Consider the following 72089-nt stretch of genomic DNA (forward strand, 5'->3'; position numbering starts at 1 on the left):
AAAAAAGACCCCTCAGTAACAAGAGTCCTGTTTCTTGTTCCCTGACGCCTCACATGTGTGACATTTCTGTGGTCTAGGCTGACGGTGGGGGGACAGATCTGCTGCCAGGCTGGAGGCTGGAAGGTCTCCCTCTCGGCTGTTATAAAATGTCAGAATTGACACGTCTCCAGAGGAAAATCTGAAGCAAATGCAAAAAAGCTGTTTTTCAGCAGGGCTTAAAAAGTGTGTGGACTCTTGCATTCCTACGGTTTTATAATTTTGAGATCCAAAATGATTCATCATAAAATGTGATTTAGAATATTACTTGTTTGGTCAGAATATTTCCCCTCAGTCTTCAAACTCTTCCACAGGAGGATGAATCCATGCCCTCTGGGGGTATAAGAGAGGTAGCTCAAAGAGACCCTCTGCAAGTCGGAGATCATTTGGCTGTCTCATTTTTCATCTTAAAAATTCAGTTGAATGTAGTATTCTTTTCCCTAAAATACCCCATGTCTGTTTTAGTAGTAATGTTTTAAATTACTTGTCATCAAATAAAATTGGGATCTTAAAAATGTCAGGTTTCCCCTGTGGGACCTTCCGGGAGGATGCTTACCCCAGAGTAATAAGCAGAAAAGAGCATGGAGAGCAGACTAGTGTAAGGACCGAGCTGTTTTGTAAAATCCAGGAGATGACTCTGCGTTTCTACCAAGCTGACCTCTCGACCTGCCCCTGTGTCTGATGGCTTTGCCAAGGGTGCTCAAAAGTGAAGACCTGTCTTCAGAGTGTGCACAGACCCCCTCCATCTCGTCCCTCTGCCTCCCCACACATCCCCAGCCTGCAGACTGTCTGCCGTGTAACCACCTGTCATTCTCTCACGGTGAAGAGGAGAGAGGGTTGGATCTGGAGTCCGCGACACCTCAGACCTTGTTCTGCCACCACCTCACCTCAGAGTAAAGCCTTGAGGGAACCACTTGCCTCCTCAGAGTCTACTTTTCTCTTTAATAAAATTAGAGTATGGGTTGCGATGAACATATAAGAGCCCCTTCCATGCTGAATTGCCTGTGATTTCCTCTCTCTGGCTAATGACCCTGTAGCCTCAGACACTTCTGCAAACAAGCGCAAACAGCTGGGACTCTCACGTGCGCAGAGGGAAAAACTGAGCTTAATAAACATAAGGACAGAGAACTGACTTAGTGAGCATTTACAAACAGAATGGAAACTAACAATCTAGATACGGGAAAGGATACCCTCTCTGGAAGGCAAAGTCTGAAAACATGTTTTCTAGCAACACCATTTTTATTTCCACTTTGGCATATAGAGTAATTTCAGATAGACGGCTTAAAAGGTATCCAGGACAAATTGGAAGGAAAAGGAATTCACCTGATCAGTGAACCGAAGTATTTTTCTGGGGACTATGGAAAATGCTAGTTGGAATATTTGGCAAAAGACGCCAGTGAAGGTGCTTGAAAAATGTGCATGTCACGTTCCTCTAAAGAGATCAGAGGAAGGGAGACGGGGAAAAGGAGGGATAACGTTCCAGTAGCCAATGTCATCATATTCTCTCTCTGGGGCTTGGTGGTGTTTAGCTCGGTGGCATGATGTGATCTCAAATTATATCAAATTACTGTTAATTGTTTATAAGAGAAATGATATAAAAACAAACATGGCATTTCTTAATTTGCCACAGATTTGGGACTGAAGTCAAAAGGTGCTGAATACCCCCCCATCCATCACATCTCCCATGTGTGAGGTCTTGGGAAGGATGAGAAGAAAGGAAATAAATTCTCCCCTGCCTTCTTGTCCTCTGCTCTAGGTCTTAGTGATCCTCACTGAATCTGTTTTCTTTCCAATTCCTATTCATCCTCAAAACCGAGCAGGAACGGGCAGGGTCGTCCCAGATACAAGCCCCTCTGGGTCCCCTGCTTCTTGTTTGTAGAAAAAGCTTCATCTCCTAGACCTTTCCTGAGTTCCAAAGAGCAGATTGAAACAGTGAATAATTAAAGAAGTGAGAAGATGCAGAAACAAAGGAAAAGCAGTCAGGCAAGAAAATTAATAACCGCTTGAACAATAGTCCATTGATAAAACAGTCACAGGACTCCTAGATCCTCTGAAGGGATACAGATAACAATTTGAAGCATACCCTTCGGTTTTATAGAAACCAGGACTCCACTGGATAGAAACTGCTGACCGCAACCATGAAGACCCCCGACTGCTTGGAAGGAGAAGGTTGAGCATTGAGATTCCCAAAATATCTCCCAGTTACGTCACCACCAACCAATCATAAGAATGGTCACGAACTGATCACACACCCTGCGACCCTCATCCCTAAAGTTGCCTTTAAAAATCCTTTGCCTGGGCTCCCCTGGTGGCGCAGTGGTTGAGAGTCCGCCTGCCGATGCAGGGGACACGGGTTCGTGCCCCGGTCTGGGAGGATCCCACATGTCGTGGAGCGGCTGGGCCCGTGAGCCATGGCCGCTGAGCCTGCGCGTCCGGAGCCTGTGCTCCACAATGGGAGAGGCCACAGCAGTGAGAGGCCCGCGTACTGCAAAAAAAAAAAAAAAAAAAAAAAAAAAAAATCCTTTGCCTGATAGCCACTGGGGGTTTGGGTCTTTTGAGCATTAGTTGCCCATTCTCCTTGCTTGGTGCCCTGCAAATAAATGCTGCACTTTGCTCCACCACAACTGGCGTCAGTAGACTGGCTTTGCTGCCTGTTGGGTGAGTGGACCCAAGGTTTGTTCGGTACCAAACTTACCTTGAACTCACTGACCCTATTGTTCTGTAGATGCTTTTGCAGTCGCTCTTCCTTGGAACTCTAATCCATCTTGTCCTTGCTGCTCCCACTTTCCTGCAGATCCATCTCATCTTTCAGGTCTCAGCTCACAGGTCTTTTCCTCAGAGGGACCCTTGGCAACCCAGTGATTGTAGCCCCTGTGTTGCTTTCCATCACACTTCAGAGGGCAGACTTGAACACACCTGGACCCTAATTTAGGGTTAAGAGTCTCTGAAAACTGTATACTAAGACTCTACCGTAAAGGCATCTCTGTCTGGACTGATCCCTGACCTGGCCCTGGTGTTTGCTTGTGGACAGGTCTCTGCTCAGCCAGCCGTCTGCACTGACCCCGTCCGTCTCTGACCTCTCCTAAGCCAGCCTGGCTCCCCTGGGCTCTCCCCACACCTGGCCATGCCTCAGTCTGGCTCCTGGGCCCTGACTACCTGGCATTCCACACACGCCTCCTTCACGTATGCTGAGCTCACCTGCTCAGAGGCCCAGCCACACCCAGGAGGTACATGACTCGGGCTTCATCAGGCAGATTTGTTCTGCTTCCCCAGGCAGTGGGTGTCACGATGACTTCTGAACTTGCAGTGACTAGGGCAACCTACTACTCAGTTTTCTCCTTCTTTAATCATGATCATATTATAAGTGACTTCAGAACAGAACCAGAGCTGAGAAGTTGATGAAAACTCTTCCCCTAGCCCATGAGGATCTGGGTGGGGCAGAGTGGCTCCCTTCCTAGGCAGTGTTCTGTTTTAGCCAGAAAGTATTGCAGAATTATAAAACTTCCCGATGGTTAATTAATCACTGTTTCATCCACAGCTCTCAAAACAGTGGAGCTCATAGAATGCCCTGGCTTCCTCTCAGTGAAAACCAGCCCGTGACATTTATTACCTGCATTAACAGTAATTTATCCTTGATTAATCAGAGCAGTCAGCTACAGTACTTTTCAATCATGCATAATACTTACTTTACTAGTTGGCTGGAATATTTTATTCATCCATTAGTCTCAGAGGCTCTGCAAACAGCTTGTAAATTTAGACAGGGCCCCAGATCCTGAAAGTGTAGCGCCCTTTTTATGGCTAATTTATGGCCCATGTTTATATTTGTGGCAAGACTCAGGATTTCTCACTGATCAAGGTTTGAAATATGCCGTCGTAAACTCTACTTTTGTATTGGTCCATCAGATGGAAGGTATGTGTCCTGTTGTCCCCAGCTCTCCTCTTTATGGAGTTCTTATTCACAGCTGACTGCTGGTGATCACATCTAAAAAGTATCAACTCTAACCTTCCTGGAATCAGTCATTCAATTTAATATACTACAAGGAGTCATCGTCTCTGTTTAGCTTATTTGTTCATTGAATTCCTATTGAAAAAATAAAAGGGGCATTTGTGAAGAAGCTGAAGACATCTTTAATGCCTTGGCGTCATTTATGCACAGAAATTCATTTTCTTCACAAGTTCATGTCCTCGTGCATATATTTTTATGGGCTTATCTGGTTTAACAACCAAATAACCAACATTTAAAAAATCTATACTGAGAGCAGTATATATACAATTACTGAGAAAATACTGTATACACTTTTGTAGAGATGTTGGCTTTGGAACTTGTGCCTAAAAGAGTTGCATTTCTTGTCACCATTTTATATTCTGAACGTGCATATTTGGTTATTTCGTCTGCTTTAGATTTTCTGTCTTATAGAGTTTGAAACTGGTCTGGGTCCCAGGCAGTCACTCTAATGCATATTAAGTTCGATTTCAGTGCAATCTCATGTCGTAAGACCAAAACGCAAACCAAAATGGTTTCTTTCAGTTTCTTCCAGTTCTTTTGCCTCTCCCCGATTGGTGCATTGGGGTTCTCAACTTTTCCGTGCAGAATTCAAATCAAGGTAGAGCCTTGAATCCAAGAAAATTTCAAGAGCGAGTGAGGATCGTTGATATAACCTGTGCTAACGCAGAAGAATCAAGAAAGTCTTTCTTATTTAAAAATCCTCTGTGATCCCCTAAGTTCATTTGCAACAGCATCACTCATTAGTTTTAGTAAAGTGGCACTGGGCAGGGGAGGACTCTTACCTTGTTTTTGCTCAAGAAACAATGTGAGGCATCTGGAGATTAGCGGCATGCAATGTGCATATCATATGTAGGGGAAATCACACATGCAGGGAAGTTCCTCTAAGAGTGCAAAATTCACATTAATATATGAATCTTAGAGGGTGTTTGCCAACAAGGCTTTGTCTTTCTCTCTCTCTTTCTCCCCTTCTTTCCTTCCATGATGCATACCTCACGAGGGAAGCAATCGCTTCACAGAACTTTCTTTTGGGAAATGCCAACTTGTGTAAAAGTTTAAGGAAATCTTTTGCTCTTTTGGATGAGAATTTGGTCACCGATTAGCTCCCTCTCTTGTTCTCCCAGCAGACAGATGCAATTGGATCATGCATTACAAGCAACATTTCTTGGGGTCCAAATGAGCCCCGACTGGCAAATTGCACTTGGACTATAAATACCTTATGGGAAATCAGTGTTGGGCTTCCCTACTGTACACTCGGAACCGGGCACATTTCTTGCAGAGACCCTGGAGGTTACGCCCATGGAATTGTTACAAGAGTGTTGGCTCCTGTGCATCTTGAGTCTTCTAGGCTGGAAAGCCCTGTGCTCGGTCAGTGTGAGGTGAGTCCTGTTTTCTGACAGGTGAGCCATCACCTGGAGAGCCGGGGAGAGCAGATTCCAGAGGGTTAAGTGGACTGTTGTGACGACTGCCCCACCGAGGAGGGTGCCTGGTGGGCTGGGCTTCCTGTCCTGTATCCCTCCGAATAGACAGGTTCCACGTGTGGTCAGTCAGAGTCTTGGGAGTTAAACTAGGAAGGCACCGAGTGGGGCGTGGCACCAGGTCTAAGAACCCGAAAGTCTTAACCACTGTGAGAAAATGGGTTTCGACCCATATAGCAAAGGAGTTTTCAAAGAAAATATTTTCCAAATCATTTTTGACAATTTTTTTAGACTCTTGGTAGCGATGTGTCTGCGATCAGCACGTCTTTTTACAAAGATGGTAGGCAAGATTGTTCCCAGGTCCTGGAGATATCATTGAACCTCCAGTGACCTTCTTTGCTTTGCTGCACTCTTCTGTTCCTTTGGCTACATCCTGGATTCATAAAAGTGGCCTATGACAGTGAACAGGTTTGTTTATTGTGGTATGAAACGTGCAGAGTCGGTTCTTTGACATATCCTGCAATTTTATGAGTAAATGCAACAGCTAAAGCATGAAAAGTTACTTGGGATTCGTTAGAAAAGAGGCAATTTTAGCTCTTTGTTCATAACTTGGAAAATGGAAACTGTTTCTTAATGAATCCAGATGGTGCATCACAGCACCTTCAGGAGAGATGTCCCCTAGGTCATGGTAGAAGAACCAGGAATTTTGAGGCCTGACCTTGAATGGCTACTATCTTATCTCTTCAGAAAATACAGTCTTAAACCCTCACCAACCTTTGATATTGCTTTTTGACAAAGTAGAGATGTAATTTTAAGTGGTTTAAGACAAAAAGCTATAAACAGGGATTTGGAAGAGACATAGAGACATGAGGCAAAGAGGATAAATCATGAAACAAGATTCAAAATGTTTCATAAAAGAACAGTCTGGTTCACTGAGATTGTTTCCATTCCCCTAGATGCCTCACAGTCTTTTTGATGGGTTTATTTAAGAAAGAGTTGAGAAAATCATAATTCAAAAAGACATGCACCACAGTGTTCATTGCAGCATTATTTACAATAGACAGGACATGGAACCAACCTAAATGTCCATCGACAGATGAATGGAGAAAGGAGATGTGGCACATGCATACAATGGAATGTTGCTCAGCCATAAAAAGAAACGAAATTGAGTTATTTGCAGTCAGGTGGATGAAACTAGAGTCTGTCATACAGAGCGAAGTAAGTCAGAAAGAGAAAAACAAATACCGTTTGCTAATGCATATATATGGAATCTAAAAAAAAAGGTACTGATGAACCTAGTTGCAGGGCAGGAATAAAGAGGTAGACATAGAGAATGGACTTGAGGACACGGGGTGGAGGAAGGGTAAGCTGGGGTGAAGTGAGAGTAGCATCGACATATATACGCTACCAAATGTAAGGTAGATAGCTAGTGGGAAGCAGCCGCATAGCACAGGGAGGTCAGCTCGGTGCTTTGTGACCACCTAGAGGGGTGGGATAGGGAGGGTGTGAGGGAGACGCAAGAGGGAGGGGATATGGGGACATGTGTATGCATATGGCTGATTCACTTTGGTGTGCAACAGAAACTAACAGGGTATTATGAAGCAATTATACTCCAATAAAGATCTATTAAAAATAAATAAAGTAAAAAATTTTAAAAAAAGAATGAAATATTGCCATTTGCAGCAACATGGATGGACCTAGAGAATATCATGCTAAGTGAAGTAAGTCAGATGGAGAAAGACGACTATTATGTGATATTACTTATATGTGGACTCTAAAAAAATAATACAAATGAATTTATTTACGAAGCAGAAACAGACTAACAGACATAGAAAACAAACCTATGGTTACCAAAGGGGAAAGAGGAAGGGAGGGATAAATTAGGAGTATGGGATTAAGAGATACACACTATTATATATGAAACAGATAAACAACAAGGATTTACTGTATAGCACAGGGAACTATATTCAATATCTTGTAATAAGCTATAATGGAAAAGAATCTGAAAACAAATACAACTGAATCACTGGGCTGTATACCTGAAACTAGCACGACATTGTAAATCACGTATACTTAAAAAAAAAAGAAAAGAAGAAAGAAAGAGTTGAGTGTGTAAAAGTGGAGTACGGGGCTTCCCTGGTGGCGCAGAGGTTGGGAGTCCGCCTGCCGATGCAGGGGACGCGGGTTCGTGCCCCGGTCCGGGAAGATCCCACATGCCGCGGAGCGGCTGGGCCCGTGAGCCATGGCCGCTGAGCCTGCGCGTCCGGAGCCTGTTGCTCCGCAACGGGAGAGGCCACAACAGTGAGAGGCCCGCGTACCGAAAAAAAAAAAAACAAAAAACAAAAAACAAAACAACAACAAAAAAATGTGGAGTACGGATGAAGAAGTTACCTGTCATAAGGTTCCACGACACCCTCAGTTCTACTCCCAGGCACTTTATTGATACTTACTCTTTGCTTCTCCAAAATAACGTTAACTTAACATCCCCAGTGTTAACATCTCTGTGTCTGAGCGCCACAGAGATGGATTTTGGACTCCTTGGATTTTGCTTCGTTTGTGATTTTCCTGTCTGTCCCCTACATTATTAAAGCACACACACGCAGCAGCCCTAGCGTTTTGGTCTGGTTTACTCAACTGACATCTTCCAGAGCTTGCTGGGTGATGAGACCTTCCACGCAGCTCCGGTGCAAGTAAATTAAGCTCGTTGTTAACCCCAGACCGCAGGTCAGCTCAGGCTTCCTGCAGCTGTAAGTGAAACTGGAGCACTGACTCCTTAACCGATTTTGACAACACAGCTTCCTAAAGAACAAGAACTAAAGCAAAACTATGGTAGTGCCATATTAATAACTGCAGGAGGACTTCGTACTTATATTGATACTTTTTCAAAAATATATATTTTTATAAGAAAGATTATTTTTTGATACAGTTTCAGGACATCCTGATTCTGCTCTGCACCAGGCATGCATCATGTTACAGAAGCATAACGTTATCCCCGAGGGTTTAACATGCTTGCTTTTTGCCGTAAGCAGTAATACTTCTTAAACAAAGAACCCAAACTCTGCAAAAAAAAAAAAAAAAAGGAAGAAATAGGAATCCTTAGAATTCCAATATTAATCTGTCTTCTACATTCTTTAGAAAAGGCTCTAATTGAATATTTTTGTTACTGCTATTAATTATGCTGATACATTTTGTATTTTCTCCCAATTCATTATAATCTATATTCAGCAGTGTTTCTGAATCTGTGGAAGGAAAGATTGTTATTGCAAAGATGAATTAGTTATTATTTTAAAAGCTGAAAAATAAGCCTATTTTCTCTCAATCTGCTTATTCTCTTTTTAGAATATTAACTCATATGTTTCAAAGTCTTCAGAAATAAAGCAGGATGTCCGATAACATCCTTTGCCATAGTCCATCAGCCTCCTTCCTAAACTTCCTGAAGTGTAGTTCACTGGCAATTATGCTTACATGTGTTATAATTGTGACTATGTTTCGTTGTTTCAACAACACTGGCCTTAACTTTATTCAGTGTTTTTCCTTGGACAGAATCATCAAGTTCTCGCCTCCTTCTCCAGGATGCTAACACAGCCCCTGTCCCATCCCGGGACTCCCAGGGTGGCTTTCTGTCCTCTTCCTTCCCCTCCACAATTTTCCTTTCTCAATTTCCACACGGTGTATTATTGCCCCAGTGACAGCATAAGTCATCGTTTCTCCCCAAGAGCTTTTACTTGTCCTTTCCTTGGGCCCTGAATAAATGTCTTCATCACCTTTTCAGGATTCATGAACTGAAATGTCAATCAATCATCAAATATTTATTGAATTTTATTATGAGCTCGGCACCTTGCTGGAATTGTATAAGGATATAATAGTATCTCATCTAACCCCTGCTATTCACTTTATATCTCTGGGTGCTATTGTTATTTTTGTCTGATATTACAAGTGACTGCATTTCACAGGTCGAGTACTAAATACAGTGGAATAGACTTTCCCCTCAACCCTCAGTGTCATAGCTTCTAAAGCTTCCTGGTTTTCCTTTCCAAGTTTGTAGTCACTGCTCTTACACCGTTCCCATTTTCTCTTGTGTTTTCTGGCCACAAGTGAGGTTTCAGGTGCTCTCATCTCCACCGTAATATGACTTTTGGTCTTTGGACATTAATCATCTTCTGTCTTGAGCTTCTAAAATGCTCCTTTTTTGACAAGGCTGCTCTTTCAGAATTTTATTCCATGTCCAACTATGCTTTTCTAATTTTTCCTATGATCCTACCATTGTCGTACTTGGAATGGAATTGGAAGAATTAGGCAAGGAATAAAATGTGTGTGTGTGTGTGTGTGTGTGTGTGTGTGTGTGAGAGAGAGAGAGAGAGAGAGAGAGAGATACAGACAGACAGAGAGACAGAGAGAGAGACAGAGAGAGACAGAGATGGAAACAGAGAGACAGAGAGTCAGAGAGAGACAGAGACAAAGAGAGAGAGTGGAGAGTGATACAGAGAGAGGAAAGGGAGGGAAGGAGGAGGGAGGGAACCAGATGACAGCATGAGCTGATTTGACGTGTATTCGCTGCTCCTTTGAGACTCAGAATGGGTGTATCTGTAGTTTAGTCAATATTTTCGCATTTATGTGTTATTTAATCCAACAGTTACTTATAAGAACATTTTGTAGGCTAGGAGTTGTATTGGGCACCTCCCCCCAGGATGCACATGTAAATCCTCGCACTGTGTAGTAATAGGGACACACTGTAAGGAGGGGGAAAGGTAGGTGAAAATGCCACTAGGCTCTCCTACCATTTTCGTATTCCTCTTGGTTGCTGCAAATGGTGCTGTTTCCTGGAGCTCTGAAAAGTCGTTTCTGACCATTTCTTTCTGTCTTTTGATGCTTCGTGGGGATAAGAGCTTGGAGCTGCCCCTCTGCTACTTTGCTGAGTCACTGCTCTCACATACATTGAAGAAAGCCATTGATGTTTGCGGGGCAAGTTTGCCATAAAAAGAGGATTTATTAAAATTGCATTCTGTGGTTATAAAAACTTCAAAGGAGTTTTTATGCGTGAGGAAATGTCAGGTAAATCAAAATCAACTGCAGCGTGACTCAGCCTCAGAGAGGGGGCTCTGCTGACACTGGTGGGAATAACAGAGGAGGATGCAGAGGAAACTGAACTCCGGCACTGCAGTGTCTCCTGGAGAGATGCAGTAGCCCTATGACACAGACAGGTAAGCCCTGCGTTACTCGCGGTAACTACCATCATTATCACACCGTAAATAGGCACCGCCTCTCCTGTAGAGCCCCGTGTTAGGTGCTGGTGATAAAAAGCAGGAAAAGATAAAGAATACATCTGCAGTGCTCCATCTTAACTGTACGTTAGCTTCATCCTGCTTGTATTTTTTTGATGTTGAAATATAGACATTGTCCCTAGAAAATGAGCTTATACAGGTTTAAACATGAAGGTGGGCAAAAGTGCTATAACCAATAGGCCCCCGATTTTGTGGCTTAATAAAGTTTATTTCATTCATACGGCAGCTCAAAGGTCTAGATCGGCCTGGGCGGGGGGTCGGTCCACGTGGAGATCCATGGATCCAGGCTCTTTATCACGTGGCTAATCCACCTCCTAGAGCAGCGGTACTCAGAGAACTTTCTGCCGTGGTGGAAAGGTTCTGTATTCGTGTTCTCCAGTGATGGTGGCCACTCACCTTAGTGCTTGAACTATGGCGAGTGTGACAGAAGAGCCAAGCTGTTAGCTTGATTTAATCCCTAATTTTAATTTAGTTCATTTACATCTAGATAGCCGCGTGTGGCTAGTAGTTACGGTCGGATGAAGCCTCTTTAATCACCTGCATGATCAAGGGTAGACGTCTATGTCCAGGTACTGGTCAGCCAAAGAAAAGGTTGCCTAGATGAGGCACAGTGCGTGAAGGGACCGAGGTGACACGTGTCACTTCTGTCCACATTCCACTAGCTGGCTGCACTCACCTGGTTGCCAAAGAAGTCAGGGAAGTATATTCCCAGTTGTGCAGCATATCCTGACTGTAACTTCTGTGCAAGAAAAAGAGGACAGAGCCTGGGGAGTAACTAGCACAGATGCTCTGGGGTAGGGCTCAACGATCGTTTATTTCTTCAAAAACTTCCAACATGATTCTAATGTTCAGTCATAGTTGGAAACTCATAGTCTACATGGAAGTAGCTAAAGATATCTTTTATTTAGCAGACCTGTTTCCATTAGACACACCCACACGTCAATGTTAACAGCATGCCCAATGCTGCATAGCGCGTGAGTGCTTTGTAAATGCTGTGTAACTTAGATGACAGGAAGCTCACGGCTCATGTCAATCAGACGCGCACGAATCAGAGCTCTTACCCAGTGTCAAGCCGCACTAATAATATCAAGAACTCAAGTAAATGCAAAACACAGATGAAGAATGGAGTCTGGGACCTTCAGAGCACCTTCTATTACTGTTTTGTTTTTGCAGAGTTATATCCTGCTCTGACTCAGACTGACATCTGAGGGATGTGTGAATTCACGTCACTCACACGTAATACATGTTTATGTTATGCTGAAGTCTTTTCAGACAGCTGCATAGCTACTTATATTCAGGGATATTCAGAGAGTTACATTTTGAAGGGAGCTATGTTTCCTAAACTCATAGTTGCTTACCATGCGTGATCCTACACAGCCAGGTACCTCCTGATGAAAGCACCCCACAGACAAGGACTCTCCGGCTAGCAAACACAGTTAATTCATTTGTTGGAAGATCCGTCAGTAGCCTTGTCCCAGGAAATGTGATGAGGTCACCTTCTTTCCTTCCTGCTGGTGTGTTGCTCCCACGTCAAAAGGAGAGAATGAATCACAAACATTTAGTTCCCCACGCAGCTCAAGGTTTCCCATGCTCTCATTCTGCAATTCATCCAAAACGCGGATTGAGCCTTTCCCACATGTGGGGCTTAAGCCACGTGGTGGCTTGTATTCAAAGCCCAGTGACTCCACACTTGCCATGAGAGTTTTGAGCCTTTGCTTATTATCTGTTAAATGGGGATAATTACACCTGCTTCATAAGGTGGTTACAAGGGATTGCCCTAAAATAAGCCACATTGTAAACTTGTAGCAACTATTCTATGTCTTAGCTGTTCATTTATCATTGTTTTGTTAGTGACTGTAATTTCTGAAGGAAGGACAGCACGTTCTCCTATTTCTCTGCTAGACATTAATATTCCTAAAGAAAAGAAATAACATTTTTTTCTAGATGCTATATGATGTGAAAATTTCCTTCACATATTCTGATCTCCCTACCCATTTTTACTTTTTTTAATTCTCCAATTAATAAAAAAAAAAAACCTCACAGAATTCTACTGTATCTAAATATTGAGAAAACCAGAAACTCCAAGATCTGGGAATACCTACATAACTAAGAGAAGACTTTCCCTGTGAGTGATATCATGCTGCAGAATGGCGGTGCTCTGTTTAGGGTATGTGCAAAGGGCTGTGAGTGGAAAAGGCTGGGAAGAAAGCAGTTCTTTTCTGGCACATTTGAGGAGGATCCAGGTTGATGACTGTTTTCCAGGCAGAGAAATGGGAAGGCTTTGAAATCCTACGGCTCTCAGCAGAGTAACCTGCCCTGCTCATAGCAGAGGCTGAAAGTTGCCTCTTGATAATTTGTGAAGAGATCGCAGAGTCTCACATATAACAAGTTATTACAGACACACCTGATCCCTAGTCAGACTTTCAAAAAAAGCCCTGAGACACTAGCACAGCTCTGTTTCGGCACTTCTGAATATCCCCTCTCAGCAGTTTCCAGATACGTCTGCCTCTGTGTCGATGCTGAAAAAATGTCACCTCTGGGCTGAATGAACTCACTGCTGGATGGAGCAGAAGACGCCTAGTTTACGCCTCTAGACTGGCAGCAGTGAATGACAAATGGTAGAACAGAATTCTGGAATCAGAATGACAGTAAAGGCTCTGTCTTAGATGGTTTAACGTATTTGCCACCAGCCAAATAACTCAATCCAGTCGAGTGATAGTTTCTAAAGCCTGTTGGAATAATGACCTGGTTAGGGCTGCAGTAGAGAGCAGCTCATTAAGACTCACAGAAGCCAACTGTCTTAGCTAGAGCTTTCGTCTTTTCACTTTTTACTCTCTAACCACTAAAAGAAAATTTAAGAATCGATATTAGTTTTACTTTCTGAAAGCACCTCTTCTTGTCAAAGAAAAAAATTACACCTCTAGCTTTTGTCGCACTGGAGCTTTTGTTTTGTTTTGCTTTTGTTGTTATTTTTAAAAAACATTTTTTGGTTTTTTTTGGCCGCAGCTTGCGGGGATCTTAGTTCCTGGACCAGGGACTGAACCTGGGCCCATGGCAGTGAAAGTGCTGAGTGCTAACCGCTGGACCGCCAGGGAATTCCCTGTTATCGTTTAAGGTTTTGTCTTTCCACCTCAGAGATTTAATATGTGTATCACCTTAACCATCATCTTAACAGTTTACCATTACATACACACACACTGTATATGTAAATGTGTATGTATGTATATGTGCATATATTCATAATTCAGCGAGACCAAAAATTGTATGTTGGGGATGGTTTAAATGAAGAGCACGTGGTCCAGGCCAGCAGAAACGCACACACACACACACACACATACATATATATGCATTTTGTGAGAAATGCATTCTGTTTGGGGAGCCGCCGCATCCTTCAACACCTCTGTGCTTGCTCTTCTCTGGTCCCATTGGTTCTGTTTTAATGGAGAATCTTGATGAAAACAGCATGTGATGAAATTTTAGTCCCAGTTACAAAGAACTCAGAGACAGAGGTTTGGGTTTGGAGCCCAGCTTTGCCCCGGACGATGTGGCCCTCAGCCAGTCCTCCTTGGTAAGCCTCAGTGATCTCACCTGTGTTTTGGGGTGAGATCACCAGCTCGTGAGTCTGTGAGGGTCAAGTGGGAGGATGTGCTACAGAATCTGGGAAACGTTCAAAAGGATGTAACCAAGCTTGGAGACATGGTCGGTTTTACTTGACTGTAATCTGATTTCCTTTTTAAAAAATTTTATTGAAGTCCAGTAGATTTACATTGTTGTGTTACTTTCTTCTGTACAGCAAAGTGACTCAGTTATACATATATATATATATATATATAATTTTCCAAAATATACAAACAGCTCACGAGTCTGATTCCTATTTCTCATTTCATGACGTTCATTGTTGGCCTTTCCAATGGGTTTTTGAAGCACTTCATGAATTCATAATTCCGTAAGACCAAGAATTGTCTGTTGAGGATAGTTTCAACGAACTATGTGGTCCAGGCCAGCAGAAATATAACATGAACCACATTAAGACAGCAAGAAGAAATAGGTAAAATTAATTTTTAAAATATGTTTTACGTAACCCAATACATCCCAAATATTATAATTTCAAGGGTAATAATACAAAAAAAGAATTAATGAGATATTTTACTTTTTTTTTCATACCATGTCTTCAAAGTCTAGTGTGCATTTTATATTCACAGTAGATCTCCTTTCGGACTGGCCACCTTTCACGTGCTCAGCTGCCACGTGGGGGGAATGACCATCGGACGGAAGAGGTCTGGGCTTCCCCAAAGGCAAATCCCATTGTCCTTGACTTTGCACTAAGCACTACACCGTCTTCATTTGTGTATGATAAGGTGTAAACTTGTTTTAAAGTTCCATGTCAAATGACTAATTGTTTTTCCTACCATGAGAGGCAACCAGGGGGATGGGAGCGTCATACTCAAATATTACTGCTGCTTTGAACACTTCTGAATTAGAAGGAAAGAGAGGCAATTTTTCTTCTTTCCTTTCTTCCCCCATATGCATATTGGATTTATTAATCCTCTCCATCACTCTGTCTAAATAATTGTGTCACTCCTTTTTAAAAATGCTGCAATTACTATGAAATTTTTGATTAAACTGTAATTTGATTTTGGATTTAACATGAAGCCCAGAGTATAATTCCTGTGTAATGGCCCTCTTTCCTGGTCATATGCTTTCATTTACAAAGAACAGCTATTCGACGTCTGTGTCATCACACATAAGTGACTATAATCGCCGCTGAAGTTCAGCAAATGGAAGAGTAATTTTTCACGTTCCATTTTAGCAAAGGCCGTTTCTGGGGAGTCACACACTCTGAGGACAGTGCAGGGACTACCAATAACTGGAAGTTCCCCCCAGACCCGGCAGCTGAAGCAAGGCCTCTGTAAGTGTCCTCACTCTGTTTTCCAGCTAAGCTCAAGGTCATATTCAAAGAAATTCTAAGCACAGCATCTCTTGGCTTTATGGAAACGAGTGACCTGTCACCAAGGTGGCCAGAGCAGTCAACAGGGCTAAGACTTAGAAAGAGCCAAAGGGGAAACCAATCATTTTCTAATTCACTGGTTTACTTAACAAGAGTTTTCGTAAACATTTACTACGTGTAAGCCAGCATTCTACAAAGCGACAGTGGAAGTCTGATATCATATCATCGTCCACAGAACCTGAAACCACCTAAGAGAAAAACGCGACACAAATAACTATAGTGCAGAGCAATATGAGAAATGTGTGAATAAGAACCAGGTTGTTCAGAGGAAGGAGAAAGCGTTGCTTGCTTAGTAATCAGGGGAGGCTTCCAGGAGGAGGGGGCATCAGGAATGGAGGATTTGGATGGACAAAAATTGGAAAATGGCAATTCCAGTTTGGTTTGGCGATAGGATTTAGCTAGAAGGATAGGTTTGTAACAGGTTAAAGGACGGGATGGGATGGTTGGGTACCAGACTCAGAGATTTGAGCCTCGTCTGGCAGAATGGGGACCCTGAGGCTGCAGCAGGTAGGTTGTTTTGTGCAGTGATTGCAATGGTGATCGAGGGATGTTTTTTCCAGCAGTGGCGTCCACTGGGAGGAGGGATGTCCGCAGCAGGGTTGGGGAGAGTTTACTGCAGCGGGCCAAGAATGCAGAAGCAGGGCCTGCGCTAAGTTGGTAGCAGCGGGAGCAGGGGCTGTAGCAGGAAGGTGTGATTGTGGGTCTGGACGTGAGCGTCGCGCAGAAGAAGGGGAGGGGGAGGAGAGGCTGACCCAGGTCTCAAGCCGGGAGGCAGAAAGGCCTCGTAGAAGTACTGTCTTCACAATATGAGATTGTAGTGACATCGGTCACGTGCATTGAACTTGGGATGCTCAAAACTGCCCTCAGGGAAGGCTGGCAACACAGCCCAAAGATGTCCACGTCCTAAGCCCTAGAACCTGTAAACGTTACTTTATATGGTTTAATAAAAAGATTCGCAGACGTCATTAAGTGTGAGATCTGGAGATCCCGGGTTTATCCCCAGTGGTCAGGGTGGGCTGTTACGGGTCCTTGTAAGACAGAGCAAAGGGAAAGGGACACACAGAAGAGAGACGGCAGTGAGGCCAACCCCGCGGAGGGAGACATAAAGATGCTGAGCTGTGGGCAGCTGCGGCAGAGGAGGGGCCCCCAATACGGGGAGTGCAGCTCTGCATCTGGAAAGGCGAGGACACAGGTCCCCCAGGGGGTCTCAGGAGGGACTTTTGACCCAGGGAGACTGACTTCAGATTTCTAGTCCCCAGCACTGTAGGAGAACAAATTGGCATTCTTTTAGACCACCACGTTTGTGGTCGTCTGTTATAGCAGCCCTAGGAAACTATGACAGAAGACATCTCCAGAACGTGGGGAAGATGAGGGTGAAGCAAAAAAGACCAAGGCCAGAGGCCAAGAAGCAGGGAGGGTCTGTGGGCGTGGGGTGGAGGGGTGTGCAGGAGTGAAAGGGGGGAAGGGAGGGGAGAGCTCTGGGTCATCCACATTGGGGTCAGCGTGTGGGGAAAAGGGATCTGGCCATGACACGAGAAGCAGTTGTTGAAGACCTAAGAGGAAAGTAAGGTGGCTGAGATACTCACTCAGGATAAGATGATGTAGGTTTAAAAATAAGACAAAACAAAACAAAGGGGAAGAAGTGTTTAAAGAATTTCAGAGGTGGAGAACGTAGCAGGTGGAAATGCTAATGGATGTTCCTGGTGGGAATTCCCACGAGGCCCTTTCAGACCAGCTAAGGCTGACGAGAGCATCCCTGTGACTGGAGAAGAACAGCCGGTCCAGGGTCGCTACAGCCGTGCTGCTTCAGAAAAAGCTCCGAGAGCTGAAGCACAGAGTTCTTTTTAGCTGTAAAACACTGGATACAGACACAATAAAAGGAGAGACACTTTTAAAATTCAAAGTGAATTTTTAAGTAAAATTCATGCTTTTCAGGAATCAAGTGTTAGTGAATTCGAGCCCACGTTAAGATTTTCAGAGTAGAATTTGGCAAGTAAACGGATTCACTAACCCTAAACATTCTCCCTCGTTTCTTCCCTATTTCAGATTAAAATTTTCACCCTATTTATTTTAGAACATGTGATGGCCAACTTTAAATCTAGTGGGAGGTGATTCCAAAACATCATTTGCTTTGAACCAGAAATTTATTTTTCTCCAGAGAAATATTATTGTGAATAATGCTTGGGGAACCCAGACCAGCTCCCTCATATCTCAGCACACGCAGTAAGATGACAGAGTGTTGATGTGAGTCCCAAGCTAGAGCGCCTGTGCGCTCTGAGCTCCCTTGAGCTGCAGGCCTGCATTCCTCCTCAGCCTGATGGAAATTCCACACTGTCTGAGCTCTAAACTCTGTCCCCCTAAACCCTAGAGGACAAAGGAGTTGATTCAGGGCCTTGCAAACTCGCCTTGCCACAAAGTAGCATGCTGAAAAACAGAATCTTATTAAAAAAAAGCAATACCTGGGGACTCCCCTGGACTCCGGCTGCAGGACCACTGGACAGCTGGTGGGACCAGGAGGTGGTGACCGTCACATACATGGTCCCCAGGCCAGGCTGCACACGCAGTGCCTCCTGCACTTGCCATCAGAGGAATCCTCTCGGTGCTTGACCTCAAGTCCAGACTGAGATCTGGGCCCAGGATCACAGGAAGGGGATGGAGGAGAAGAACAAGGATTCTACTGTACGGGAGAGCATTCGTTGTGACCGAGGTGGGCAGGATTTGTGGCCGAGCAGTAATGGCTGAGAGGGGCGACATCTGGGCAGGTAACTCTGTCTACCTCCACCTCTGTGTGCCCCTCACTCCGCCCTCCCTGCTCTGGGTCCTGGTGGCTGACCCTGCCTGGATTGTCCTGCCAGCTGGCCACCGGGAAGCAAGGGCCCGAGAACGGTGGCAGCTCCCTCCTCTTCACATCTCTTTGCACCGAGCCTGTGTCTCTGCCAGCAGCTCGGTCTTTCCTTGGTTACCTCTCCTGCCGGGCAGCCCTCACTCCCCGCTCCAGCTCCCACTGTGCCCACAGCTCCAGGGAGGGTAACTCCTGGTCCCTGGGTGCCCCAATATCCCTTGTTTTTCCTTGAACCTACTCACGTGTCCCTGTCTAGTATCTGATCGTTTTATTAGCGTCTCTTTGTTTGAACCATTTGGGCTGAATTAAGTTTCCTGCTGGGATACTCAAAACCTAAAGGTCAGAGAATGGTGTTCAGTCTTCCGTCCTCCACTAGCCCACCCACCAAAGGGAACCCTGAAGGGCCACCCCGGCGCCCCTTCTCCCCCCACCTCCTGAATGGGAGATACCCCTTCATGCCTAACAAAAGTTACTCTGAGCCACGTAACTGAGGAATAGAGAGGAAGGGAGTAAGTTGGAAAGAGAGAGAAAAGAAGTGCTCCCGGGAGCTTAATTTGTAAAGCAAAGTAATGTCAGAGTGCGGGAGGAGAGGGTGGGGAAATGACGGACAATCTGGGGCTTCTGTAGACTCTGAAACTGCATACCCTTCATGGATTTTTAGAAAACCATACGTGGATCTCCACTTATTTTGGTTGTTGATCTGTTTCTGTTTTTACTGATATGTAATTGACACGTAATCTTATGTTAGTTTCAGGCGTACGACATGATGATCTGGTACTTGTATATACTGTAAAATGATCACCACGGTAAGTCCAGCTAGCACCCATCACCACACATGGTTACAGCTTTTATTCTTGCAAGGAGAACTTTTAAGATTTACTCTCTCGGCAATTTTCAGATGTAGAGTGTTATTACCTCTAGTCATCGTGCTGTGCACTGCATCCCCAGGACTTATTTCATGACTGGAAGCTTGTGCCTTTTGACCACCTTCGCTCATTTCACCAGTATGGAGATTCCTCAAAAAGAACAGAGTAGAACTACCCTATCCAGCAATGCCACGACTGGTTATTTATTGGAAGGAAACGAAGACACTAATTTGAAAAGATATCTGCACCCCCATGCTCACTGCAGGATTATTTACAAAAGCCAAGACATGGAAATGGCCCAGATGCCCATCAATGGATGAACAGATAAAGAAAATGTAGATATATAGCCATAGCTATAGATATATACAATGGAATGTTATTCCTCCATAAACAGAAGGGAGATCTTGCCATTCGCTACAACATGGATGGACCTTGAAGGCATTATGCTGAGTGAAATAAGTCAAACAGAGAAAGATAAATACTGTAGGATCTGGTTTTTTGTCTAAATTTTTGATCTGTGGTTAAATCATGCAGGTTCTGGATGTGTAAGTGTGTCATTTTCGGATAACGACATTTTTCTCTCTCTAAAGAAGTGGAGCTTTTTTCTGAACAAAATGAGGTGTCTTGAAGCCCCCTCCGCACATCCAGTCCACTATCCCACATCCTTCCCAGCACCTTTCTGAATCGACTGGGTGTGGGTGCAGCAGGTCTGTTTTTTCCAGCCTAGCTCGTGGGCTTAAGTGCCGGGCTTGCACTACCTATTTAGCAAGGATGCCATGGCATTTCCCTGACAAAAACTGGAGACGTTCACATCATTAGTCATCTTTTCCACCAGTACCTTGGGTTTAATTTCAGGCTCACCCATTACCCAATGCTTTGTTCATTGCTTGATTTTTGACATCCATCAGGAAGGATCTTACCCATTCACTCGACAAGGCAGGTATTTCCTGAGCTTTCACCGTTACGGACTCTTCTAGGACTCTGGATGGCATCCTATAATTATCAACATCTGATGACTTAAGTATTTTTTGCTATTTCTTAATGTCTCTTTAAGAAATAGCACGCAATTTGCATGCATTTCTCTTATTGCCATTTAATTTATGTTACAAATACAACTTTGGAGCTGAAAATAGCATTAAAGCTCATCTACTAACCCATCCACCCACTCCCCTCAATTAGCATCAGAAAAACAGACTCCCAGACTAGTTAAGTGATTTTCACAGGGCAAGACGGCTAATTACTGAAAAATCAAAAGCTAGAACCTAGTCTTCCTATGTCTCAGGCCAAGATAGCAGCACTTTACTAACGTTGGATACTTTTTCATTTCTTTCAGAGTCTGATTTATTATACCTGCATTTATTCCTAAACAATACAAACAACAAGACGAAATCTGGATATTAAACCTCTGGGAGTTTGATTTGTATTCAGAGCATGTTCTTGGATGTGTTCATTTCCTACGGACTAGATTTAGAGTAAAGATAAGCAGGTTGATACACTGTCTTGCCCGCGTCAGATAGAAATCAGAGATCACGTAAGTGATGGATTTGGGAACCCAAACTGACAGGATGTCTTAAATGTGTATGGAGAGTTCTGGTAAACAAGTCAGCCTGTAGGTATCTGTCGGCATCTTTGAGAGCTCTGTGTAGTGAGTGCAAAAGTGCTCTGTCGCTGGTGATACAGGTGGGAGAGGTCTGCTACGGTTCCGTCTCCTAGGAGCTTAGAGTCTAAAATAACACCAAACGCTTACTATATCGTTTTGATACCCAAAAGGGAAAAAAGCACACACACACAAACAGCCTCAAAATGTAATAAATGTGAATAAATATATGTGAGGGATGATCATTTATTTCTTCAAGACAGTAAGCTGTTCTATTTCAATGGTATCATAAAGAGAGAGCAAAGGGAAACAAAGATAGAATATTTAATAAATCTAGCTGTAGAAATATCACGGATATGTAGGTAGAGATATAAATGTACACCCACAATAATTGACATCTTCTTTTTGACCTTGCTTTGACCAAGACCTGGGCCCTAATCAGTCTGCAATTCACACTGCCTCATTGGAACGTAATGAGTCAGGTGCACATCCCTAGTTCTGTCCCTGGCTGCAGACAGCACCAACTTAATTTCCAAGTGGCGACCTGAATCTTTTTTTGAGCAGGTCTCAGTAAATCATAGAGAGAGAGATTGAACAGGTTTTTGTTAATACGATTATTTATGATACGCTGTTATCTGAGTGTAATTGCACCCAAAACTCGGGCGGTGGCAGGGACTCCAAAGGACCGAGCCCTGATCTCTGCCACACATCCTGTCACCGCCTGCTCGATCCTTAATGCTGTCCGTTTGCAAGGCTGCCTCTACGCTGTATGTACTTGCAAAGCCCCTTTGTTAGCCTCTGCAGACCCGCCCTCCACCCACTGGCCCTCCCTGTCACTCTGGAAGGCTCACTGGTTGCACCACATCCCTGGGCTCCCTTCCAGGTTCTAGCTGATCCAACCTATGGAGAGTCAGCAGATCAGAGGATAAAGAGAGTCCGGACAGGATGCCTATTTCCCCAGGTCCAGCCCTGCAGGGCTGCCTGGGGCTGATGCGTCCTTCCACAGAGGTCACTGCCTCTCTCAAGATGGGACTCTCTGAAAACTCTCTCCACATATGCTCATCTGATTTCCAGTAACTTCTCCCTCCTCTCAGCCCTTTGAGATGAGGTTGTGGTTACATTTCCATGGTTACTAGTTTCAAGCTACTGCACGTCTCTAGAGCCATACCTGCTTCCCGCTCACACCATTGCAATTAGTTTCTTGCTCAACCTACCTCGGATAACCCTAATTTGAGTATGTTACCTGTTTCCCGCTCTGGCCCTGGCTAATACGCCTCTCTTAAAGTATTGTAGCCCTCTGACAAAAAGTCATTGTTTCCCTCGTTTTGTACTTTTGACAAATCCTTGGAAAGTTTAGAGAAAAATCTTTATGCTGGACGGCATTAGATGAGAAGTAGTGAATGTCTTTTCTGTTCTCCGTTCTCCCATTGGAGAATAACTCGAGGTGACCGCCATGGAGACACCACGAAGTCACTGTCACTCCAGACACCTGAGGGCAGAAAAGTGGTGATCCAGTTTTAGAAAGCACTAAATCTTGTACTAAAAGGGTGAAGTGAGTAGATACAGGGGAACAAACAAACAAACAAAAACCATTAAGAATATGTTCTCATTCTCTTTAAGCCTTTAGCTGGTTCAAGAGTTTAAAGGCAAGTCTTTAGAAATCACTCCGTTAATAAGTCAACAGGACTATATGGTGGACAAACACGGAATGACAAGCTGAGTGATGAGAAACCTATCAAGGTGACCGGTCCCTCTCTTCTGCAGCGTGCTTGCGCGAGTTCTGAGCAGTCTGTGTGGTCCTGTCATCTTGGCTATTTTCTCGAAGGTGAGGGGGCAGGATGGCAGTGGAACCTAACCACTGATTCCCTAAAATGAGCTGCAGTCAATAAGGACCCACTGTGGGGAATGATGAAGTACAGTGAACCTCATTTCAGTGAACTGGTACAAAACCATGATTGTTTCTGCTGAACTTTGAGGTAGTCTTGGTACCACCTTGAAAAGGAGTCTATCAAAGTCGGAGATGTTTATCCCCGGAAAGAATCCTGAAAAACATCAATGTGGCGTCTTGGTTAAGTTTTCCTGATTATTTGTCTCGAAGGAAATGATGACAGATTATGCCAGTTAACTGGGTATATAGTACAGTTTCTGAAATGTTTCCAAACCCAGAATTAATTGTGGTACACCAGAAATGTTGATTATCCATCGAATTCATGGAAGGAATTTGGCCAGGGCTGTATGACAACTATCTTCTGAAATAATAGCACTTTAAAAATAAAATAAGGCATTTTTTGCGGGTAAATACTGCTGACCTTTGAGTGGTTCGAATGTCAGATGCCTCTTCCACAGCAGTATAAAATATGTAAGTGTGAAAATCCATATTTATATGAAAATCCGCACCATTTAATTTGATTATACAAAGAAGCAGATCAAGGAGTTCTTCCAAATCAAAGTTTTCAGTGTGGGATTTGCATAGGCAAACAGTGCCATGTAACAGCATTTCTTGCCTCCCTTCCCTCCTTCCCTCCTTCCCCCCTTCCCTCCTTCCTTCCAACTGCAGTGCCCTTATAGTTGCTATGGTTTCTATCCATCCTCCAGCTCATATGAGATGTCCTTTCAGACTTTGTATCTAACACTTTGATGGTCATAGCATTGGCGACCACGCTCTAAGGCGTGTTTTCTTCCGCTCTGCGCCGTGATACAGAGCTGTGTCCCTGGGCTGTATCTGCTCCTCTGTAACCCACTAGGGCAGAGCCCAGGAGAGCTCAGCGGGGCTGTGTGCAGCTTTGATCTTGGCTCTGAGCCCTCCTCCCTCTGAAGCTGGTTAATTTCTTTCCCACGGGGTTAATGCTACTAGTTAGAGGTGACTATTCCAACGATGGAATAACTCTGGCCTTCAAATGATTCTCAGATTCAATAGGAAGCCCTGAAGACGACTAGCCTTGCTGGTTTTTAATTCCCTGTATCTTTGCTGTTGCACGGAGGAGATTAGAGAGACCTCTGTTTCCCAGGGTTTCACTGATATGTGCCTGTAATCTTACTCACCATTTTAGTCCAGTTCTCCCTGGATTGAGGATTATTAGTGCAATTTCTCCAGATTTTTGTCATATCCGCTTCTCTCCTCATTCTGCTTGTGTCAGGGAGCAGAGGAAAGTGGAGAGCTTCTAGGCTGTCCAGAGACATTGCATGCTGGAATCTTGCTTCTTTCTTTGGATACGATTTTTTTTAAGTGATAGTATGAGGTTATATCTAACTTCCTTGCTTGTTGCTGCTAATGAATTTTTGTTTTTGTTGGATACTTTACCGTTTTACTTTCCTCCTTTTATTCCCCTTTAATTTAATTAATTAATTTTTGGCTGTGCTGGGTCTTCATCGCGGTGCGCGGGCTTCTCATCATGGTGGCTGCTCTCGCTGCGGAGCACGGGCTCTAGGCGCACGGGCTTCCATAGTTGCAGCACGCGGGTTCAGTAGTTGCTGCACGTGGGCCCTAGAGCACGCGGGTTTCAGTAGTTGTGGTGCACGGGCTTAGTTACTACACGGCATGTGGGATCTTCCCGGACCAGAGCTCGAACCCGTGTCCCCTGCATTGGCAGGCGGATTCTTAACCACTGCGCCACCAGGGAAGCCCTGTACCTGGCTCTTGTGTCTCTCACTTTATATGGGAAACACCAGCCTGGACCACGACACTGACATTGAACACGACCACATGTAGAAGTTCTTCCTACAGCCTGCTGCTGTCATGCACCAGACCTCAATCCTCTGTATACAGATGCTGGTTCAGATTGAGAGCCTTGGGTTGCCTTTCCTTCTTTGCACAGAGTGACGTGGGCTTCTGGCTTGAAGTCAAGTTCTATTGTTGAAATCGTATCTCTAGGTAGGATTCTACCTATTCCATACTTCGTATCCTTCTTTGCAAGTTCAGTACGGTTGCACTTCCCTTGAGAAAAAGCCCATTGGCGCATGAGCAGGAGATCTATGTTCCCGACACAGCCGTCAGTGAATTTTTATATAAATAATGTAGCATTTTGACCTATCTTATGCTGGGACTTCTGACTATGGTAACAATTCCTGGGGTTTCCTGCCATGTATAATCAAGAATACCTGATGCAGGATGATAAGAAAAGCTGCGGCATTTCTGAGTCTTACTGTGATCAATTTGAGAGTGACAGAGTTTTCTCAAGTTATTCTTCATCTTATAGAATCTGAAGGGCAGAGAACTGGTGGGACTCTCCAAAACAGCGGGAGCTGACCTGCTCAAATCGATCTGTGAATACGGAGAGGCGCAGTTTTCCAGGCTGGCAAAAACTCTCCACCTACCTACGATAGAAGGTGGCTGCATTAAAATCCGTTTGTTTCACTTCTGTGAGGTGCAGTGATGCAAGGGCAGAGTTTTACGCTACAAATGGTGGTTCCAAGAACAGAGGAGGGGTGTTGAGCGTCTCGGGTAATCAAGCTTTTCAACTCTGTGGCGCGGCATTGGAGAACCAGGGGACGATGTGTCCGTTTTACTTTTAGGAGTAACGCATCCTCTTTGTGCACCATAAGGGGCCATTAAAACGTCCAGAAGCGCCAACACAGCTCGGGGGGGATGCGCAGTCGGGATGCCAGAGCCCCTTCCTTTAGACGGCTCTCTAGACAGGTAAAGGAATTTGGCTTTGCTAATATTCAGGGGTATTTCAGCCATGCAGTGAAAACTGCCTCATGAATCTTTGCCCTCAATTAAAATATACAAACTAAGATACAATTTGAATAATGTCCACCAATAATTTGCCTAATGGCAGCTCTGTTTTCCACTCCTGTAAAGGAGGCTGGCAAAAATCAAATCAGTAGAGAAAGTATAAAAAACAAAAGGCACTCATCCAGAACTAACAGAATAAATCACTCAAGGGAACATTGAGTCCTAATTGGAGAAATAACACACAGTGATCACCCCTGGGGCGCCACCAGGGGACGGGTTTGCTGATAGGCGTCCCGCAGCCTGGCACAAGGGAGAGAAAATACAGATGCAGCCGAAAGATCTAAGTCTCAGTGCAAAGGTGTACATTCAGAAGCCTAGGGGGGCGTGTGGTTACATCATTTTGAACTTTACAATGGAGAGAAAACCCTGGCAACACAGCATTAGTGCTGCGGACGCAGGCGCCCTTAAAGGAGGCCATTCACCTTGGAAGGTCACCGAGCTTTCTTCTGGCTTCAGCTCAAAGGCATTCGACATAAGGCAAAGCTCAACTAGGAGCTTATAAATGTTTCCGTTTACCTTCAGGTTGGGAGGCAAGCAATTTCAAATGATGGCCCTACCACTACCAGCTTCTCAACTGAGCGGAATTGGCCAGTTACGACCACTGGTTCTCACTGTAGAAGCAACTTCAGCTTCTAAACTAAACAGCCTGAGCGATGAGAACCCGTGGCAGGTCTGAGGTCTGGAGTCAGACAGACCCGTGTTTCTGTTCCGCTTCTACGTGCACTGGACGGAAGGGGTCTCGATGCCCTGCCTCTCAAACGGGGACGCTGAGAGCCACAGGCAGGGTCGGTGTACGGATTTCTGGTAACGTACATGGAGATTCTAATATAATACATGGCTTCAGAAGAGAATAAGTGACAGGAATACCGTAGCCTCTGAGGACAATCCGCTGGTGCCTATGGGGGAGGGGAAGCTGGTGACTACAGGGAAAGAGCTCCCAGTCAAGCCTAATTCACTGGCAGTCCCCTAAGCATTTTTGTGTGGCCTATCCATCCCTGGACAATTTTCTTACGTACAAGCTCCCGGAAGCAAGAAGGAGATAAAATGCAAAGTGAAACGTAGAACTCCAAGTGAATTAAAGCGTCCGTCAGCGTGATCAGTTCTAAATCGAAAAGTAAACTTAATTATAAAGAAAAGAAAACCCTTGTTGCTGCCGTAATGAAGTTCAGGGTTGTGAGGCTGACAAAGAGGAAGCTGTGCGGAAAGGTTCATCGTTAAAGGATGGCGTGAAATTATCACAGGATGTTTACTCTGCAATCTACGCTCAAATTTATTTATTTTCTTGCCTTCCAAAAATAAAGGCTAGAAAATTGAGCGCACAATTAAAGTATACCTGTAGCTCCCCCAATCAACCAAATCCTGGAACATTTCAATTCGTGTGATCCAGCTGTGTGCATCAAAAATTGCACCTTAGGGGCTGGGAAATGCCTCCTTTAAGCTTGTTTCCGGGCACAGGATTTAAAAACCTGGCTGGTTAATAGCGCTCTGCACTCCTTCTAGCCCGGTCTTGCTGGCCCTGAAGGTCAAGCCAGAGGCTGCAAGGTCAATTCGCAAATGAAGTGTGAAATACAGACCTTGGACTTTGGTGAGGAGAGAGAAGGCGCTGGGGCTGAGGGGAGCTGCTCTGATGGGATTAGAGGATCCGCTGTGGTTAAAACGGTCAGCGTTCAGATGGCAGCAGAGTTTTCTCATTAGTAAATTGTTTTAAACATGCTTAGTTACCCACCACTGAGATCAAACACATGTCAGCATTCTGGCGTATTTTGTTTAGTTTAGATACATGTATGTGTAGAACTGAATCACTTTGCTGTACACCTGAAACTAACACAACATTGTGGATCCACTATGCTCCAATAGAAAATAAAAATTTAAAAATAAATAAATGAGATATAATTAAAACTTTTTAGTTTAGCCTCCCACTTTACCTCCTTCCTTTACTCCTCCCTTTCTACTCAAAGTGCTGTTCGTATATGAGGTCAGCATGCATTTATAATATTTTAAGTACATATGTATGCATTCGTACCCATTCTGTAGTGCTTTCTTGTGTATAAATTCATTTCAATAAACAAAATGTTCCTGTATGGGCACACAGAGACATACAAAGGATGCTCATTGCAGCCTTGCTAATAACAGCTAAAAAATGGAAAATAACCATATTCTCACCTATAAAGGATTATTTATTCATTAGTTTATTCATACCACGAAATACATTATAACAGCTTAAATGAATGAACCAGATCTCTCTGTGTTAATATAAATATCTCTAAAATAATTTTGAATGAAAAAACTTGCATTTGAGATTTTGAGTGAATAACGTCAGGACGAGAAGTGTGGATGGGAAAACCCCCAGGGTCCCTGTGTGTGAGAGGCAGGACGAAGCTCAGCAAATGGGGCTCTTAGATGATGCTTCCCAGGTGTTCCCACAGCCAGGTGGGCCGAGTGACAGTTCTGGTCAGTGTCACGTTGGAGAGGTCCGGTTCACCTTTCCCGGGCCTGAGCCATTCAGGCGTCTCCCAGGAACCTTTCCCACTGCTGCCCGGATGCAGACGACCCCGTGGAGATGCTCAGCTCTGGGGGAAGGTGGAGCCAGGAACCTCGCCGGTAACACAGGCTGTGCTATGACATGGCCGAGAGGTACAGCTTCACTGTGTCAGGACACTGACGTTTGTGATTGTGGCTTCTCCTGACATGCTCACCTCTCCAGGAGCCTCTGTGATGCTGGCCGTCAGTGAGCAGTTCGCAGGGCAAGAGCAGGAACGGCTGTGGATGGACCAGCCCCGCGTCTCCTCCACGCGGCTCAGCTCTGCTCCTGTACTCACCTCCCACCATCCATCCTCCTTGGCTACATCCGAAGTGGGCACCTGGCTTCCTGGGCCCCCGCCACAGCGCTCCAGGCCCTGCTGCTGGTGAGAAGTTAGAGCAGAATTTCACGTAATCACAGGCTTTTTAGTGCAGAGTCATCCTTTGTCTGGAGAGCATTTCTCTAAAAAACGTAGAAGGTACCCAGTATACTTGCCTTCTTCCCTATGCTAACAGCCATGTCGGAATACACACACATCTTCTTTAGTGATTTTCCTGTTTCCTTGTACCTTACTCTCAGTTCTTTGTGAAGGTTCCCTTAAGAATGCACATGGACTTGCATGGGAAAGCCAAAGGCTTAACCTAGTATTTGCCCTGGGTTACTTTAGCTGAGATTGTTTAATGGGCCATTTTCACGCAAATTGTTTGTCTTAAATAAAATCTTTGAAGAGGATCATTTTAGAATTACAGAAATGTTGGAAAAATAATGAAGAGTTTCCATACAACCTTCACCCGGTTTCCCCCGATGCTAACTTCTTATCTAACCATAGCACAAGTATGGAAACTAGAAATTAACTTGGCCTTAATCTACAGAACCTTCTACGAAGGTCATCAGTCATCCCACTAGTGCCCTTTTTTTCTGAGCTGGGGTCCAGTCTGGGATCGCACATCGTTACATGCAGGCGCCTGGTCCCCTAGGTCTGAACAAACCTGTGTTCTTCACGTTAATGTTCATCTTCATTGCTGTTAGGGTGGTATCTTCAGGCTTTCTCCACTGGAAAGTCACCATCTTTCCCTTCGTAATGAGTCAGTATTTTGCAGGAGATAGTTTGAGGCTAGGCAGGTACTCTATTTCTCATTGTACTTTCACTCACTAATGTTAGTATTTACGGATGGCTTTTGTCTGCAGTAATTGCTACTGCAGTACTGACGTCACGGGGATACTTCTACTCCTTCCAGTCGTTCTACATTTATTAATTGAAATTCTGCTGTGAGGATGAGCTGTCCTTTCTTCCTCAAATATTTATTTATATCAATACTGAATGTGGACATTTATTCCATCTGAGGATTATAATCGAACACTCAACTATTTACTTTGCTGCTCAGATTGTCCCAGCATTGAACACTGAGGGTTCCTTCAAGTTGTTTCTGTGTCCTTTTTACATGTCCTTGTTATTTGCTGAGGCTTCCTTACTTTCAGGAACCACAAGATGTTTGGGCTCATTTTGTATTTTCCTCGTCCAGAACCAGTCAATTCTCCAAGGAGCCCTGCTTTCCTTTATGCGAGAATCTTATTTAGAAACCAAGATCTGGGTTCTGGGTACATTCACTGCTTCTGGGGTGTCACTGCCTTTAGGTGTCCCCAGGGCACACAACTAGGAAGAGTATGTAGTTTTTGTAACACACATACATACAGTCGTCTCTCGGTATCCGTGGGGGATTGGTTCCAGGAGTCCCTTATACAAATGGTGTAGTAGAGTAAATACAGTCAGCCCTCTGTGTTCCTGGGTTTTGCATCTGTAGCTGTGGATACAAAGGGCTGTGGTACAGGTTTTCCTCATTCCTAAGAAAACTTTTGTAAGCTGAAAAGGCACAAAGTAAAGAAGCAATTAAAGAAGCAATTACGTGTTTTCATAAAAGTGATATCCTCTTCTTTCCCTCAGTGAAAACAGGTACTAGTGTACGTCTTTTGTGAAAGCAAAGTGGCGTAAAGTGAACTTTTGAAAAACTGGGGATCCCTGTACACACATGTCAATCTATTCCAGTTGATATCTCTGCACATGAATTGAAACCATAAATTCATACCGGTACCTCTGATTCTAACCCAACATCACACTGTCATTATAGTCTCCCCCCTTTCAGCGATTGTTTATATTTTAGTATTTCAGTACTTCTTTATATTTTAGTATTTCAGTACTGTGACTTTTTCTACAACAACGAGATACCTGGTTTTCTTTTCCATATTTGCATAGTTCAGTACTAATATGCACGTAAAACTAACCTTTGACAAATACGTTTATTAACTAGAATAAAATATTTGTGTATATTCCTTTTTGTCATAAGTCTTAGAGTATACAATCAAAATGATGTTTTCCATAGTTACTTAGGCTAGTTCGTTTCTTTTCTACGCCCTACATTGCGATTATGTAATTAAGCAATTTTTTTTCTAAAACAGATTCATTTGTTACAGCTGGTATTGAATTTGAGTTCCATTCACATCCTAGTTAATTTTAATTTATTATTTTGAGTGTCTATGAAGCTTTACCCTTGTTCTAAAAGTCAGAGCTATTCAGAGAAGAAGCTGTATTAAGAGCTTCATCATTCCTCTGCAGGTAATCAGTCTCAATAATTTCTGTTCATCCTTCCTGTAATTCTTTTGCACACAGTGAGGAGACACATAAAAATGTTTGTATACCCCATCTCTCTCACGTGAAAGGTGACACAATACAGATACTCTTTCGGACTTTTCCTTTTTTCATTTATCAACATATCAAAGAAATCTCTATCACTGCGTAGGTCTTCCACATTTCTTTACAGGTGCTGGTACTCTGTTTTGTGGATGTGCCAGAGCTTATTTAATCATTCTTCAATGTATGGGCATCTGGTCTCTTTCAAATATTTTGCGAGTACAAACACTGCCACAATGAATCATTTCGTGCATGTTTATTTTCATGTTGTTGAAGATGCATCTTCAGTGTACATTCCTAGAAGTCATATTGCTGGGTCAAAATGTAAGTATATTTATAGTTTTACTAAATATTGCCAAATTCCTCTCCCCAAGGGTTGTGCTTGTTTGTATTTCTACCCAGCGATGTACAGAAGGTGTAATTCTTCACAGCCACACCCACAGGATGTATCGTCAGACTTTTTCATGGTCTCCAATCATCATTTCAAGGTGTCTGTGTTGTATTATTTTGCATTTATCTAATTGTGATTAACTTTGAATAGTTTTCAAGTGCTAAGAGCCATATGTATATATGTATATGTGTGTGTGCAAATTTTTTCACTCAATTTTTTAAGCAAACACAATAATAGTAGTACACTTTATTGATGCATTTGACGCATTATTAGTTGGCAGCTAGAGTGGTGAGATAATGTAAAGGAAGACAGTTATTCATGGAGTTTTAGTTTAGTGGGGGAGACCAGTTATGAAGCACTTTACTTTTTTTTAATCACATTTTTTATTTTGAGAAAACGGTAGATTCACATACAATTATAAGATATAGAGAGATCATGGGCATCCTTGACACAGCTTCCCTGAATGGAAGCTGCAGTAATCACTAAAAAAAAAATAGAACAGCAAATGCTGGTGAACATGTGGATAAACTCAATCCCTCACAGGCTGCTGGCAGGGGTATAAAATGGTGAATCACTCTGGAAGTCAGTTCCGCAGTACTTCACCACTGCAGTACGATATACGACCGGGATACTGACGTCGATGTACTCGAGACACAGAACAATCCCATCATCATGGGATCCCTCTGTGCCTTTACAGCCACACCTGCTTTCCTTCTGTCCCTACTCCTTCCCTCACCCCTAAGTGGCCGCTGTTCTGTTCTCCGTTCCTATCATTTTGCCATTCCAGGAATGTTTTATAAATGGAATCACATAGTCTGCAACTTTGCGGGACTGGCTTTTCCTCTTCTAATAGTGTCCTGGAGGTTCATTCAGGTTCTTGCATGTATCAATAGTTATTTCTTTTGGTTGCTGGGTAGTATTCTATGGTAGGAATATTTTGCTCTCAACAGTTTATCTAACCATTCACCCATTGAAGGACATCACACTTGTTCTCAGCTTTTGACTATTACAAATAAAGCTGCTGTGAACACTGGTGCAGAGGTTTTTGCATCATCTTGTTTTCATTTCTCTGGGATAAATGCCCAGGAGTGCAATTCTGGGTCATATGGTAGCTGCATGTTTAATTTTTGAAGACACTGCGGAACTGACTGCCAGAGTGATTCACCATTTTATATTCCTGCCAGCAGCCTGTGAGGGATTGAGTTTATCCACGTGTTCACCAGGATTTGCTGTTCTATTTCTGTTTTAGCCATTCTAATAGGTGTGTAAGAATATCTTGCTGCATTAGCTAATGGCTAGGGGCGTTAAGTATCTTTTAAGAGCTAGTTGACATCTGTATATCCTTTTTACTGAAATGTCTCTTCATGGATGTTGTCCATGTTTTAACTGGATTGCTTGTTTTTCAACTGCTCTGTTTTGAGATATGTACATGTTTACCTGTATCTATAGATACAAATATTCTAGATACCAGTCCTTTGACATGTAGCTGGGGAATATTTTCTCCCACTTGATAGCTTGTCTTTTCATTTTCTTCACAGTATCTTTTACAATGTGAGATTTTGAATTTTGATGAGGTCCATTTTATCAGATTGTCCGTTGATTGATGATGGCTTTAACGTCAAGTCTAAGAATTCTTCACCTACTCCTAGTTTTCAAAGATTTTCTCCTACGTTGTTTTCTAAAAGTTTTATAGTTTTTTGTTTTACCTTTAAGTCCATGATTTATTTGTGCACTTTGGGTTAATTATTGCATAAAGTGTGAGTCATAGGTCAAGATTCTTTTTAAAATTTTTGTCCAATTGCTCCAGCCCCATTTGTTGAAAAGTCTGTATTCTTCTGTTAAACGGCGTTGGCACTTTTTTGGAAAATCTTTCGGATTTATTTGTGTGGACCTGTTTTCTGGGTTCTCTGTTCTATCCCATTAATCTATGTGTCTATACCACTGCCAATTCCATAGATATTATTATAACCATGTAATAAGTCTTAAAACCAGGTAGACTGAATACTTCCACTTTATTCTTCTTTTTCAGAATTATGTTAGCCACTCTAGCTCCTTTGCCCCTTCATAGCGATTTTAGAATAATTTTGCCTATATTTACAAGAAATCTTTCTGGGATTTTGATAGGAATTGTGTTACGTTTGTACATCAATTTGTCAAGAGGTGGCTTCTTTACCATGTTGAATCTTCCAGTTTTTGAACATGGTCTGTCCCTCAATTCATTTAGTCCTTCTTGGACTTCTTTCATCAGTGTGGCTTTTAGCACATAAGTTCTATACATGTTTGTTAGGTTTACATGTAAATAATTCATTTATTGATTTTTGAGTGGTTATAAATAGTGTTTTTAAAAGTTTGGTGCCCACATGTTTATTGCTAATACATATATATGTAATATAAATGTACAATATATGTAATATATATTGTATATACATATTATTAATTCATATATAATATATGTCATATAAACATGTATATGAATGACATATATAACAATTTATAATTATAAGCATTATATTATATATAAATTATATACACACAATTGATTTTTGTTTTTTTTGCGGCACGTGGGCCTCTCACTATTTTGGCCTCTCCCGTTGCGGAGCACAGGCTCTGGAAGAGCAGGCTCAGCGGCCATGGCTCACGGGCCCATTTGCTCCGCGGCATGTGAGATCTTCCTGGACCGGACACGAACCCGTGTCCCCTGCATCGGCAGGCGGACTCTCAACCACTGCGCCACCAGGGAAGCCCTGGCTATCTACTTTTTCCAGGACCATTTATTGAGAAGGCTTTCTTTTTCTCATTGAATTACTTTGACACCTGTTTTTTGTTCTCAGAATAACCTAGGACACATGTGAGTTTATTTCTAGATTCTTCTCATGTCCGCTGATCTATATGTATATACTTCTGCAAATAGCACACGGTCTTTATTACTGTTGCTTTAGAGTTAGCCTTGAAGTCAGGGAGTGCAAATGCTCTAATTTTGTTTAACTTCATGATTGTCTTGCTACTTGAGGTCATTTGTATTCCCATATAAATTCTGAAATTAACTTGCCAATTTCTAGTTTTTAAAAAAGTCTGATATAATTTTTTTGGAGTTACATTGAATCTCTAGATCATTCTGGAAGAGAACGGACATTTTAACAATATAGAGCTTTTCAATGCACCAACATGATTTATAGCTCCATTTATTTGAGCCTTTTAAAATTTCTTTCAGCGATGTTTTCTAGAAGTGTTGTCCATCTTTTGTTAAATGTGTTCCTAGGGGTTCTTTATAATGCTACTAACAATTCTGGCGTTTTAAACCTCATTCTCTAATTGTTTACTGCTAGTAGAAATATAATTAATATTTTATATATTGATCTTTTAACCTGAGACCTTGCTAAATTCATCTGTTTGTTCTGGTATTTGTATATTCCCTCAGATTTTCTTTATACAAAATCATGTAACCTGCACATACAAAAGCTTTACTCTTCACTTTCCAATCTTCCCACTTGTCTGTTTCTCTTTCTTTTTGTTTTTCTCTTTCCTTTTCTCAATCTCTCTGTCCATCTGTTTCTCTCTCTCTCCCTCCCCTTCTTCCTCCTTCCCCCCACCCCTCTCTCTTAATTGCCCTGGATGGGACCCATGGTACATTTCGAATAGAAATGGTAAAAGTAGATATTCTTGCCCTGTTCCCAACCTTAAAGGGAAAGGTTTGGTATTTAACCCTTAAGAATAACATTAGCTGCAGGTTTCCATAAGGACCCTTTACCTATGTATCTTTTAAAGCTTTGTATCCTCTCAACGTTTTATTTGTGAGATTCTTCCAAGTTGGTCGGTGTGTAACTGTGTCTTCTTTTCCACTGCTGTGTGATACGTCACTCTACAAAACTGTCACAACTTATTTATTCACTACTTAATAGATATTTGATGTTTCCACTGCTTAAAAAATGCCTACAGCATCCCTTCTATAATTCCGCTACATGCCCTGTACGCTTGTGAATTTATTTTGGCATCTTCCCAGACCTGGAAGGCATGTTCACTGTGGACCTTAATATTTTTAGACAAAATTCCTCTGCAAAATGTTTGTCCAATTTATCCTATGCTGTGTGCAAGAGTCTCTATCGCTTTACAGTCTTATGGACTCTTGTTATTATCAGACTATTTAATTTAATTTTTACCCATCTGATGAGTACGAAATTATATCTCCTTGGAATTTAGTTTCACTTCCCTGATTCATTGAGAGGTGGCAAAAGTTAAACTTTTTAAGTTCATTTCTAAGGTTTCCTCTCCTGCTAATGTTGTCCAGTTTCCTGTCGCTGTTGTTTCTCTATTGTTTTGTAGATTTTAAAAATGCACACCAGACACTGATTCTTTGCCGAGACTATGTGACACACACGTATTGCAGCCAGTGTCTCCCCTCTTTGTCACTTCTCTGTCTCTGTCTCTCTCTGTCTCTGTCACACATGCTTTATGCTGTGTTGTGATAAGCAGAAGGGATGATTTTTGTGTGATCAAATTTATCCATTTTTAAATGATGTTGCATCTTGTTTTAAAAATCGACTCGAGATGACAGCAGTGTTAATCCTTCATTTTCTTTCGAAAGCTTCAGGTCTGACGCTTCACATGAAACACATCTTAGTTTATTCTGTCAGCGAGGGCTGCTCTCCTTCGTTTGGCTGTGTTTATAAACAGCTGTCGGGCACTGTCATGGAACGTTCCACCTTCTCTCCACAACGGGCAGGCCCGCTCTGCCACGTGACGAGAGTCAGAAAAGTCTGCGTGTGTTTCCAGTCCCTCCATCAGTTCCTGTGTTTCCACCCGTTCCTGCAAACGCACTCTCCTGTCCTACTTACTGTCACTTTTCTATAAGAGATTACACCTGCGGGACCGTCCCCGAACTGTGTGTTCATTCACATACATTTTGAAATTAGTATGTTAAGTTTCAGGAAGTTCAAGAAAAACTCTCTTGGAATTTTAATCGGGTTTACATTGAATTTTTTACACGAATTTGAGGAGAACTGACAATTTGAGGACACCTTTCGATTTCTAGATACGGCATTTTGCTCCATTTATTAGGCAGGCTTTAATTTATTTAAAAAAGACTGAAATTTTATCCAACTGGGTTATATACTTCTCTTGAAAATTCATTCCATATATACATGGAATATTATTTTAAATGGTATCTTTTAAAAACTACATTTTGTTGTTGATGTATAGAAATGTCATTGATTTTTAATCTATATGTTGTATATCCAGCAAAATTGCTAAATTCCCTTATTACGTCTATGTGTTCCCTAGTAATTCTCTTGGCTATTTTATAAGAAAACAGGATGATAGGCTTGTTTCTTTTCTTCCAATCCTAGTATATTTTGAATTTTGTTGCCTATTCAAAAAACCTGTCTGTGATGGTTGTGAGCTACAGAACGGTGAATCTGGGTAAGGAGATGTGCTGTGATTTTTTGGTACATGTGGGGAAATTTTTCTTAATTCCTTCTTGGTTCAGTTTAGGGTTTAAAGTTTTTATTTTGCTTTGTGTTTATCGTTACATTTTCCAGCATTTTATGTGTTTTATAGACAGATACGTTTTCAAGATATCATGTTTTCCTGTTGCCAAAAGTGAAATTTAATTCAATATGTTTATTCAAATCCTATGATATATAGGATTACATCACAGTGTCTGCATTGAGGCAGGTGCAGAAAAAGCTCCAGTGTTGGTTATGAAGTAAGGTATTGTTAGGATAATCAGTCAGGATTTAGGCAAAGTAAGCTCACCCTGTTGATGGGTCAACACTTAGTTTGGAAGAGAGCTGAGACCCTCAGCTGACAGGACCAACTGGCGGAGGCCAATTGGTGGTAACTTCTCAAGGTATCGAGTATACTTTCTCTTCTGAGAGAGAGGGAGAAAGAGAGAGAGAGAGAGAGAGAGAGGAAGTTTAATAACAGGGAGACCATTGGAAGACACCGATAAAACATTATGAAGAGTTCAGGCAGACCTGAGACAGACTCCCTAGATTTGAATCATGGCTCCTACCATCACTACGTATGTGACCCCAGAAAAGCGACTTAAACTTTCTGTGCTTCAGTTTCTTCCCCTGTGCAATTGGGAAAATAGTGTGCCTCTTTCAAAGGGCTGTTATAAAGAATAGGTGAGTCAATACTTAGAACGGTCTGAGGTCTGTACTATGCAAAATGCTGTGGATGCAGTAATGAATGACGGTCCCTGCTCTCAGAGCGCTCAGTCTGCTCACTGTCCTGACAGGTACTAATGAGCCACTGTACCCTCCGTTTCTTATAGATAAAAGGTGATCATCGAGGCATCCGTACATTAAACTAGGTATAGAAGTAGCTCAGAGGATGAGTTGATGAATTCCTCCTCAAGGGGTGAAATGAGGTAGGAAAGAGGAGGACCGCATTTGGGAAGAACATGATGAATATACTTCGTTGTCTTGATAAATGTAACAGCCTCTTGGAGATGACTGGCAGGCAGTTAGGAGGGAAGGTCTTGAGTTACTGAAGACAGCTGGAGTCCTTTGTGGGCTCCGGGTTTCTGATTCCAATGTGTTTCCAGTCTTGGGCTTCTTTGACACTTCTCTTATTGTGCAGAATTAATCACCAGGTGTTTGAGAAGGCTGATGAAGGCTAGACGGAGCCTAATGCTTGCTTCAAGACCCCGACAGATTGCCTGGAAAGGACAGTCCTTGCTTCTCTTATTTCCCTCCTATTTCCTATTCACCCCAATCCCGATGAGGGTGGAAAACGACTAATGTGTCATTGTCCTTCTGTCGAATACAGAGGACACGCGAATTTCTGTGAACATTAACTTTCTACTTCATAGGACTGAAGGCTTTGTGCTCAGGACCCGCTCAGGCTTGTCCTTTTAATGAAACACTTGGTCTGAACACTTTTATCATTAAAAAAGTAATAATGAATCCGTTACGAGGCCGCAGAAGGAGGGTGGAAAGTTAATGCATGTTATAGAACAGAAAACAATTGAGCCGCTGCAGCCGGTGAATACAAATTCCCTTTATTCTCCTTGAGTCATCCACTAAATTTTTAAACACTTTTCTCTTCTCTTCCTGACTCAGTTTTTACTCTGTCTTAAATGAGCAGAGTAAAAACTGACCCTTCAGCCAGAAATCATTATTACCTGCACAGCTACAGGAGTGATGATGAATGCTTCCAGCACTGACCCCAAAGTCTGTGAGATCTTCTTGAATCATCAAAGATTAAATTTCACTCAGTAGCATGTCTTTTATCCTATTCTGCTTCTTTGAAATCTGAAAATCAATTGCAATTATAAAGTGAAAAGGCAAATTCCACCAACCACTCACACAAATGCATTTCATCACTGGATAGCCACATCTGACTTGTTATTGCTCTCCATTAATTAGAACACTTGATGGACTAAAATGATTTCATATCCTGGACAGGCTCAATAATGACATTTAATTTATATAGGAACTATTAATTTGGGTTTCCTATTTGCAGCCCTCAATTCCTTAATATGAATGGAACCACGGAATCAGAAAATACATCCAGCTTGCCACCTAAGGGGTAGTCAGGTGCCACCTGCTAATCTTATGGGACGGGCAGATGCTGGGACGTACTGTGAAGTTATGGGCTTCCTCCAGGAGACAGGTTCTGTAAAGCTGCTTTTGGAGGACTTCCAATTTATTTCTCCTACAGACACACCCTAGCTCAGTGGCAAGTCATAGATTTCTTGATTTATCTTGAACTTTAGATAGTACCTGCTGGCTCTCCATTATGAAAGGTGATAAATTTTCCCTTGAAATTTATTCTTTTGGAAGCCCCCCCTTTTTTTTGGCTTTATGATTTGTGCATTAAGAGCTTCATTTAGGAAGTCCTGCTTACATAGCCAAGACACGGAAGCAACATAAATGTCCCTCGACAGAGAATGGAGAAAGAAGATGTGGTACATATATACACAGTGGAGTATTACTCAGCCATGAAAAAGAATGAAATCATGTCATTTGCAGCAACCTACATGGACCTATAGATTGTTGTACTGAGTGAAGTAAGTCAGGCAGAGAAGGACGACTACCATATGATATTGCTTATATGTGGAATCTAAAAGAAGGGTAAAGATGAACTTATTTACAAACCAGAAATAGAGTCACAGATGGAGAAAACAAACTTTTGGTGACCAGGAGTGTAAGCGAGGGGAGGGATAAATTGGGAGATTGGGATCTACATATACATACTATTATATATAAAACAGATAATCAACAAGGACTTCCTGTAGAGCACAGGGAACTCTACTCAGTACTCTGTAATGACCTATATGGGAATAGAATCTGAAAAAGAGTGGATATATGTATATGTATAACTGATTCACATGACTGTACACCTGAAACTAACACAACATTGTACATCAACTATACTCCCCCCAAATTTTTTAAAATGAAATTATTTCCCATACCTGCCCCCCCCGAAAGTACACATCCACATGTTTACAACATTTGACATAAAATTTCATGGGAATTTGTTGAAATCCTGAAGTTCGTACAATGACCTCATGTTGAGAATTGTTGACACCCAACTGAGTGCGTTCTATATGCCAAAATACATGGGGGGTACAAATTGAATAGCGAGTGTTTTCTGCCTTCAAGGAACTTACAATCAATTAGAGGAGGCAAGCAGAGAATAAAAGATGCAACAGGAGTTCACTGGAAGGATACTTAGAATTATCCTGGGAGAGGGTTGAGAGAGTCGTCCCAGAGGCAGAATGCCTCACTAACAGCTACATGAAGAATGGGTAGAAATTAGCCAAGCAAAATTGGTGAAGAAGTAGATGGAAGAGGATGTTCAGTGGTCCATTTGAGGCAAGCATGCACACAGAAGTGTTCAAAGAAATGGAAGTATCTAAAATAAGTAGAGTGTGATGCAGGATGGTCAAGGGATCAGGCTAGAGGAGGGAGCTACCTTTCGTGCCTTATTAAGGAATTTGAATTTTCACCCTGCGGGTAAGAGAAAATGGTTTTAGTGTTCTAGGCTTAGGTGAAAATACTTTGATGGGATAAGTTACAGTGAGGTGTAAGAAAGAGCACAGACTCTACGGCCAGGTCACCCGGACTTACTCCTGGTTTCACCACTACGCACTTAAATATCTAACCTTGTGCTCCGGTTTTCTCACCTGGAAAGTGGAGAAAATGACCCATCTACCCAGCTGAGCCATTGTGAGGACTGAACGAGTTCATACGTGGAAAGTACTGGCATGTACGAGCCACGTAAGTTCTGCCCATCACTGTCATCACCATCACATGATCTTCAACCTCTTCAAGGTGCAGATGGCACAGTGTTTAAGGAAGTTTGTGGCTGTGAAAATAGAAGGAAGTGTGCTGACTGGGCAGGTGCAGTTGACAGAATATGGTGATTGGCTAGATGTGGGTGAGGAGGTGAATCTGGGTGGATTCCTGTGCTTCTACATTTAAGAATTAGAGGAAGTGTGTGGTCATCACCATGCAGACTGAGGAGTAGAGGGCAATTGAAATGGATATAGATTTTCCCATTTTTAGATGTAGAACTCTATGCATCTCTACCAGATGCTAAATCAAGGTTTCTAATGGTAGAGTTCAAATCTCCTGTACCTCACCAAGTGTTTGTCTGATAAAACCTTCATGTACTTATGTAAATGCATGAACATCTTCTGTTCAAATGGTGGATATGACAGTCTTGTAGCTATGTCAACGCTTATATATATACTAATTTTTATCATCCTAGTGATTCGAAAATTCTATCAGAACATATTTTCTTAAATTATTTTTTTGAAAATCTATTTTTTCTGATGTTAGTGTAGACACCATCTTTCTTCTGATTAATTTTTTACTTGATTTGACTATTTCCATCCTTTTATTATGCTGGAATGTTAAACTTCACATCTAATTATCTTTATATTATAATGGACACATTTGTCAAAGAATATCTAATGCAGTTTATAAGATATACAGATTAAATTTCTGTGATAGTATGGGTGGTTTCTTTTTCTCTCTTTTAATATCATCTGTGTGATTTCTCATCTCTGGCATACTTTTAGGACTGCATCATTTTATTCACATTTCTTTTCCCTTTGTCACTTTGGAAGTTGTATTCCCTGTTTCTATTCTTTTGGGAGTTGCCTTATAAATTTTAATAATTTTAACAGTGTCTCTGCCCAACTGAAAAAAATATATTCTCAAGATGATTAGATCCTTCTCTCGGTCCACACTGCTATTGATATCTGGTATTGTACCTCAGCTGTTTTTATCCCCACTCTTTGAACACGGTTATTGTTTTATGGTCAGTTTATATCAAATTTACCCATGTGTTTAACACTTTAACATTTCTTTGCTTTTGATTCCTTTCTGTATCTCAGACCTTCCATCGAATGTCATTTTCATTCTTCCTGAGGCATATCCTTTAGATGTTTCTTTAATGAGCTTCTTTCATATTTAATATCCCTCATTCTTTTGCTAAGTAGTATATGTTTTTGAGTCATATTAATTCATGCATGATAGTTTTTCTATATATGTAATTCCAGGTTGACAGTTAATTTCTCTCATTACTTCATATGTATTATTTCATTGTCTCCTGGCATTCACTGCTGCTTTGAGAAGTCAGTGGCCATATGAATAGTTTCTTCTTCTTTTTGTATGTTGCGTTTAGGAAGGGATTTTTGTTTGTTTGTTTGCATGAGGGACTTTCTAAACCTGTGAACTGGAGCCTCTTATCAGTTTTCAAAAATTCTCACCCATTATTTATTTTGCCCTATTCTCTCCTTCCTCACTTGTAGAATCCTATTCTAATAGGATTACAATGTTAGATCCATCCACCGAGCTTGTCTCTCTCATATTTCTATATTTCCATTTTTAGTCTCTCTGCGTTGCATTCTGCAATATTCCTTCAGATACATATTACAGCTCACTAATTTTCTTTCTTGCCATTTACAAAGTGTTGTATTTTTTTTCCATTGCGTTTACGTATTAGAATTTTTATTTCTAAAAGCTCTAATTGATTCTTCCTCAAATCTTCCTAGCCACATCCTGTTATATATATATATATATTTTTTTTTTTTTTTTTTTTTTTTTTTTTTGCGGTACGCGGGCCTCTCACTGTCGTGGCCTCTCCCGTTGCGGAGCACAGGCTCCGGACGCGCAGACTCAGCAGCCATGGCTCACGGGCCCAGCCGCTCCACGGCATGTGGGATCTTCCCAGACCGGGGCACAAACCCGCGTCCCCTTGCATCAGCAGGCGGACTCTCAACCACTGCACCACCAGGGAAGCCCATCCTGTTATATTTTTGAAAAATATGATTAAATATACATATTTTTTAATCTGTTGATTCTAATATCTGAAAAAGATTTTATTCTAATTCTGTGTAAGGTATTTTCCTGACGTTTGCTCATCATTCTTAGTTCCTCAAGTTTTGTGATTTTTTTCCATACACTGATTTTCTTACATGTACCATTTGTGGGAATTATTTTGGACCCAGGTTCAGGGAGTGTCTTCTCAGAAATGGTTCGCTTCTGTCAGCCACTTAGCCGCCTTGAGGTACTGCAAACCTAACTTAAATTAAATTTGTGGCTAGAGTTATTTAGAGCCTCATAGGCAGTATTTATTCCAGCCTTATAGGCTATGAGGCCGAGCTTGTTGTCAGGAATTGCCAGAGAGGGCATTCTTCTCTCTCTCTCTTCCTCTCCTCTATCCAGAGTGGAGCTCAGGAAAGGAACATCTTTTATATTCTTATTCTGGAAGTAGAGTATATTTCCCTCCATCTACCAGCAGGACAAAGAGCCTTCCAGGGGTCTCAGTTGTAAGAGGAGGTCTCTGATATGAGCCCTCTCCCTGAGAAAACCCCTAGCTTTGTCTTCTGCCTCTCTCCTTAAACCTCACCAAGGCTAGCAGAGATTTTATTTCTCTGTTCCAAACCTAAGGGAAGTGGGTAGATAAATGGAAAGGCTATTCAGTATAATATTTGCATTTTAATGGGGCTACACAGTAAGTCTGGGTCTCTCTTCACCTCAAAGTACTGATTTTGGGCAGTTGTTTTCTGTGATCATAGGCTTATCTCTTTGGCGGAATTTATTGCTTTCCACATTCACTAGGTATTGCTATCGACGGAGGACTATTATTAAGTCAGTTTTTCTGTTTATTTATAACATTTAACTTAATCTCGAAGCTGTATAGGGCATTGTCAGCTCACTGAAAAGCCATCCAGAGATGACAGTTGAGGACAGGATGGGATTACGAGAGATAAATACACTGTTGTGTACAGTCACCATTGCCATTTTCCACTGGCACACAGATAAATGAAAGTTGAACATGAATTCTACATTGTAAGCCTGTTGGTATTAAGAGCAAAGTAATAAATGAACATGAAACTCTATTTTCTCATCATGGTGTTATTACTAATCTGGAATTATTAATCATTAAGAATTAAAAATATTATTCACTGGCTAAACCTTTAAATTATTCATTTAAAGGTTTTTTAAAATGTCTTTATAAGTTAGAGGGTTTTTTTTTGTTGTTTTAATCAAACCTGAGAATTTAAAAAAATCAATTAAAAGCCTACATGGACTACGTATTAGTTTGCTAGGGTTTCCATAACACAATATCAGAGATTGGGCAGCTTAAACAACAGAAATTTATTTTCTCACAGTTCTGGAGAGCAGAGGTCCAAGATCGAGGTGTCAGCAGGGTTGGTTTCTCCTGAGGCCTCCCTCTTTGGCCTGCAATGATTGCCTTTTGCTGTGTCCTCCTGTGGCCTTTTCTCTGTGTCCTCTTCTTATGAGGACACCTATCTTATGAGATTAGGGCCCCATCCTTATGACTACATTTAATGTTAATTACCTCTGTCAGAGCCCAGTGTTCAAAGATTAGGGCTTCAACACATGAATTTTGTGAGGACACAATTCAGTCTATAACTGACTGAGATAATCGAAATAAATTTTATAAATATTTTGGTCTAAATGTTAAGGGGATGTGAAGATGTGACAGGATGTGAAGATCAGACGTCTGAAGCTTTGCTACCCGAAGCCTTCTGTCTGTCTAGCGATCTCTTCTCTTCTGTAGTAGATACTGGTTTATATTATGTATTCAGAAATAGTCAATCACATGAGTGATACCTGCTGTGCCTTTTCCATCAGAGATTAAGGTCATTCATTGCCCATTGGGAACACTAAGTCAAAGAAAACACATTTCCAAGACAACAAGGAATGACCTGCAGGTAACAGGAACCCCACCCCTCAGAACCTGACGAGGGGTGAGTAGTGTTTCGAGTGTGTGTGGAGAGAGGAGAGCGAATCATCCTTTACAGACTACGGTCTGTAACCGCGTTTGCAAATCAAAGGAGTTCTGGACAGGGGCCAGGGTCTCATTTGCAGCTTCTTAAAGAGGTATGAATAATAGCAAAGCGATTCTATAGTGGGCGTGGACATGAGATAGACGTTTAATTACTGACTGAGCTTGTCTTAGGCGTGGTGCCCTTGGTTTTGTTTATTAAGAAATTAAACAAAGCTGCAAAAGCACCTTTTTGAAACTCACGTGCGTCATCCACCATAGTGAATGCAGTTATAGTTTTTGAGATGCTCTGGGGAAGAAATGAAAATCTGCACAAACTGAAGGACTGCAGGAGCAGAGGTGCTGTGGAGCTCACAACCAGCATCTGTCCGAGGCACTCATGTCTGTCCCTGCACCTGGAGGCTGCAGAATCCAGCCAGGCACGCGTGTTGCTGAAATCCTCAAGCCTCAAGTGGAGGCACGCTGTGTGGTGTCCTTCTCCTCATTTGTTACGGTCACAAAGCCACCCTGCAGTTGACCACAGTTCACTGCAGCTGGTGGCCCTCAGGAAGGGCCAGGAACAGGAAGAGCAAGAGCTATGGGAGATGGTAGCATATTGATTATGTGTAATGTTAGTTTGGAGTCCAGTCAAACTGTTTGGAAATATATCAGCTTTTAAACGTACACCTTACCTTCTCTGCCTGGATTCCGGTAATATCCAACTTTTTACTGAAGTATAGTTGATGTACAACACGATAAGGTTACAGGTGCGCGATACACAATTTTTAAGAGTTATATGTCAACAACATCCAACTTTTAAAACTCAAGGAGTTAATTTCTTCATAGATCTACATGTATTCTTATGCATCATGCAGTGGAAATGGTAGACAAAACAGAAGACCCTTAAAGGGGGACCAGATCACCATCACAGAGATGAGTCCTCGAATCACAGCCATACACCAGAGTTCATTGGAACCACTTATTCCCTTAGCGTTGTGGTTTAGAAAAGCTAATTACCTTGAATTTATGGACTGGAAGGAGCAGAAGGAACTTAACCACAGAAAAGCACTGTCAGCCTCACCTGATTTCAGGACTGAAGGGTGTTTCCAGAACGGGACTGTTGATGAGGGACCCAGACTCTGGGAAGTCTTGCCTTTTTTAGTCATGTTTAGTGGGTTAAATCCCTTCTGTGACCCTGATGAACCCAGAATCCCAGAATTTCTGAGTTGCAATTTCTTGCTGTTTATAATTGTGTAAACACTTAAAATTTAAATAGCAAATTCCCTCTTAGTAAAATAACTGGACCCAGTCTGTTCTGAAAGGGTTAATCAAACTCTAAAATGGCGAGAATTCTTTCCATATTTATATAGGGGACTATACTCTTTACCACAGTATTACTATTCATTACTACTGGAGGTCTAGTCTGGTCCTGGACCACCCCAGAATATCTTAATGATGAATACAATGAATAAACGCACAGCAGGTCCCAGAGACGTACACATGAGTCTTGCTCTAAGAACAGCTGACCTGGAAATTCATTTAACCGCTATTAGGTTGGACAAAAATTCTGAGCAACGGATCTTCTAAGAGCCTCCTTTGAATTGTGTTTGAAAACAATTGAGAGATGCCTCCCGGAAATAAGAAACCTGGAAATGTCTTAGGATACAGCTTCAAAACAAAGTTCTTCCTGGGTATATATCTATTATTCAAAGCGATATATATATCTGTCTATATCTCAACTGTTATATGTATACAACTTATATGTATAAAACTTAACTGCTGAACATGAGGGGATCAGAATGTGCCGCCCCAAAACAGGCCACCACTTTGGCGTGAAGGTTATTTTGAGCTGAAGATAACTGAGAATCAACAGATGCAGGAAGAGTCCTCTGCCTGCCCTCATCTGCCCGATGCAGGGCATAGCTTTCCCTTGATGAGGATGTGGTTTATATAAACAGATCTTACTAAAATAATTTGCACCCTTCATCCGTTCTCCCATATATTTCCTCGTCACTTCCATATGATTTATCATCCCTGAAAGCCCAAGCCCCCCCACTTTTTTTTTGTCAAAATGGCATATAAGACCCTGAATACAGCCACTTCCTTGAGTTTCACTTCTTTTCTGTGAACTCCCAGGCACGTAAATATTAATAATTGTGTGCCTTTTCTCCTGTTCATCTCTTTTCTTAGTTTAATTTGCAGGCTCCCAAGCAATAACCCAAGAGTGTGGAGGAAAAGTTTTTCCTTCCCGACAACAGCCTCTGGTAAATCGGAGTCTAGGGAGCCTGCCTACAAGATGCCAGACCTAGGTTGACATTTGCACTGACACCCTCAGAGTGTTTCACCGACCGAAATTTTCCAAGAAGACAGGAGAACCAGCTGACATTTTTTGAGTGCCCACTTCTCGTACCAAAGCCGTCACAATACGTCTCATTTTACAAAGTAGGTCTTCCTTTGTTAGTTTACACGTGAGAAGATGGAAGCTTAGAGAGTCTCAAGAAATTGCTGAAGGACACCCAGGCTTCCCTTTCTGCTTAGCTCCTGCTCTTTCTATGGCCCCTCTTGTCCCCGTGACATACAAATATTGTCTTAGATTATACTATTAAAACTAAAACACTCCCAAGCCAAGTTCCTGCAGAATCTTCTGTTGGTTTGCATTTCGGCACCATGAGTTTTTAATGCAACCGAAAAGTCTTCCATCTGCTTTCATTTAAGAAGCTGACTATCCTGTACTATGAATTTACATATCTGTTCCCTCTGTGATTTCATAACTTCCTAGTGAATAATGCATTAAGCTTGTGCAGTCTCCTGTGACTGCCGGATGAAACTCGCGATGCTGCCTTCATGTCCATTTCTCCTGTGATAGTGAGGGATAGCCTATCCCCCATCCCCCCTCCAGAACAAATTTCTGGCCAGTAAAATAAAAAAAAGAACACTCTCAAAAATTCACAGTACTTTCACACTGCTTGTCACAGCCGACAGACACCTGCCCGCCCGGCTATTAACTTTCTGCCACGGAACAGCAGTTCCATATATCCAGTTCTTTCTTGAATTATTTTTCCCCTGGGATAAGGTTTCTTTATAATAGTTGAAGACATAAGGACACACGAATCTTAGGTGCACTTGCGTGCAATGATTTCTCTGCTAATCAATCCCATTTCTGGCATTTCACCGTACAGCATATGCTTCTGTCTCAGAAATCTCTAGAATTAAGGGGAACATACCTCTTCAAGAAGACATGACACATAAAACCTCACTTACTTAAATTTTTTATTTTATTTATTTTTTTTGTGGTACGCGGGCCTCTCACTATTGTGGCCTCTCCCATTGCGGAGCACAGGCTCCGGATGTGCAGACTCAGCGGCCATGGCTCACGGGCCCAGCCGCTCCGCGGCATGTGGGATCTTCCCGGACCGGGGCACGAACCCGCGCCCCCTGCCTCGGCAGGCGGACTCTCAACCACTGCGCCACCAGGGAAGCCCTCACTTACTTAAATTTTATCCACATAGGCAAAATATATTTTGGTTTAATTAGAGTTACTTTGAAGGGTAGTAATAGATGTTAATTTAGCTGTATTTTTAGCTGTGGGTCATCATTAAATGTAATAGAATTTGGGAGAATTAACCAGCTTCAAGGAAGGAGTTTGGCATTGAAATGGTTCAGAGTTTCTATTGCATCAAGGGTGAGTATTCATGGCAGGTGGAGTGAGCCTGGGGATGAACTGAGACCCAAGCAAGGGGCGAGATCTGTGGCAACAGGTGCTGAGAGACAGGCCTAGCTGAAAGCACACGTTCAATGGGACGGCAAAGGCCTGGATTCTCCATGTGAGGCTCAGTTACAGCTCAGGCCATGGATTCTCCGAGATCAGACTGTGGAGGATGCTGCCCAGTCAGTGGAACAGAAGGACATCGGAAAAAATACAGCCACACGCCGGTGTTCAGGGTCTGTCACTGTAGGTGAAAAGCACGTGGGGTGTGTGTGTGTGTGTGTGACGTGTAGCGTGTGCTGTGTGCATGTGCATATGTAGGGGTGGTTTGGATATATGCACACGTAGTGTGTGGTGTGCACCTGTTAGTGAGGGAATCGTGTGTGAGGTGTGCATATGTGTGGGTGGTGGTGTGTGTGTAGTGTGTGGCGTGCAGTGTGGTGTGCATGAGTGTGTGTGGGGTATGTTGTGTGGAGTATATGTGTGTGAGTGTGGGGTATGCATGGGATGTGTGTATGTGTGAGAGAGAGGGAGAGAGAGAGAGAGAGAGAGAGAGAGAGAGAGAACACCACCTTTAGAACTGGGCTAGTGAAGTGTCTGTATTTTAGGGCACCTTCGTTAAAATGTCTAAGTCACTGAAGTGTCCGGGACAAGCTATGGCTGGCAGTGCCAGCGGGCTAAGGCATTTCAAATTTGAAAAGAGACCGTGTCCCCATTTCTCCCCCTTGGGAGACTATCTCTTGCATAGGGTGAGCCAGATGCCCTCTGGGACTACACGTACGGGGTCATCTCAGAACCTTGTATCCAGCTTCTGATTCTAGGAGGTGGCCTGGTAAACAGATTATTGTCACTGGTCAGGCAACATGTCTTTCACGGGATTGCATGATATTGGGCTATTAAAATGGTGCTGACACGCCAACTTTGGGTGAGCCCAGTTGTCTCCGTGTCCAGGAACCCCATCAAAAGAGGTTGCCAGGGGCCCTGCACTTTAGTGGCAGCCCGGGTGTGTGACATTTTCAAAGGTTGAAAGGGAAGACCTACGGGATGGGGATATTTGAGTAAGATCAGGAGGAAGCGACGGAGTAGATTATTCCAATATCTTGGGCAGAATGTCCAGGCAGAAGATAAAAACAGTGCAAATGTCCTGAGGCAGGAAGATGCTTGCTGTATCTGAGTAAAAGCAGAGGGCAGCACAGCTGAGCAGGATGAAGGAGCGACATGGCAGCAGAGGGGACCGAGAGGCGGAGGAGGGGCCGGATCATTCAGGTCATTGTACTCTGAAGGAGCTGGGGAGGAATTTGGGGGCTTTGAGCAGAGGATTAATTTAATGTGACAACTTTTAAAGGGTGTTTTGAGGCCTATGGTTGTAAGAGATCTAAGGTGGGAACAGAGATCTATTGCAATAATTCATGTAAGGAAGGGTAATGGCCCAGAGCTGGGTGATAGTGGAGGGTCTGATGAGACATTGTCAGATTGGACGTTCATGACAACAAAGCCAATTGGGTTTCGATGGGCGGGAGATGGACAGGAAAGTTGTTGCTGCTCCAGAAGCGTATTTATTAGGCAAGCCACTGCATTTCCTCATTAGTCAGGTGTGGGCTAGGTTAGGACTGTTCCCAGCTGGTTTAGTGGTTCTGTAAATTTAGGCTTGATTTTATTAAGCATTCATAAATCAAGCAGTAATTAAGTGCTTATTGTGTGACAGGAAGTGTCCACATGCTGGGGCTCTAGAGTAAAACAAGGCAGGAAGATTCTCAGGAAAGAGCAGTTTGGTGGAAGAACCAAGAACAATAAGAGAATATAAGACCGAGGTGTAAACAGTTGCCGTCGAGCAGACTGGGGCAGCAACGAACAGGCGCAAGGGGCCCTCGGAGCATGCGCACCACGGCGCCTGGACCACGCCCTCCTCCCTCGCGCTCCGGCCCCGCCCACGTAGCTGCAAGAGGCCCTACGATTCCAGGTCCTGGATTTCAGTCCGATGAGGTAAGGGAAAATCACTATTTAAAACGAAAACAGACAGAGAATTTGCAGCCCGTTTTCACAGGGAGTAGGATGTCTGCCTGCTTTGGAAGTTGCCAGATACAGGTCACCGACCCTGTCAATTCTACCATTTCAAGAAAAGCCTATTCAACCTGAAATCTGGAGCTAATTTATACATTTGGGATGGAGAAAATATCCTTATATGCACTAGAATAACTCCTCAGTAAGATAACGTCACTGCAAATGTTTCCAGAGGATAAAATTAAGACCAGAAGCCCAGTTCTTGTCTTCCTGACAGTTCATCAGACTTACGTTGTTACCACAGGACTGGCTCAGGGCTAGTTAATTAGTGCGGAATATTTGGAGAGATGGATACGCGCAAGTCCCACGTGGTGCAACTGCTCTCTCCACCGACACCTCTGAGTTTCTATTCGCTGAGACAAGAGTGAGTACCTCACACGGAGGTTGACTATGGCAGAAGGAGGAACCGGGTCTCACAGGGCAGCTGAGTGTCCCCTCCTGACACGATTGCCGTGTCCCAGAGCTTCCCAGGGCCACCAGGAGAACCAAGGTCTCTGGGACCTGTTACTTAGACAACCACAGCTGCTCTCACGCACCGGTGTCAGAGGGGCTTTTGAAAGGAACATTGGATCAGAAAAAGGGAAGACAGCGACTTCCTAATGGACTAAATGCCGGAGCCGAGGGCAAACGCTCTCTGATGCTGCATCACTTCCATCGCCTCCGTCCTCACGAGGTCAATGCTGCACGTCATGTTTCTTAATGAGGGGTTCAAACCGGCTCTGCTTCTGCTAGCTCAGCCGGAGCCCCCCACCCGGCCCCTGGGACCCCACTGTGTGCCGGTCACTGGGCATGCTCAGAAGACAGGACATTAGGGCACGCTGCCTGGAGAAAGCCCAGACCTCCGAGGCAGCGTTATGTTTTTTCACTGACTGCATCGCGCTGGGCTGCTGGACTCGTGAAGTTGCACATCCTCTTGCCCTTGCCTGCTCCGCGGGGAGATGCAGCGAAGTCTCTGCAAAACAGACCTAGAAGCAAATATGCATGAAATAAAAAGAGCGAGCGAGGTGGATTTGCCCGAGGCTAGAACAGAGCAGACACGCTCGTGAAGGTGTCTGCTTCTGCATCAGGCACTGTCTGTTCAGCACCAAGTGATCACCTGACATTTTTATGCTGTGGTCACTTATGCCCGTGTGCTCGTCGGGGTTTCCTGAAAGAGCCAGGGACGGCAGGAGGTAAGAGAAACGAAACCAAGGGGCAGGAGAAACGAAACAAGTCTCAGGAAGCTACAGCGGGAACATCCGGAAGCAAGATGCCCAAGACGGGGAAATCACGTGAAAGGAGAAGTTGTCTCTTTCTGCCCTGACCGCAGAGCTGCTGGTTTCCCCTGCGCGCCTGCGTGCACACGCACACGCACACACACAGCAAAACAACGTGCCAGGTTAACCCCATTCAGTTGTCTGCAGCACTCGTACATCTTAACGGAGGTCACTTGCTTGTCTGCAAGTTCAGGAACGTTGATTAGCATAATCAAGCTCTCATGCACAGACAGCCTGAAAAAGATAATAAAAACAGCGCCTATTGCTTAATTGGAGAAGATAGTGCTGTGAGGGCAAACAATAAACACTGCCTGTGACGGGTTTTGTGGGGCAGGAGGAAGGATGTGTTAGCTGTGAAGGTTTCTCTAGACCTTGGAAGTCACGGGTGGGGAGTTCAAGTATTAGCTCTTGGAACATGGGAGACGTCTACTTCGTCATGTTTCCGAGACAGAGATGTGAACATTTTCAGTGCTTGACTGTTGTTTGTCGTGTGCGTGCGTGTGTGTGTGTCCTTTATCAACACTTAGTAGTATTTTAGGGGAAGGGGCAAACAGTGTTCAACATGGCACTCTGACTCTACTTCACTTAGAAATCTGGAAGTGTTTTTCTCAAATAGATTTTGTTTTCTGCAATGAATCTTTTCTTATCATCAGTGCAATTTCAGAGCTTCACTGGAAAGCCTTCCCAGAAAAGGAAGCAGAGTCACACCAGGACTGTTGCGTGGTCTTCTCTGTTGAGTGATGGCCGAGTGACTTAAGGCTGAGAGTTGGGGTCTCCATCTTACCTTCCTTATTCTGCCCTTCAGAATGGAAAGTGGCGGTTATGAGTTCCACGTGCAATGTACATGCCTGCCTTTGTATCTGTGGCCCAGCCTTACCTACATCCACCCACCTCCGTCTTCAGGGGGTAAATCCACCAAACAATGGCTTCTCAGGCCCATTTTCTAATGTTCCCCAACTCAGGAAATAGGAAGAGAGGGTGACACATTTTCCAGTCAGAGAGCTAAGGCTTCTGTTCTACCAACACCAATCACCAAAGTTCCTCTTGAAATTCATGTAATGGGCTAGGCTTTTTCTACCCTTCATATTTACAACATTGGCGATATGAGTCTAAACATGAACAGTGATTCTCAGTGAGGAGGTGGGCAAGACTGCACCCCCGTGGTCAGGAGGTTTCAAAGCCACCTGGATGGCATTTCCTAAATTACACCTCCTTTTACTGAAATGATCATGTATTTCCTTGAGGCTACATCTCAGCCCTCCCCTCCCCAGGAAACAATCACTGTCTTCTTGGGAGCTATGCTTACTGGTGGCGAGTGGTCCCCCCTCAGATAATAGACCCATGAGCAGTGAATACACACAAATGTCTCTAGAGTAGCAACCCCTGTGATTACATACAAGGCATTTAATGCTATAAATATGATTTAAACAACTTGTTCTCTTCATCAATAATGTGGCAATAATGATGTGTAACTTATAGGATTACTGCATTAAATGATACACTAAATATAGTGTGTTTGGCATGTAATGTGGTCAATACACATTAGCTATTTTTTTTTTTTTAGGAGAAAAGATGGAAACCCACAAATGTAAAAGAGCGTTGGGGTATATCACCTAGTTCAGGTCAGCAAATATTTACCAATTAAGTGCCAGGTACTAGGGATACAAAGGTAAGATTTTGCTCCCTTTCTCAAGGTCCTTGCATTCCGTGGGAGAGACCCTTGCACGGAAGGGTGGTCATAACTGAGTGTTACGTGGCACACGGGCTGCTAGAGGTACACATAGGGTGCCCAGTAGCAAGAGGAGATGGGAATAATTCAGCTGGGGTGGAACTGTGGGTTTAGGAAAGATTTCTAGGTAGAGACAACATTTACTTCTGGTGTTAAAGCAGGTTGGAGGCTGAGTATTAAGGGGAGAGAGTTTGAACATCACATTGAAAGGAGACAAAACAGGCAGGCACACACTAGTATTGTACTCTTTCTAAAAAGAATTCATTGGAGTAGAGGTGATTTACAATACTGTGTTACTTTCAGGTGTACAGAAAAGTGATTCAGTATACATATATATATATATTCACTCTTCTTCATATTCTTTACCCATATTTATTACAGAATACTGAGTAGAAATCCCTGTGCTGTGTAGTAGTTCCTTGTTGGCTATCAATTTTATATATAGTGGTATGTGTGTGTTAATTCCAAGCTCCTAATTTATCCCGCCCCCGACATTTCCCCTTTGGTAACCATAAGTTTGTTTTTGAAATCTGTGAGTGTGTTTCTGTTTTGTAAATAAGTTCATTTGTATCATATTTTAAAAATTAGATTCCACATATAAGTGATATCATGTGATACTTGTCTTTCTCTGTCTGACTTACTTCACTTAGTATGATCATCTCCAGGTCCATCCATGTTGCTGCAAATGGTATTATCTTGTTCTTTTTTATGGCTGAGTAATATTCCATTGTATATATGTACCATATCTTCTTTATCCATTCCTCTGTCGATGGACATTGTTTTTGTTTTGATCTGTGTTTTGAAGACTCAGGAGGCCAGCGTTTGTGAAGGGCGTAGAAGACCTTGTGGAGAGGAACTATTTTAACTGGAGAACCAGGAATCTGCATTTCGAAAACAAAGTGTGAAGGCTTTGCTAGCCTCTTTTTTTGCATTTAGCGCCTTAACATCGTCATATTTTCTCTGACGTCAAGTTGTCATCCTCAGTAATCTGGGGGAAACTCCTTTGCGAAAGCACCTTAAATGTCATCACCTTTTGAGTCTTTTGGAGCTATTCCATATTCCCGTTCTGAATTTCCACAATCTCTTCCGTGACCTCATCTTTCACTTTCCTGCTCTGCACTTGTGTGTCTCCGTCTTCCCCATTTCAATTCCGTGTACCCCAGCCAGGTAACCCCTGTCCAGGTTTCATTCGCCTCTCCTCCTCTGGGTCGTAGCTGAGCCCTGTACTCATTGCCAGAGTAACGTCGTTGATTTTCTCACCACTTCTCCACAGTTTCCTACTGTTTGTTCCTTGCCAACCGTCAACCCTATATAATGCACACAGCCTACTTTCTTTGATGCTAGAATTCAAGGCACTGATGGTTGAAGGCACATTGGATTTGCCACAGATGTACTATGTGGTCCATTATTCTGCAGATACTTAACTCTGTGCATGATAAAATTTTACTTTTCTACTAATCTTATTTGACTGAAGATCTTCGTTTTTATCACTAGCTGAAAACCCATCAAAATATTTCTTAGTGGAAGCTGACAAAATCCTTGTACATCTGTTCACTGTCTTAACTTTAAGCCTATGTTAAATACATCTGCTCCCAATTTGCTAAGAGCCTTCATCCATTCCAGTGGATTCTTCCCTCTTTGCTGACCCCTGTCCTTTGCTACTTCCCACATACATATATATGTATGTTCAAATGTCTTTTATTTTATTTTATTTATTTATTTTTTTGCCGTATGCGGGCCTCTCACCGTTGTGGCCTCTCCCGTTGCGGAGCACAGGCTCCAGACGCGCAGGCTCAGCGGCCATGGCTCACGGGCCCAGCCGCTCTGCGGCATGTGGGATCTTCCCGGGCCGGGGCACGTGTCCCCTGCCTCGGCAGGCAGACTCTCAACCACTGCGCCACCAGGGAAGCCCCAAATGTCTTTTATCTTAAATACACGCACTTCCCTGTACCCCGATCGTGCTGAAGCCATCCCAAACTCTGTGTAATCTTCCAGCCTTTGCTCCTGTGTCTCCCTTTGCCTGAAATTCAATCCCCTGCGTCATCTGGGTATTACATCATCAATCGTTTGAGATGCTGTCTCTTAGGTGAAGACTGTTTTTCCCCTCACTACTGGCGAGGTCAGGTGCTCCCACTGCATCCTCCCATAGCCCCTTGGGTTCGCCTCCATGATAGCCCCTCTTTCCTAAGTGTTTGCTTGGTTCGCCTCCACGATAGCCCCTCTTTCCTAAGTGTTTGCTTTTGTGCATATGCCCGTCACCGAGCTGCTCCTCAGCAAACATGGTGTCTGCTGTCTACCCGTCATTGTATAAAATAGCCCGGGGCATAGCAAGACTCAGTGGAGTGGAGGAGTGATGAATGCATAAACGAATGAACCACGAGGCTGCTTACCTGTGCCCTTCCCCCCCCCAAAGGCCTAAGTTCTTTGTTGAAAAGCCACAGGGGGAAGCACCAAGAAGGCGGTCCTTTTTTTCCTTTCTTGCAAGAAGTAAGGAAATTGATTACATTAGCAGTAGGTTACAGTATAAGGACAAGCTACATATATATACACGCATACATCATCAATTTGGGAGCACTTACACTGCCACGTATGTCACGAGTTTGAGAGAAGATTCATCACCAGATGGAGAGAAAAAGCAACATCACCAACCTGGGAGAATTTGCATCACCAGGTTGGGAAAACAAGGAACATATAAAGAGATAGCGCATACATCACCAATTTAAGAGAACTTCATCCGGATGCAAGCAATGCTGAGAAGTCCCTGGAACAGCAATCTGGAATCCCAACCGGGAAGGTCCCGGGCGGTGCGTCCGCTCCACGGGTGAGACTTCAGGGTGTCGCCCCAAGGAATCCTGCTTTTTCGCCAAGCCGCAAGCTGGTAATCACCAGCTTACGTGCGAACGTGCAGCTCTGGCTATTAAGTTAAATGCTTGTATTTCTAATCATAAGTCTCAGAATGTTCGCGGATCCCTGGGAACTGGCCAGATTCCCAGGGCCCAGGAAGCTTCGCGACTAACTCCCCTTGCTGGTTCTCAAGACCTGCTGGACTTACTCCCTTCTTTGTGAGAAGAGCGGTCCTTTTGCAAAGGCTCTGGAGCAAGTGTTTCTCGACAGAGGCCGTATGGTTTGGGCTGAGGAGGTTGGTTTCACGTAGCTATTGTACTCTCCTCTCTGGCCTGTTACCTGTTCGCTCTAGCTGATGGGAAAGCATGAGGCTGCAAACTGAGAACGACTGTCAGCTTCAGTGATTTCAGAAAAGACTTCCTTCTTACTAACCAATCTGTGCTTTTAATAATAACACAAGTACATTTTATATGTTTGAGTGACACAAAGTCTGCGGTTACTAAAAGGTGGTTTTAGCTGTACCCTATAACCACATTTGGAAAGAGGACAAAAAGCCATAATGATATCACAGCTGGGAAGCTTTCACCTTCTTATTTGAGACCTCAGTAGCAAAGCGGAGCTCGGAGAATTTATGTATGTTTTCAGGAAGAATGAAATGATGTTTAGCCTCGAAAAAATGTATCTTAGAACACCTTGAGCATTCAAGGACCCAAATAGATACTCACTAGCAGAAAGAATCTTGAGAAGCAGTTATGCTGCTTAAAAAGTAGAAAACCCTGGATTATAGTATGCAATAAGTTGGAGAGTAAGTTTAAAATTTTTAGGCTAATAAAAAGCCGATGTAGTTGCAGTTTGCACGTGTCCAGGCTTTGTTTTCTGGATAGTGAGGTAATATCGTACCACAAAGCACAGGAAAGACCACAACAAAACTTCTGCATCAGGTGACACAAGAGATCTGGGGACCCCTAACCAAAAAAGAGGGATGATTTGCAACATGAATATAAATTTTTAAAGCCCCAAACTGTGTATTGGGCAGTTAACTAAATACCCAAGGCATATATGATTATTTCTGTCAGTGTTTAATGCCAGGAAAATATTCAGAGAGGTCAACAGAGAATTTTAACCATGAAAAATTAATGATACATATTTTTACATGACATAGCCTCTGAGGCTTTCGTAATATTGAGGAATTAGTAATCTGGGTAAGCAATGATATATTTCTAGCCACCCTTTTTTTTTTTTTTTTTTTTTTTGGTGCGGTACGCGGGCCTCTCACTGCTGTGGCCGCTCCCGTTACGGAGCACAGGCTCCGGACGCGCAGGCTCAGCGGCCATGGCTCACGGGCCCAGCCGCTCCGCGGCATGTGGGATCTTCCCGGACCGGGGCACGAACCCGCGTCCCCTGCATCGGCAGGCGGACTCTCAACCACGGCGCCACCAGGGAAGCCCTAAGCTGCGGTGTTTGATAGGTCAGGTGTATTAAATGCATTTCGCCTTAGGATATTTTCAACGTACGATGCGCTCATTGTGACATAAGCCTATCGGTCGAGGGAGATCCGTATTGTGGGGGTGACCTGAATGCCTGGAAGAGAACCAGCTGCCCACCAGGGTCAGCAGCCTATGGGGGTTAGATGAGGGGAAAATAAAATTCTATCGTATTTGAGCCATTTGCATTTTGAGTCTGTTTATTAGAACTGTCTAGCCTCCATTAACTAATACAAGTGACCTGGGGACATCCAGTTTGCATCACTGGAGGAAGGGAGAGTGCGTCATGGGGAAGAGTGATGAACATTTTAAACCCATTGAGTTGGGAACCAATTTTAAACACTGGATTTCCAGGACTTCTGATCCTGTCACACCTGAAAAAGTTTCTCTGTAGCAAAAGCTTGTGTCTGGACTTTAAAATTAAAAAAAAAAAAAAAAAGTTGCTAACCAGTCTACTGCTCTGAGATGTAACTGTTCCCAAACTCAGGTTCAGCCTTCAATTATCCCTTCCACACAGAAGCTTCCCTTCTCCGCTTTTGCCCAAACTTGCTATCAAAGAACCCTTGCCTTACTTCAATATTTCTAATTAACCTTATCTCAGCGTTTCCCTGGGTGGTTTAATCTGTTGCTCAAATATTCTTCTTACAGAAATACAGTTAACCTGTGGCCACACAGCAATGTGACTGAGCAACTGTTGCCTGGCCTGACAACCTGAGGCGAGACTTGTCTGGAACGGAACTCAGATGGAAGACCGCTTGTCTGGATGGTTTGCGTAAACGCTTTGCTCCCAGAGGTACGTGGACTGAGATTTTTCTTATACTCTTTCCTCTGCTCGCAATACAGGAATTTAATGCCTGTCCTGATGCAGGTCTGTTTACCATCTCTCATAGGTTTAGACATTTAGATCAACAAGAAAAAATGGTACAAATAGCTTACTGCTTTTTTCAAAATCGAATAAACTGAATAATATTTTTATTCAAATAGTTAAAATGTTCCAGTGCATACACAGCAGAAAATGTGGCGCTTTAACTTTTGATAGAAATGAATTCATGCCGCGCTATTAAGATGTGTTTCCAAAATAACCAATGTGCCACAGTAACTTCAGGAACACACAGCTTCTAATGATCTCCTGTAGAATAAGACTATGTATTCTTTTACTACTATGAGTTTTATTTAGGTGATGAGAGTAATTATTCTGGCTATCGTTAGATATGATCGTCACAGTTATTCTGGTATTCTTTGTTACTTTATTGAAATATCAAAAATATTCTCCAGAAATGATCCAGAGAAGGGTAATAACATCTTTGATGTATGTCTACCCATCAGTCAACAGCTATGTACTGAGAGCTTTTTATGAGATGAACAGGAGGAGGATGTTTGAAGACCTCTGGGATGGATAATATATACCACTTAGAGGTTCAGGCAGAAGCAGATTTAATACATAAATTAGATGCTTGTAAGAGAGTTGAGATGATGAAATGATGAACGCTCCAGACTGAGCCTCCAGAATTTTACTACTAGAAAAATTCCCCAGACTGCCTTGCCAGTGGAGCCTCTGCCTCTGCCACAAGCAGGGATCGGGGGGGCGTGGAACTGCTCCGGCAGCCTCCAGGATGATACAGCCTTACCTGAGTCCCAGGTGTGGCTCCAGGGCCAGTTGTGCGCCTCAGGTCCCAGCACTCACCTTCCCACTGTTCTGAATTGTGGTCCCTATGCAGGTACATCTAACTGGGGAACCTAAACGTATCCAAAACACCTGGCCACAAGGACGTATGAGAAGTGTAGATTTTAGCTTTCAAGCCTTTGCATAACAGGGAGGCACACTGACAAAAGCTGAAACGCGTGCGACCAGCCAAGTTACAAAGCTATTGTACGGAATAAAGGTAAGTTAACTGTCAATTGAAATAGAACATAATATAGGAAATACAGATGCTGTGCAAACACATAAGGGCAGCATCAAAACCAGACCTGGAAGGATGGCTGGTGAAGATTTCCTCTTAGAAGTGGTAGGTGAGCTAAGCCCTGACAAAAGAGAAAACGGAGTGTGCCCGGTGAATGGACCTTTAGCTGGTCCCATCCACTCGCCGGTTAAGGGGCTCAGGCAGGAACCTTGAAAAGAGCTAGTTAAGCAGAAGCCAGATTGCATTGGTCTTTGTGAGCCAAGTTAAGGAGTTTGCTCTTTTTGCTAATAAAATGAAGCATTCAAGAATTTAAGAAAGGGAATGACATATGCAGATTTCCGTTTTAAAAAGTCCACGTTGACAGTGAAATTTTCCAAACGGATTGGAGAGAGGCAACCCTGGAGTTAGGAATACAGGTTGGTTGCAGAGGCTGGAAGTAGGTTCACAGAATTGATGATGGCAAGAGTGGACAGGTTTGAGAGCTGTTAATAACCAATGTTTGGTATTTGGTTTTAGGTTAGTTGAGAGAATAAGAGAGAGCAGTTCTATCTATTTATCTATATAAAATATGTTATACTATAACTATAAAATTGTAACACATTACACTATCATAAAATTGTGTACTGTATTATACATAAATAATACTGTAATATATAGTAATGTATATTATAATAAGTCATGCTACAGTATACTTTTTTGGCAAGACAGTGCACACCAGTGCCATTTACTGAAAAAGGCAGCACCAGACATGACGTTTACGTGGGTACAATGACTTTATAAGGCTTATGGGGCACCCAAGCAGATATCCAAGGAGAAGTGGAATCGAAGCTCAGGAGAACGTTCTCGAGTGGCCGCAGAGATTCAGGAATCACCGTCGTATCAATGGCAGTTGTAGCAATAGGAGTGAATGGGTTGTGTAGGAAAGGCGGCAGAATAGGAAGAGAAGAGAGACTAGGGTAGAACCCAGAAGAACAGAGATGGTGAAAGGACTGGAAAAAAGTAGAAATTCCTTTAACAAATGAGATGCAGGTAACCGAAAAAGGAAGAGGAAAAGCTGCAATTGTGGTAATGGACATTATGGGAAGAAAACGCTTTAATGAGAGAGAAATAATGATTCAAATCTCCCGAGAGATTAAAAAACATGGTCCTTTGAGTTATCAACAAGGCAGCTCTTGGCAAGTTTGACGGGATAATGAGAGCAGAAATGGGCGTTCAGAGGGCTGAGGTGTGAGTGAAAAGAGGTGACAACAGGGCTTTTTGCCAATTATTTCGAGAGATTTGACAGAAAAGGGGAGAAAAGAATGAAGTAATTGGGGAGGTTAGGAGATGAAGGGGTCGTGTGTCATTTTATTTTAAGTTGAAAGAGACTTGAGAACATTTAAGTTTTATTGCAAAGTCGCCAATTGAGAACAATATATTGAAATTAAAAAAAGATTTCCTGCTGCAGTTCTGACATATCGAGAGCTTAGAAGTTGTCACTCCTACCCTTACAATAAGAAAAAATGAAACGAATTAGAAAGCAACGACTTTCTTGGATCCAACAAGAATTGAGATCTCAGGGCAGTCAACCTCCGCCCCCCCGCCCCCCACCCCAAGTCTGGAGAGAGAGTTGAATCCAGAGTCCCAGTTAAGGTCTACTTACCTGGAACAGAAGCTGTTGGACCCATAAACTGGTAGGAATACTTCCACGGTTGTTCTGCTGAATTGCCGGGCCTGCGTGTGGACTCGGGAAGTGAGAAGCTCACAGACCTCCGTCTTGGGGGTCTCCCACACTTCCGTGGATTCTACCTCCAGGAACTTATCAGATTTTCATGGTGAAGGGCTGAGTAAGATCCCCTCCAGGCTTTGGCAGGAGGAGGAAGAGTTCTCCACAACAAGGACCTACTTTTGGGAAAAGACCTCACTGGAGCCTCACCTGCCCAGGGGATGGCATTTCTGACTCCAGACCTCTCTTCCTTCCCTTTCTCATCTCGGGTGGAGGGTGAGAGACACTTGTGAAGCCCACGGGACCAATTAAAATCTGAGATTCATTCGTAATGGAACAATTCCCCTCCCCACCCATTATCACCCCATCCACCATTCTCCAATATAAGAGTGGATTACAGCTGAAAAGCTGCAAGATGCAGACTCAGCTAAGGAGGCCTTCTTACAGAAGCCCCCAAACGACACAGGAGATGAAAACGAGATGCTTAAGGAATTGGAAGACTCTGGCACCTACAACTAAAAATACATTAAGTACAGCCCAACTCTTATCCAGATTAACATAAAACCTCGTAACAGAGGACTGTTCATCTCAGTTTCTAGCTGGCTTTTCACAACAACAGCAACAAAAGCAGAAGGCATGATAAAATGCAAGTAAAAGCAGAGACTAAAGAGACAAAACAAGCATCAGAACCGAACTCAGACATGAAACAAATTATCATGCAGGGAATTTTAGAATAACTATGATGAATATATTAAGGACTCTAATGGAAAAATTAGACAACATGTGAGACCAGATGGATAGCACTAAGCAGAGAGATAGAAGTCCTAAGACAGAATCAAAAGGAAATGCTAGAAATTAATGAGAGAAAAAAAGCTTGAAGATAGGTCAATAAGAATGTCCCCAAATGAGATGGAAAGGGGAAAAAGAATGAATAAAAATGGAACAAAGCACTCAAGAACTGTGGAGCACTTTCAAAAGGTATAACAAATATATAATTGTAATACCAGAAAGAGATGAAAGAAAGTGTGGAAGAAAAGAGACATTGGCAGTGATAATGGCCAAGAATTTTCCAAAATCAATGACAGACACCAAACCAGAGATCCAGGAATCATGAATAACACCAAGCAGGATAAATACCAAGAAGAAGGGACGGAGAGTAGATAGAATGATTTCTGGACATGGCGGTGGGTGTGAACCAGATTACAGGGGAGGTCCTAGACATGAGCGTAAGTGTCAGTTCCCATTGTATTGGGGTTGGAGGACAAGACCCACGTGGATCCAGGAGTCGTGCTTAGTGTTGAAAAGTCCAGGTGATATCAGCCTGAGGCTGGGGTTCCCCCACGCTGCTCCCGTCCTCCTCTTCCTCCTTCTTTGGCAGCAGAAATAATTCTGACTGTGTGGTCAGGCTTAGGAGAGAGAGAGGGAGTTTTCTGGTTCAAGAATTACGGTGAAGTTTTATTGAGTATTGAGGCTCCTTTGAAGGAGAAAACTTCATATTCATCATTCTGTGATCGCTATTGCTGGATGTCCGAGGTCTGTCTACAGTTGGATGGAGACACAGGACTTCAGGATTCAGCAAGGGAGTTCTTGTCGGTCAAACAGCCCAGGTAGTGGCAGAAATTCTGTGTGAAACTGTCTCTTCACTTGCCACCCCCATCTGCCCTGACCCCAGCCTTGTCCTCCTGGGCCTTTAGCATGTGTGCTCCCTCCTTTCATCCGTCGTAGTATTTATTCATTCTTCTCATGCAACACAGTTTACAGGATCCAGTTGCTTCTCATATCCTTTATGAGAACAAAATATGGTGTAAAAATAAATGTACAAATAAATCAATAATATGCATTATTTACAATAACACTTGCCCGACTTGCATGCCTTCCCTCTCCTTCTGTACTGTAACCGTGGTGGTGCGTATAAAGTAACCGCCTGGGGACGGATGTGGAAATGTTATTTTATCTTCTGCTGTTGCCCCTCATCGTGAAGCCAGTCTTCTCACGTTTGGCAGCCAGCTGAAAAGGGACCAATGTAATAACGATCTAAGAAAGAAGACTTGCTTTGATACTTAGCGTCTAAGTTCAGAATAGGACTTACAGTGGGTGAGGATAGACTGGAAACACAACGCAAATGTGTAGGACAGACACCCCACAGGCCACACACACACACACACACACACACACACACACACACACACACAGAAAACCCAGTCCACCACTGAATAATCCAGCCAGGGGTGCAGGAGGGCATTTTGGGGGAGAAGAATGCAGTTGGAAGCAGTAGGGGTAGGTACCCTCCTGTGCTCATATCTTGACATGAGAGAGCTGAACAGCAAAATAGAACGCTGCCCAGTGCTTCGGAGAACCTAGGAGGGCAGGGGACTTGCCATCCGCCCTGCAGACCGCAGGCTCACAAATGTGACAGTCTAGCCACCAAGGCACAGAGCAGCCGCCAAAGCCCCAGAGCTTCCCTGGCTCCTTGGGAAGCCAGGGATGGAAGACAATCTGTAAACTTCCCTGGGGCCTCAGCAGAGCCCTGAGCCAACTGAGAGACAGAAATGTCTTACCAGGAGCTAAGACAAGGTCACCAGGTAGGAACATGAGAAAATGCATCCAAAAATGGGGCACGAATGGCCTGTCAGGGACACAGGAGAAAAACTCATTGCAACTTGAAGTAAAGGCAATGCTGCCTGCCAGGGAAACAAGGCAGGGGTGGTGGGGGTCAGACAGGCTGCAGAGCCACCTGGAAGGAGCCCGCCTGCCCCTGAGCGTAGAGTTCAGGCTGGCGGAGGGAGCCCCTCAGGGCACCAGGGAGGGAAGTCAGGCTCTGGTGATCTAATCATGGAAGGAATATCCCCTAAACCCCGAGATGGTATATGAGTGAGAAGTCAGGCACTCAGAGGAGGGGGTTACATGGGGAAGGGCCTGCAGCAGGAGGGTTCATTGGTTCCGTCTTAGGAGCTGCAGGCCACATCCTTTCATTCTGTACTTCAGCTGGATCTAACGTGAGTTTATAAATCACTGCATCATAAAAGAAAAGCTGATGATCTAATTAATTGTTTTTATGCACTGGCGATAGCATAGCCATATGCTGTAGAAAGGCTTTCTTTTATGTAGAGACAGGTAACTGTCATCCTCGGGAATTACCAATACTGAGTGCCTTTCTTCTATCTTCTCTGCTGGCTTAGCACAGTCCTTGGAGCCGATCACGCTTCTGTCAGGATGCTTCAAGAAACAGCTAAACATGGATGGACCTAGAGATTGTCATACTGAGCGACGTAAGTCAGACAGAGCTAGACAAATACCATACGATATCACTTATATGTGGGATCTAAAAAAGGGTACAAATGAACTTATCTACAAAACAGAAAGAGAGTCACAGATGTAGAAAACAAACTTATGGTGACCAGGGTTTAACCGGAGGGGGGGATAAATTGGGAGATGGGGACTGACATATACACACTGCCATATAGAAAAAGATAACTAATAAGGACCTACTGTACAGTACACGGAACTCTACTCAGTACTCTGTAGTGACCTGTATGGGAAAAGAATCTAGAAGAGAGTGGATATATGTATATGCATAACTGATTCACGTTGCTGTACCCCTGAAACTAACAACATTGTAAATCAACTGTATTCCAGGAAAAATTTAAAAACCAGCGAAACGACACAGCAAAAACCTTGCTTTCCTTTTCTTTAATAGGCAGCTCCTTCTCAGGACAGCATTTCAGAATTTCATGGCTCTTAAGTTTTCCTCAGTCTTCCTTTACCTGAGCTGATTCTTCACTTCTGCCTTTATGCGGTCAGGTTCAAATCTGCCCACAGTGTGATGATTAATGGCTACATAAAAGCGCAACCTGAGTGGGAATTTGCCTGAAAGTATTGTTCTGAAGTGGTTGCGAAACAAATCAGAATTGCCTCCAGGACTCTTAGAGGGAGGATGGATCAGGCCTGAGCAATGTTACCCTCACCTACCAGGTAAAAACCCCTTTATTTCAGGAAACCTGACTCTCGTTAATTCTTTAATTCTCTCCTCTCTCCCTTTCTCCCATTCACTCCTGCAGCTTTTGCTCTATTGGAAACATGCTTGTCTTCATTTGCTTATATCTTCCGGTCCTAGGAGCATAGTAGGTACATGCGTATTTGCTGTATGAATAAATGATGAATCTACCCATTCTTGATGACAGAGTCTTCTAATAATTTGTCACATCTACAAAGAAATTTGCAGCTTAGTCCAAAGGCAAACATGGCTAGTTAATAAAGATAATATCTGGCAGCACAGAAATACTATTAAATTAAAAATAAGCTTAGAATGATTTTTGTGATGAGTTACATTCTCGAAATTAGAATGCGTTTTGTAACTTCTCCTTTTCAACGACGTGAGCACTTTGGCTGAGTACCTCTAGTTCTGTTGAGTTTCGTTGCTACACATTGTTCTTTAGAGAGTTTTTAATTAGTTTTAATTTGGAAAAAGAACATTTTTGTGTTCTGTGATGAAAACTGTCAAAATAATATGAATAAAGAATATACTTCATTTGTACTCACGTGGAAATTCATGATTACACTCATCTAATCTGTAAATAATTTTTCCCCTATGTCACCTTCTAATTATTTTGCACAAAGTTTTACTCATATTGGTAATGATTATGACACGTCACTTGCAAGTTTATTTGGCATCTTTACTGCGTGTTTTGCAGTGGACTCTCCTTCCCATCATGTTAATTTATTTGGCGTAACAAAAGCATGTGGACGATTCCACCATCTTGTAACTTTGTGCCGTTGGGAGATTATTATGTAATGTATGTTATGAAAAATAGTAACCTAATAATGTCTTAGGAGTTATTGCTGAAGGTCAGGGCACACTTTTGACAAAAGGGAACTTGGGAGAGGAGGTGGAGCCTTTTTTCTCTTCCTGCTCTACTGACTTCCTTGCAATGCTGAAATTCATAAGGTGTCTTACAAGACTGTCCCGCGAGATTCGCAATCAGTTATTCTTGGTGTCAAGCAACGATCAGCCGGTAGCGTTGCCTTATATTTGCTCTCCCTCCTTCTCTGTCTCAGTCATCTTTGCTGTCCTTCTGCTTCCCCATAATTTCATTTCACAATATATTAGTAGCATATAAGCTTTTGTGCTTATATATATACAGAATTTTAAGAATAAATTTTCTAAATTGGTTCTGGGGTTTCTGGAATCTGATTAGATTTAAAGACACTAATGACTCTATTTCCAGTAGTAATGAGAGCACCGATAGCTCATGGCATGGTCTGGCAACAGAGATACAAAGTATCACTGTTGGAGACTCTTAGTCAGACAGCCACAGGAAATGAGAATGTCATTGAACATGTATATGACACTTTTGAACATTTTTACCAAATTAACAAGTATAATGAGGTTGGCTAGTTACTCCTAAGGTCACTGGACAAAGTGGGGAAAGAAAGCGGTGGGGTGAGGTATTTGAATACCCAGCTCAAGTACCACAAAAATGACCTGAAAGCGTCTGTGACTACCCTGAAAGAGACCTTCATCTCCTGTAGCTGCTGGGCTGAGATTATTGAAAATCAAACTCAGAATCTCATCCTGCAAAAGGTTGAATTACAATGCTAGTTGAGAAACCCCTGCATTCTCTCTGTAGCCTCCAGGGCAGGCACAGAATTCAGCAAACATCCCTTGAACAAAATGAAATACGTGTTCGAGGCTATTCAAGTTTCCCTTTTTTTCCCTCCAGTCCCATTTGGCTGCTTCAAGTTTTGTTAGTTTCCTTTCCCCCGACCTGGGGCTTTTCGGGACCTGCCTGATTCATACAGCTCCTGTCTACCACTGGCAAATGGCCCCGGATGGCAGGAGAGCTAGCAGCATCTCACTCACAGCTCCCCTGGGAAGGCTTCTCCTCTCTGGGATTGTATTTCATCTAGTCTTCTTCAATCCCGTCACTATCCCAAGCCTTTAAAATTAGACAATTTCTGTAAATTATCTGTTTTTTCCCTAAAGTTTGCAGAGGTGACCTTGCCTTGTGCAACCCACTCTAGGCTACCTAGAAGTGGAATCCTTCACTAAAACTTTTTTCTTAAGCTTTAACTAGATCAGGTCTCTGAATGCTGACTAGGAAAATAACTTTGGGGTACTATTAGCCTAGTTCTGAAAGTTTTCCTCTAAATATAACTTTCTTTTAAGTATTAAGGGCATCTATTAATAACCTATCTCTTCATTACTAAAATTATTAATTAGGTTTAGCCGGACAGATCCTTCTTTCCTGCTTTCTGCTGCTTCCATGCCAGTTTGGGCCTTTTATCATGGAAAACATACATGAAATAACTTCCTAACAACCCTTCTAGCCGTTAACTTACGTCCCTTGTCGTCATGCGTTTTCAAACCCAGCTTTATATTTAGTTCAGCTGAAGACAGAAAGATTCATTAGGACACATTGGAGAAGAGAAAGATTTTTAGCCAAAAGAAAAGATGTTTCAATGTCATATATTTTCCAACATTTCAAGAAATGTTCTTGGAAGCTGTCATACTGCTGAGTGCAAAATTTGGGGACCAATTGAAGGTAATCATGAGAAATAAAATTTCTGGTAATAATAATAATAATAGAGCTCTTAGGAGAAAGGAAACCTCCCGAAGAAGACTTCACAAGATGCTGATTCTGCCACGAAATGAAGCTTTGCACTCCTTGTTACCAGAATTGTTCCCTTAAACTGTCCATGTCACGTATGTGGCTTTGACTAGAGAGTTACACCAGTTAATCCCTAGGAATTTTTCCCATCTGATATTTTATGACTTAATTAGACACAGGGTAGTGCTAAAGAAAGACAAGGGATTGGACCAGTTGGTGGTGGGAAAGAAGGGAGCAGGGAGAAACAGAAGCCTCTTCAAAAATGCAGAGATTTGTTGAATATATAATACTTACATTTGTAAATATATATTTCATGTTTATTTAATATATACAAATATGTGTGAATGCAGGTGTATGTGCGCGTGCGTATATATGAGCATGTATATAAACACACACATATATAACTGTACATATATACATACCTTACATTTTATTTTTATATGTAAAAGAGCTCAGGGTTTATACATTATCATGTAACCTGCTTTTCCCCCTCAATGCATAGTGTTTCCACGTCATAACATATTTTTCCATAACCTGATTTTAGTGGCCATGAAATACTTTATTGTATTGAATTTGCCATAACTTATTAGACAAGCCTCCCTTAATTGGACATTTGGTTTATGTCTGATTTTTACTTTTTAAGGAAAGGTAAAAATTGATGGACTTTATAGAGATCTTTATCCATCCAGAAAGTTTGCTGTTATAGTACGGAGTGTCATGTGCAAACGGCATTGCCCAAGTGGATAACAATGGAGTGTTTCTCACACCTCACTAGTAATTTTTTAAACAGATTATTTGAAAAAGCAATAATTCTTTTGAATAACACGTAAATGGCAGGTGCTGTGAGATCTGGTTCCCTCGAGACACACCAGATGTGCACACAGTTGAGTGATTAAAGCATGCCACGCGATGACGCGATAGCCTGTATGTTCCCTTCGGGAGGAAATGATACTCAGGGATGAAAAGTTTATGCTATTCTTCTACTCACTTAGCATTTACAAAAGCACTTGCTCTACAAAAAGATTTCTAAATGTAACTTATCTTACCTCATTCTCATGAAACTATATTATCACCAATGAAAACAGAGTTTCCTACAAACTTACTCCCCTGGCTTAACATGGCATGGAAGTTCTGATGAGTGAAAAGCTAAAAGCTAAAACTGTTCCTTTTTTGAGTTGGTGCTTCCCTAGTACCTGCATGATCTTCAGCAGTTTTGTTACTCTACAGATTCGATCACATAACCCTCCCTAAGACTGATTAGCAGAGCTAAGATTGTTCTAAAGAAATTAAGAATTGAATCATAACTACAGTGCAGAAACCCATTGTCTTACTTCCCATTTCTTACAAACAGAATCCGAGGCAGGAATTCTTGAGTAAGCAGTTTTGGACAGGGGGAGTGAGAGAAGCAAGAGAGGAAGAATAAATGTTAGGAGAATATGCTGTTAGCTGGAGACAAGCCTCCCACTTAGCCTCCGAAAGGCTGTGCAGAATTGGTCCAACCTTGAGTCAAGGTCAAGCACTGGCAAGTGGCTTCTTTAGGGATGAGGGAGGGGACAGAAACATCACCAGTGAGGTGGCTCCTACTCAGCAGAAGAGGGCTTCCCAGAGCTATTAGCAGAAGCCAGCCCCCAAAGCTTATCTGGATGGGGTACCAAGAGCGCCTACTAAGGTCCAAAACTTGCATCACTTTGATCCACTTCCATCTGACATTGAGTTTATGTCATCCAGATCCTGCCTCTTTAGGACTCTGGTTTGTCATAACTTTTGGAAAACTTAAACGAAGAGGATTGCTGGGACCATTACTGCACTCCTGAGGCCGTAATGCATATTCTTTATCAAATTCCTCTGCCACCTGTTCTGGGTTCCCTTCGCTGGCTAGTTGATCAGCGTGTCCCGCCTCGTGGACCCAAGCTTTCACTCCTGAGACGTCTGAGTCTGGATATACGTGCCCTCAGCAGTCCTTGTTCTTGTATTTGTCCGTTTACAGTTATAACAGAATACAGAAGTAACCACGTGAGCGATTCTATCATCTCCATGTTACCAGAGAGCCCAGCTCTGTCACAGCTTCTCCTCTCGTCACCGCGTCCTACGGGGAGAACTACCCTTGAGCTCGCAGTGGACGGTGTTGGTGACTCACTCACCTGCACGTGTCCTGTTGCCTCTGGGAACTATTTAGGAAGAAAGTCACCTGGTAGGTGTTCTGAACTTACACCGTAGATCCGTTACAGCGTGCCTACTTTTTGGAGCATTTTGATTCCTTCTTCCACAGTTTTCCATGGTCTCTACGGAATATGGGCTATTGCTTCTTCCCCTACTGAGCCACCCAGGAGTGTATGAGACCCTTTTCCTGGGGAACTTGCCAGGTGTTAAGCCCTATGCCACAGTACAGGTCTCCACAGCGACACTCTTGTCCTTACCTAGATGGGCCTCTGGAACAGCCCCCCAGATCCACACCCAGGCCCTCTCCCCTGCTTCCTTCTGGAACGTGTTTTCCAGGGATCGCAGTGCTTTTGGTGCACGATTGCTCTCCCCCATCAGCAAACAGGACAGACATTTTAAAAGATTAGTTTTATTGAGGTATAATTGACGAAAAATCGCATATTTTTAAAGAGGACAGTTGAATACGTTTTTTAAGGTAAGAAGCAGATTTAATAATATCACCTGTAAAGAGGTTGCAGGAAAATGGGTTGCGCGAGGATGGTCACATCCCAGGTCTCGGCGATTCCCGGGTTGGGCTGCCAAGGGAGGGTCCTTGGTTGCGTGCAGGAAAGAATGAAGCCACAGTAAAATGAAAGCAGAGAAGCACATTCCATGGGCAGAATGTGGTCCATCTCAGAAGGGGAGAGCCCAGTTTAATAGGTTTTGACACATAGATAAACCTGAGAAACTATCAGCACAGTTAAGATAGTGAACATATCAACCACACTCAGAGGTATCCTCTCTCCTGACTGTGACCCCTGCCCCACATACTCCTGGGCTCCTAGGTCACCACTGTCTGCTTTCTCTGACTGTAGTTTGTATGTTCTACAGTTTTACATAAATGGAACCATGTAACCTGTACTTCTTTTTGTCCGGCTTCTCTCACTCAGCGTAATTAGTTTAAGAATCATCTGTGTTGCCACGTGTATCAGAAGTTCATCCTTTTTTATTGTTGACTATTTAAGTATTCTATTCAATGTATAACCACTGTTTACACACACGGAGTTCGTTATATTTGTCCCCAAACTACTCGCGCCTGTAATATAGGTTACCATTTGCATGTAGCAATAATCTCATTAGATATTACATAAACAGATGAAGTTTAACAAAACAGAAGAATTTTTTTCTCTGAAAACAAATTATAACACCTTGGAAAGAATAGATGAAAGAAAGTTGCCTTAAAATATTGCTTCTAAATTAGGAACGAGCAGAGGAACATAGCATGCAGGGAACAAAGTGTAGGTTTTAGGGTCTCCTCTGCACAGTCTCCTTTCAAGTCCAGGGGAGGCCCAACCAATGTGTTTTTGTAAAATTTGTGAAAGTAAAATATTTCAATTTCAATTGATGAAGGCCTGTGTGTTCCTCTCCACTTCACCTGCAGTGATGCCTCACCTGTAACTGCGGGGTGTTGGGATGGGCAGATACCAAGTTGCAGCTAAGGGGTTGTTGAGTGAGTTGGGGGTGCATTCACTTGGGTTTCACGGAGCATATCTGTGTGGCTTGAAGTCAGATTTCTTTTGTTATTGCGAAGTATCCTGCTGTAAGAGTGGCTTCCCAGAAGAGCAATACAGTCGTTGTGTGGACTCACCAGCCAGGAGCTGGTCTGTAGAAAGTCTTCCAAATCCTTGGACCTGGCAAAACTCACAAAACCCCACAATAACAAGAGCATACCCAAAATCTGGTTAGTGTGTGCTGTCAATTCAGAGAATATTAAGATGAATCACTATTCCAGAAAACTCAAACGATCCGTCTGAATTTGAGAGCAAACCTAAAATGTTTATGTCATTACCAGTAAAGAACTGTAAAGCTAAAAGCTCAATAATAAAAACAAAGTTTCCATCAGTAATTCTAGAGGAAAGATAAAGTGATCTTTCTGTTCTCTTTGTAATCAGTGACATGACAATAGTTTTGTCATAAAGAAAAGCAATCAAAATTAGGCAGCCTAAAAGGGAACCAA

The 72089-nt window shown here is 42.9% G+C and overlaps 1 long non-coding RNA gene across 1 annotated transcript; it reads left to right on the plus strand.

The window, feature by feature from the left end:
• Window positions 1-10391: 10391 nt before the first annotated feature.
• LOC132598273 (uncharacterized) lies at window positions 10392-59547 on the plus strand. Its single transcript, XR_009566299.1, has 3 exons — window positions 10392-10658; window positions 58368-58512; window positions 59438-59547. It is a non-coding gene; the product is annotated as an uncharacterized lncRNA (long non-coding RNA).
• Window positions 59548-72089: the final 12542 nt, after the last annotated feature.

Source organism: Globicephala melas, chromosome 12, assembly GCF_963455315.2.
Source record: "Globicephala melas chromosome 12, mGloMel1.2, whole genome shotgun sequence".
Lineage (NCBI taxonomy): Eukaryota > Metazoa > Chordata > Mammalia > Artiodactyla > Delphinidae > Globicephala > Globicephala melas.